General features: G+C 45.6%; 1 protein-coding gene across 1 annotated transcript; it reads right to left on the reverse strand.

Moving 5' to 3' along the window:
• Positions 1 to 20,815: 20,815 nt before the first annotated feature.
• LOC145411137 (LYR motif-containing protein 2) lies at positions 20,816 to 52,068 on the reverse strand. The gene is made up of 3 exons (XM_080281189.1): positions 51,982 to 52,068; positions 49,450 to 49,587; positions 20,816 to 21,115 (listed from the first exon to the last, which is right to left on the reverse strand). The coding sequence occupies exons 1-3, from the start codon at positions 52,042 to 52,044 to the stop codon at positions 21,038 to 21,040; spliced, it is 279 nt and encodes a 92-aa protein (XP_080137315.1). The 5' UTR covers positions 52,045 to 52,068; the 3' UTR covers positions 20,816 to 21,037.
• Positions 52,069 to 72,089: the final 20,021 nt, after the last annotated feature.

Here is a 72,089-nt window from a genome sequence, read left to right on the forward strand (position 1 = left end):
GTGACTTAAAACGGCGAGGAGAAAGTTATGGTAATATTGGAGGATGCTCGATATTAGAAAGGGAGTTTGGGTGTTTTCTGTTGGCGAAGATTCTTTGACAAATAACTCTGATTCTTACTTTGGCTTTAAGAGAGTGAGCGAGGAATGGAGAGAGTTTTTAAGAGTAGCGTGCGGAGGGAGGGAATATCGTTAATACTCCCCTTTCTTGATATTTAGGGTGGGAACAGGTTTCTGTAGGCACAGGCTTATTAATTGCACATCTTCTAAGTATGATATGTAGACTCTCGCTTCACAACGCGTAACAAAGTCGGAATACTCGTAAATACTATTTCACAATATTACTTAGAGACTAGCCAATAGAACTCCAATAATATTTTAGTCTTTCTTATGGTTCTGGAGATATGTCTTTAGAAAGATTCGGGGTGACACTCGCACGTATTTTCACTTTAGATCTTAATCCACATTCTCGTCCTTCAACTGGATATTGTGTTCTGATTTACCCCAATAGAGATTACATAAATTCACTGCACAATACTTATTCTAAGAGAGAGGGAGTCACACTTAACCTACTTCACGATTGTTACAGGGTCACCCGTATTTCCTCATGGAGAGAAACAAGGACACGTCATCGGTGATCCGGTCGGACTGAGGGCGACGTCAGGGCGGGGCGAGCCGAGAGGGCACGGGGCGGCTCGCGAGGGCGTCCTCTCGCGTCCGGGGGCTTCCGGGCCGGGCTCCGGCGTAAGGCCCGTAGGACTGGGGCCGAAGAGGTCTAGGAACCTCTGGGTCAGGTCCCGGCGTCGCGGGGGCGTGGTGAGGTCTCGCCCGGGTGTCCTAGGGAGGGCCGGAAGAGGCGACAGACTGCGGTCTCCCGCGACCAGAGGCGCCGTCAGGGGAGGGCTGCGGCAGCGGTTGTCACGGGGGCCCGACAGGTGTGTCTGCTCGAAGGCCAAACGTAGGGAACAGAGACCGGGGGAATCAGGGAGGTCTTTCCGGGATATTCTGGAACAAGACCCCTGAGGTTCAGTCTCCAGCTGGGGAGACGTCCCTTTCCCAACTACGCCCTGGGAGCGACCATCGATCGTCTCCACCTGGACACTGGGGGAGCGACCATTGATCGTCTCTACCCGAATATTGTGGGAGCGACCATTGATCGTCTCGACCGGAGTACTAAGGGAGCGACCGTTGATCGTCTCTACCTGGACACTGTGGGAGCGACCATAGATCGTCTCTACCAGAGGAGCGCTGCCTGGAGTGCTATTTCTGACTCCACCCCTAGCTAACTCAGTGATTCTGCCACGCGAAGGTAGTGTCTTTCGCCTATGGTGGCGGCGGCGTGGTGGTTGAATGTCACAGGGGCGCACGGCCTGGGCTGACAAGCGTCGTTGTTGCCCGGAGTGGTGGTGGCTAGTGGCGGCTACCCCGTGGGGTCCGAGTGGGGGTGTCGGCATTCTCGTGGATGAACTCCGTTGTTTCTGGTTCGCCCCGTTGTCGGGGATACTATGGTATTCTCCGGAATATTCTGGAGTACCGTATGTGTGTCTGTTAAAGCCACGCATTTCACCACCGTGTTCTTGAAAAAAGTCACGTCCTGTGGCTGGAGGTGGAACGCTAGAGTGTTGGAGGTGGTGTAAACGGGCTGGAGGTGTCGGAGTGTGTTCTGCCAGGCGACAGTGTAGGAATTTTCCTCCTGTGCTTGGTCATAGGTGAGGAAGAGGGCGGAGGGGGCGGTGGTGGACTGGAGGATATTTAACAGGTGGTGTGGCCCGCGGAGTCGGTGGTTCTTGGTAAAGGTAGGGGCCCGTACGGCCCACTTAATCCTCATGTTGCTTGGTGTGGCTGTCGGTGTGGTTGGAGGTTGAATGCTGGATAAAGTGGGCGAAGGCCGGGTTTTGTGCGGCAGTAATGCGGCGTTGAGTCTCTGGGGAGTACAGGTAGGAGGGATTTGGGCCCAACGTAGCTGGACGGTGTGAAGTCGCGGGGAGGTGGGTGGTGTAGGGGTGTGGAAATATCGGGCAGGTGGGCGTGAGAGGCGGCCGGAGCGGGTGGTGGTGGTGGTGGTGAGGGTAGGGGTGGGGGGAGAAGGGGGCGTTGGGGGTGGGCGTGTTGTCTTGCGTGCTGCGGGTATGGTAGAATGTGGTATTGGTGGAGTGGGCGTACGGGTGGTGGGTAGGGGAAGGGGGGTGGAAGGGGGGTGTGGCGAAGGGGTGGTGGTGCGGGCGGAAGAGGTGGTAGTGGGCTGGGGGGAGGGGGTGGTGGCAGGGGCTGGAGATGAGGGAGTGAGGATTGAGGGGGAAACCGTGGATGGGTGGGGCGAGGGTGAGGGGGAGTGCCGGGGGAGGCGTCAGGTGAGGTGCCTGGGGCAGGTGAGGTGGAGGTGGTAGGGGGGGCAGAGGGGGAAGGTGAGGAGGAGATGTAGCACTCATATGTGGTTGTAGATGGTGGGGCAGGAGCCGTGGGGGGTTGGGGGTGTGGGGTCGGGGTGTGGGGTCGGGGCGGGGGGAATGGGCGTGCGGAAGGGGCGCACGTGCCAGTTTCGGAGGGTACGGGGAGTGCCGTGGTAGTCCACGACCACCTGGTAAGGGTTGGGGATTTTGGTGATGGTGTGGGGGCCCGTGAAACGGGGGGCAAGTTTGTGGGGAGTGGGGAGTGGGGAGTTGGGCGACGACTACGGTGTCACCCGGCTTGAAGGGGTTGGTGGCTGTGTTGGATTCAAGATCTAAATTCCTCTGTAGGTGGTATATCCACCTTTTTAGCAAGTGTAGCGGGTCCGTGGCGAGGGCGGAGGTGGGCGGCTGCAAGTGATGGCGTAAAGGTAGTAGGAGGGGGGTTTCGCCAAAGATCCTTTCGTGGGGGGAAACCCCGTCCTCTCGGGGGCACGAATTCATGCCCCACTGGACGATTTTGACGTGTGCTGGCCAATCGTTGTCTTTTGTAGCCTCGATTCTGGTACGTAGCTGATTGACCAGGGTACGATGGCTGTGTTCACACACCGCGTTCCCTTGGGGCCAATATGGTGAGGAGTGGGAGATTTCGTATCCAAAAATCCTGGCCAGTTCTTCCCAGACTTTTCCGGAGAATTCGGGGGCATTATCGGAATGGATGGCTTGGGGAATGCCAAAGTAGGGGAAGACGTGTCGGAGTAAGACATCGGCGACAGCGACGGCGTGATGTTCTTTAGCGGGGCAGGCTACTACGAACTTGGAATACGTGTCGACAAAAGTGATCACGTACTTATATCCCGATTTAGGAGGGAAAGGTCCTACTACGTCGACTGCTAGGAGCTACCAGGGTTTGTGGGCGGTGATATGGCCAGATGGCCCGGCGGTCCGGGTAATGTCTTTCCCGAGCGCACAGGCGCAGCAAGTTTGAATAATTTCCTTGGCGAGGGTGGAGGGGTTTGGGGCCCAGTAGACGTCATTAAACACCTGTAGCAATTTTTTTGTGCCCAAATGGATGCCGTTGTGGGCATGTAACTGGCGCAGGGTGTCACGTGCCGCATCAGGGGCCAAGAGGATGTGCCCAGACGGGGTTAAAAGGTGGTCGCCCTGTCGGCACAATTTGGGAAACAGGTGGGCTGGAATCCAGGGGGGGCGTTCCTTGTGGTGCCAGAGTTCCAGCAGGTCCGGGTTTGGTTGGACCACGTGGATGGGAAGGCGGGAGAGGGCATCTGCGTTGGTGTGGAGCTTCCCGGGTCTGTACGAAATCTCATATTGAAATTCCTCTAGGGTGTCACGCCATCGGACGATTTGAGTGTTCTGGGAGTCCGATTGTCGCAGCCACTGGAGTGATTGGTGGTCGGTTATTATAGTGACTTGAGTCCCGGAAAGATAAGCCCTAAAATACTGGAGGGACCAGATTATGCCGAGGCATTCTCGCTTGGTGGCGGCATAATTTTTCTCAGCCGGGTTCAGTGTGCGGCTGGCACAAGCGATGTGTTCCCGACCGGCCTGTACCTGGGCTAGAACAGCGCCAATTGCGTCAAGGGAGATGTCCGTGTAGAGGCGAAAAGGGAGGGCATAGTCGGGGAAGGCCACGATGGGGGCAGAGATGAGCTTGTCTTTCAGCTGTTGGAAAGAGGCTTGTCGGTATTCGGTCCAGAGGAAAGGTTCCCCTTTTCGTGTCAGGTCGTGAAGCGGCTTAGCAATCTGTGCAAACCCCTTCACGAAGCGGCGATAGTAGGACGCGAGCCCCAAGAAGGCACGGACGCCGTGGACATCCTGCGGAGGCGGTATGTCCGCTATGGCACGGAGCTTGTCGGGGTCTGGGGAAATTCTCGCTTGGGAAATCGTATGGCCTAGGAACGCGACGGTTTTTGCGGCCAGGACACATTTGGATGGATGTAACTTGAGGCCTGCCTGGTGAATTCGGGTGAAAACTCGACAGAGGCGCTGCAAGTGGTCGGCCCAGGTTTGGCTAAAAACAATGACATCATCAAGATAGGCCAAACATATCTCCCAAGTGAGGCCGCTTAAGACAGATTCCATCAGCCTGGAAAACGTGGCAGGGGCATTGCAGAGGCCGAATGGCAGGACATTAAATTCGTAATGTCAGCCATTACTGGTAGAGAAGGCCGTATTGCCTCGATGATCCGGGTGGACTGGGACCTGCCAATATCCAGACTGGAGGTCAAGGGTAGAAAACCAAGATGCCCCGTATAGGGAGTCCAGGGAATCGTCGATGCGGGGGAAGGGAGTAGCATCCTTAATGGTGATGTCATTCACGCGGCGGTAATCAATGCAAAACCGCATCGTGCCGTCTTTTTTTTTTACTAGAACGACGGGGGAGGACCACGGGCTGGTGGAGGGGGAAATAACACCTGCCTCTTCCATCTCGCGCACTTGGCGGTCCTCCTCTTCTCTCTGTCGGGGGTTCTTACGTCGGGAAGGTTGTCGTATCGGAGGGCCTGTCGTATGGATCTCGTGAGACAGGTACGTAGTATGTCCTATATCTGCGGGCCCTGTCGCAAACAAATCCTGGAACTCCAGGAGGAGGCGGCGTAAGGCGTCTGACTGTTGGTCGGAGAGATGGTCAGGGATGGGGGGAAGGGGGGCGGGGTGGTGGGGGGGGACGGGGTGCAGGGCTCGGCTTCTTCCATCTCTCCGACGATAAGCCCTTTGGGGAGGGTGAGAGGGGATGAGGTGAGATTGGCGATGCGAATGGCAGTGCGGTGGGGGGGGGGAGAAAGGTAGGGGAAACGAGGCAGGCAGAAAGGGGTCCGGAGGGGAGAGAACAAAACGGATGGGCCCGAGGGCCTGTTCAGGGGCACCCATGCCTTGTGGTGTGAGGGGATGGTAACGGCGGTGGAAATGGTGGCAGGAAAGGAGGGGGCAAGAGTGGGGTGGGGCAGCGTGGGGGAAGGAGGGGGCGAAGAAGGGGGGGGAAAAAAGAGAGGGGGCACGGTGGGGGGGGGGGTTGTGTGGGTCCTCCGGCCGGGGCTGTGGCGTGCAGGTGCAAACGGCTGGAGCGGAACAGGGTGGGGGGCGGAACTGGAGTTGTCGGTTGCGACAGTCGATAGTGGCTCCAAGTTTTTGAAGTAGGTCTAGCCCTAAATATCCATCATAGCTCCGGCAGGAGGAATAAAAAATGATGAATGGGTGTTGGGCAGATACCGGCTGGTGGGTGTCGACCTGTAGGGCCCGAGTCTCCCCACGGATGGGCAGGGGGCCATCCCCCGCGTCTACAAGGTGAGTGGTAGTGGGGCGGAGTGGGCCAAACCGTGATTTGTAGCGGGAGAAATAATGGCTGTAAAGGTAGGATCTGGCTGCTCCCGTATCAACTAGTAGTTTGGCCTTCACGCCGTTGATTTTCATCTTGTGGTATACTGGGGGGCGATACTTAGGGGTGATGGCCCCCGCCACCGTGGGTTGGTGCGGGGGCGGGCCTGAAAATCCAGCTGGCTAGGGCTCTCGTGCTCCTGCTCCTGCTCTAGTTCTCCTGGGGGGGGTTCGTCCGCAGGCGCCAGCTCGTCCCCTGGGGCTTCGCCTTCTAGGGCGGAAACTTTACGCGAACCCGGGGTTGTGCTTTTGCGGCGAGCAGCTTTCAGCTGGTCCCGTATGTCATGAAGGGGGCAACGGGAGTTGCAGGCTGTGAATTCCCACGGGTTGATCAGAATTAAGTTTGGGTTTTCTCGCGGGGCGGGGCGCCGAGAGGGGTGCGCCCTGGGTGGGCTAGGCGTCGGGGTCGGGCTGGTGTGGGGCAGGGGCGGACGCGGTGTGGCTGGGGGAGCCGGGGGTTGGATGGGGAATTTCTTGACAACATTAATTTGTTGTGGAGGTGGGCAGGCGGTCAGGAGGCGCCGTATCAGCTGTATATCTCTATCCATGTCTCCTGTTGGGTCGTGGATAGTAAAGTGTTGCTTCACAACACTTGGGAGTACTCGGAGCAGAGTATTGAATGTGTGCTGATCCCGGGTTTCTTCGTCTGCTTCCGGGTAAGCAGCAGTAATCAGGCGTCTTGCCTGCAACAGGGTATTATCTAAATCCCCGTCATAAGTAAAGCTATCCAATTTGGATAGGGCCACCACTTTCCCTAGTGATGGGGTGATGGCTTGGACCGCGAACTTGGTAAAGTTCTGCCAGGTGAGTTCTGGGACAATTTTTGGCGCAATATTCGCTGCGGCTTTACCCAGTAGTGGTAGTGTGACTGCAATTTTTTGCTGGTCATTATTGAAGCCAATATCTAGTAAGGGTTTAACTATTGCAAGATATGTGTGTATGTCATACTGGACAGGGTCAAACCTGGGTAACTGAACGTGCGGTTTAGTTGCCATTTTTCCAAATATTTCCTGCTTACCTCTCTTCTACGCTCGGATCTAGAACCATTGCTGGCCACCAGTGTAATGCTGGGTAGAATTAGGCTCAACTTCTTGTACCTATTTCACCCAACGTGGAGCGGGGTCCTCTTTCGAGACCGGAGCTAGTGCAATAAAGAGAGGCAGGACATAAAAACCTTCGGCAACACCATACACGTATATTACCACAGTCAGACACAGGACACTTCAGCAGATATTACAACACAATATAGAACAATACAAAAACCTTATGTAAGATATGTGTATCTCGCAGGATACTAGCTTTCTAGATACTAATGACAATACAGCAAATCTTAGTACTAGGAGTGCAGTAAATACAGGTGCGCGCAGAGCGCGTAAGGGAGAGGGGGGGGAGGGGGTTGGTGATCCACTAGGAGGAGGTAGGGGAGACGCGGAGAGTGACTTAAAACGGCGAGGAGAAAGTTATGGTAATATTGGAGGATGCTCGATATTAGCAAGGGAGTTTAGGTGTTTTCTGTTGGCGAAGATTCTTTGACAAATAACTCTGATTCTTACTTTGGCTTTAAGAGAGTGAGCAAGGAATGGAGAGAGTTTTTAAGAGTAGCGTGCAGAGGGAGGGAATATCGTTAATACTCCCCTTTCTTGATATTTAGGGTGGGAACAGGTTTCTGTAGGCACAAGCTTATTAACTGCACATCTTCTAAGTATGATATGTAGACTCTCGCTTCACAATGCGTAACAAAGTCGGAATACTCGTAAATACTATTTCACAATATTACTTAGAGACTAGCCAATAGAACTCCAATAATATTTTAGTCTTTCTTATGGTTCTGGAGATATGTCTTTAGAAAGATTCGGGGTGACACTCGCACGTGTTTTCACTTTAGATCTTAATCCACATTCTCGTCCTTCAACTGGATATTGTGTTCTGATTTACCCCAATAGAGATTACATAAATTCACTGCACAATACTTATTCTAAGAGAGAGGGAGTCACACTTAACCTACTTCACGATTGTTACAGGGTCACCCGTATTTCCTCATGGAGAGAAACAAGGACACGTCATCGGTGATCCGGTCGGACTAAGGGCGACGTCAGGGCGGGGCGAGCCGAGAGGGCACGGGGCGGCTCGCGAGGGCGTCCTCTCGCGTCCGGGGGTTTCTGGGCCGGGCTCCGGCGTAAGGCCCGTAGGACTGGGGCCGAAGAGGTCTAGGAACCTCTGGGTCAGGTCCCGGCGTCGCGGGGGCGTGGTGAGGTCTTGCCCGGGTGTCCTAGGGAGGGCCGGAAGAGGCGACAGACTGCGGTCTCCCACGACCAGAGGCGCCGTCAGGGGAGGGCTGCGGCAGCAGTTGTCACGGGGGCCCGACAGGTGTGTCTGCTCGAAGGCCAAACGTAGGGAACAGAGACCGGGGGAATCAGGGAGGTCTTTCCGGGATATTCTGGAACAAGACCCCTGAGGTTCAGTCTCCGGCTGGGGAGACGTCCCTTTCCCAACTACGCCCTGGGAGCGACCATCGATCGTCTCCACCTGGACACTGGGGAAGCGACCATTGATCGTCTCTACCCGAATATTGTGGGAGCGACCATTGATCATCTCGACCGGAGTACTAAGGGAGCGACCGTTGATCGTCTCTACCTGGACACTGGGGGAACGACCACTGATCGTCTCTACCCGAGTACTGTGGGAGCGACCATCGATCGTCTCGACCGGAGGACCAAGGGAGCGACCATTGGTCGTCTCTACCTGGACACTGGGGGAGCAACCATCGATCATCTCTACCCGAATACTGTGGGAGCGACCACTGATCGTCTCGACCGGAGGACTAAGAGAGCGACCATTGATCGTCTCTACCTGGACCCTGGGGGAGCGACCATTGATCGTCTCTACCTGAACACTGTGGGAGCGACCATTGATCGTCTCGACCGGAGTATTAAGGGAGCGACCATTGATCGTCTCTACCTGGACATTGTGGGAGCGACCATTGATCGTCTCGACCGGAGCCTTAAGGGAGCGACCATTGATTGTCTCTACCTGGAAATTGTGGGAGCGACCATTGATCGTCTCAACCGAATCACTGTGGGGGCGACCATAGATCGTCTCTACCTAATCACTGTGGGAGCGACCATAGATCGTCTCTACCATAGGGGCGCTGCCTGAAGTGCTATTTCTGACTCCACCCCTAGCTAACTCAGTGATTCCGCCACGCAAAGGTAGTGTCTTTCGCCTACGGTGGTTGAATGTCACAGGGGCGCACGGCCCGGGCTGACATGCGTCGTTGTTGCCCGGAGTGGTGGTGGCTAGTGGCGGCTATCCCGTGGGGTCCGAGTGGGGGTGTCGGCATTCTCGTGGGCGAACTCCGTTGTTTCTGGTTCGCCCCGTTGTCGGGGATACTATGGTATTCTCCGGAATATTCTGGAGTACCGTATGTGTGTCTGTTAAAGCCACGCATTTCAGTTATATCTAGCTCTAGAGAGTATCCTTGTAGTCGACATATCAGGGAGGGCTATATCTACCTTTTCATTGTTCCAAAAGTCTCTTCTGAACTAAATAAAATCACCTGGAAATGGCAGGAAGAAATCACTGAACTGAAAGGGTTAATGAAAGTTAACAGTTAACATAAGCAAAAAGTGTTTTCTTTATTACATTCTTAACAAAATTAAGTTGAAAACAACAACAACAACACACACACACACACACCGAAATGGTTATCTCTTAACTACAATATCATCTTATACTTTTATCTTTGCTAGTACCAAACTGTTGTATACTCTTCACCCCAAACATAGATTCCATTCCTAATACTGATAACCTAATTAGCCCTGCTCAGGTAGACATGGGTCTTTGAGACCTTCCCCCCTTGTCCCATGGTCTATAGTTCACTAATTTCTAAATACCCGGGAGCCCTGTTCTTCTCAGTTGCTTCCTAACTTTGTGTCTCCATACAATGGCTGAGGGAGTTACTTCAAGCTCTCTTTCCATTTCCCCAGTATAAGGATGGTCTTATATGTTAAGGGTCTGTGAGACCCATGTCTACCTGAAGTGTGTGGGGTTTTTGTTCTCTCTGACTGCAGATAAAATTGCAGAGTCTGGCATCCCCTCTTCTCACAATGAAGCACCATCCCATACCATGCTATAGGACCACTCAAGCAATCATTCAGATTTTTTTTTTTAAATTTTCTTGTATGTCAAATTTTTTTTAGTTTTTTCTATTTTTTTTTTTTTATTTGTTAAAAATATAAAAAGACAAGAAGTGAGCATGGAAGTGAAAAAGTTACTACATGACAGTATTGTGATACCAACTCTAAGGTATGGAAGTGAAGCTTGGACGTTGTTGGAAGGACACAAGTCAAGAGTGAGAGCAGTGGAAATGAGTTATTTAAGAGGAGCCTGTGGAGTCACATGGAGAGACAGGCTGACAAATGAGGATATAAAGGAGCATTGTGGTGTGGATGTGATAGGAAGCATTATGAGGAACACACTGAAGTGGTTTGGCCATGTGGAGAGGATGGAGGGTGAAAGACTGACGAAGAGAGTGTATGTGAGTGAGGTGGAGGGGGGGAAGAGGGAGGGGGACGCCGAGGATGAGATGGAGGGATGGGGTGGAGAGGTATATGAGAGAGGGGGGTGTGAGTTGGGAGCAGGGCAGTGAAATGGCAGGGGACAAGGCAACGTGGAGGCGATTTGTTTGTGGCCACCCCAAACGGGATTGAGGCGTCTGGCAATAGATAGATAGATAGAGACAAGAAGTTCATTTTTTTTATATGTTTGTGTAGCAGAAACATTAAATATGTTACTCTGTTTTCAATATTGGAATAAACGAAACAAACATTTTTCCCAAATTTTTGTGTTTGTGGGTATGAGAGATCCACGTCTACCTTCTATGCAACATGGACCGACCTCTACCTGAGGAGGGTTATCTTCCTGTAACTGCTGTACTGAACCACTGTATTCACATCCACTTTAATAATTACTGTGCATTAGTCCACTTATATTGAATTTTCAGTTTCCCTGTCACTTAAAACTACAGTAAAAGTCCTATTATTCGGCATCTACGGGACTGGGATGATGCCGCGAAATTGGATTTGCTGAATAATAAAAAAACCTACCCACTCAGTACCTTAAATATATTGAACACTGTCATCACCACTTATGGTATTACAACTGTGTTTGGAGAGAGTACTGTATACTGTACAATATTGCAATCAATACAGTACTACACCTGAATCTGAAATATATATATATAAATTAGTGAACATATACGTGTGTAATGACACAGTAGGCCTACAAGTCAGATAACACTTCCTGGATGGCCGAAATGATCCGGAATATTACCTACCAGCTCAGTACATCACTTGTATTGGTGAACTCATCACTACTTATACAGTATCATTACAAATATGTTTGGAGTGAGTACTGTATACAGTACTTTTTCCAAACACAAAATAAAATAGTCAGAAAATTACATAAAATAAAGTGAAGGAATATGAATTGGTAAGGTCTTTCTGATGAAAGTTAAACATACATTTAGCACTCATTATTTTGTTTGCTTTTTTATTTACATGTGAAAGGGTGAGTATTGATGGAAACAGCAATGTATTCCATTATCCCCTTCATAACCTCCGGCATTGAACAACCCTTTACAGTACCGATGTCACTAATATCGAGTTAATGAGCTATGAAAAAATTGTGAACAATTATGGGAAGGGAACAAGTGTCACTGGTATGTTTATATGACTCTACGCTACGATTCCAAGCAGTCAGGGGGTCGGTTAATCTCAGATGTTTTCGCCCCTTTGGTAAATGCACCGTAACTTTGTAATTTCTCCCATGAATCATAGCGAATCATGGCATGGGTTTAGGAAGCTAAATAACACATTGCTAGGTGCGCCAGACGATTATCTTCACATCTTTAAGAAAATGGAAGAAATTTAATCCCTCTTTGAGTATGGACAGTAGAGTAAGTTTCTTCCATTCTTCTGAAATCAATTTATTTTTCTTAAAGATGTGAAGATAATTGTCTGGATCACCTAGCAATGTGTTATTTAGCTTCCTAAACCCATGCTATGATATCACTATGAGTCATGGAAAAATTGATAAAGTTACAATGTATTTACCAGATGGGCGAAAACATCTGAGATTAACCGACCGCCTGACTGCTTGGAATCGTAGCGTAGAGTCCTGTAAACATACCAGTAACATTCGTTCCCTCCCCATAATTGTTCAGTTTTCTTTATAGCTCACACTATCTTGACATCACTGACATCGGTACTGTAGAGGGTTGTTCAGTGCCGGAGGTTATTAAGGGGTTAATGGGATATATTACTGTTTGCATCAATACTCTCTCTTTCACATTAAACACAAAAACGAACAAAAGAATGAGCGCTAAATGTACGTTTAACTTTCATCAGAAAGACCTTAGCAGTTCATATTCCTCCAGTTTATTTTTAAGAATATTTCTGACTTTAGATTAGGTTAGGTGTGGTTAAATTATTAGGTACAGTTAAACTTGGTTAGATTAGGTTTAGTTAACCCGTGACGTCCCGTCGATGTATGGGTATGTTGCAACATTGTGCATTTGCCAGTCCTGTCGACGTACTGGTACGTTTTGCAACTGCAAGGTCCCTAATTTGCACAATTTTCAATTTTTGCGCATGATTTTTTGTTCATATACACGGGACACCTTCCTCTATTCCTCTACAAGATGCCAAGCAGGGACAATGCCTTAACCGCATAACCTCCCCCCCCCGCACGGCATTGTCTCGGCAATTCACCTGTTACCAGTGACCTGGCCAATAAAGACATTCAGGGTCAGAGTGATTCCCCAATCGATGACAATGTGGAGGACAAAGTTTACATAGCATTAGAGGAAGAAACAGTCAGAAATGATGATCAGGTAATGTGACAAAAGGTCATGAATGGTGATGAGTTAGTGAGTGAAACAATGCTTATAATGCCTATATTACTGTTTGAAAACCAATATACTCTCATACTACATATAAATTCATACCAAATAAATAAATAAATAAATAGCGTTTAGGAGTGGTGTGGAATAGTTATCCTCCCAGAGAACTCGTTTTCTTTGCAGCCAGCCTGATAGAAAACCCTGTAAGGTAAGGAGGTACTCCTACCTGTATCGAGTGTTTTAAACCTCAGGTGAGTGATTTCTCTATGAATTTTTGATGTTTCTCACCAAAAGCGGAGGTTTTAGCCAAAAAAAAAAAAAAAAAAAAAAAAAAAATCCAAAAATGGTCGGGATTGGGGGGTGTTGGAGGTGCGAAAGTGGTCGGGACATGACGGGTTAAACAGGACAGTCCCTTCCACCATTATGCTGAGGAATAAAAATGGTAGAACTGTCACAGCCGTACAGCTAAAAACAACGGGGAAACTGATTTAACAAGCAACATTTATTTATGGGTAATGCATTACAGTATCAGTGGTTCATGGGCTACGCAATTATTTCAAGAATTAGCGAGGGGGCTTGGAACGTAACCCTCGCTATTTTGGTGGGCATGTTTACTGTACTGCATTATACTGTGCAATATTGTAATCAATACAGTACTATACCTGAATCTGAAAAAATATAGAAATTAGTGAACATACAGAAGTGTAATGAAACATTAGGCCTACAAGTCACAGATAACACTTCCTGGACTGACGAGATGATTCCGGACATCTGCCGAACAATCAATGATTTTCGTAAATGGGACTATTTCTCAAAACTGCTGAAATGTCGGATCTACCGAATAATCAGCTGCTGAATAATAGGGCTTTACATTGATGTATCATCCTTGTTCACCTGATGGCAGCTCTTCTTGCTACATGATATCTGGTAGAATCTCGGTTCACTTCTCTAAACCTGATATCACTTTCTAGGACCTTACAACCTTGGAGGAAGTCCTACAAAATGACTACAGGCTTAACCCTTTTGCTCTGACTGATGTACTTGGTTATTTTATTCATGCTAACATCAGATGCTTTTCTTCGGCTAAGTGAAATAATAGCAGTCATGGGGATTCACTTACTATCTCAAAAACCCCTTCTCTGCTAATGATCCATCCATCCATCCATTGCCAGACGCCATGTATCCCAAATGGGGTGGTCAAAGGCTTAGAGTTAATTGTTTTACAGGGAGGTGCACTAATCCTCCACCAACCCCACTTGACACGTAGGGATGCCAACAGCATCTGGTGTTCCCAGGCGGTCACCCATCCAAGTACTAACCAGAATGATCCACCTATAAATTTTATCTGCATACACTAGATGATTTGACTTAGTACTGAGAAATTGTGGCAGTTTACTTCTTCTATCCAAGGATGCAATTTCTATTATAATTTTGTTGTTTCAATATTATTTTATTCAGCACAGGAAAAATGTTTTGAAATGGAGAATTTAGACACAATCTTCATTACCCTTTTCAGTTCTAGAAGTCCTTCCCAAGCTGAATAAAACGATCTGGTGAAAAGATGAATAAATATAATATCATTGTGTTGTATGGGTCAAAAGGTCAGTAAACTGAACAGAGATGTTTGAACTGTATGGAAAAAACAACTGGCATGAAATGAACAATACTGACACATACAAGCATGTAGAAGTGTAAACTGTATGGTCTTTCAGTGGCAAAAACTTGTCCAATTTTTCACTTATTTGGGTTCTCAAATTCTTCTGTTGACTGATGTTCCTATGCTGAGCGAGGCTTGGTAATGGAAAGTTTCTTTGCCCAAAGATTATTTTCTTTGATATGATGTTTCAAGTAGGAAAAGCAATGGATATGGTCTGAGTGTGACACAGATGGAGAGGAAGAGCAGCTGAGTTTTTGCCTCTGACTGTACAAGGGCTTTCAAAACAAATGAAGGAATGAACAATCTGACTATTCATCTCTGGTTTCATTCTTCTTCATCTTTTTTTAACAGTTCTTCTACCAAAATGCACCAAGACAATATAAGCCATAGGCCTTCCTTATAATCTTAAGAGGTTGCTTTAGTCTAACACTAGCTGCATCACGCCATGTCACTCAGTGTTTCATGTACACACGTTTGAATGAATGAAAGTGTGTTTAGTGCACCTGGTGATTTGTTGCAAGTTGAACAATGAAGGAAACTGAAAAGCAATGTGTTTCCATGAAATTCTGTTTCATTTTGGGAAAAACTTTTATGAAGGCTCCTCGGATGTTGCAATAGACTTATGGAGAGGATTATGTAAGCCATATGCAAAGCCACAAGTGGTTCCAGCAGTTCAAATCAGGAACAACATCCACCAAATATGATCCCAAATTTGGATGGCATTCCATGTCGAGACAACGATCACATTGAGAAGGTGCATGCCGTGATCAGTGAAAATCATCTCATGACAGTCTGTGAAGTTTCCAAAGAGGTAGGCATCTGTAAAAGTTTTTGCCACACAATTTTAACCAGAAAACTGAAAATGCATTGTGCTGCTGCAAAATCTGTACCACGTCTGTTGACAGACGAGCAAAATGAGAACTGTGTCAGTCAGTCGAAAGCTGTTTGATTATTCAAATGCTCATGTAAACTTTTTGAAAAATGTCTTAACAGGTGATGAAACGTGGGTGTGCAGCTAAAACAAAAAGGCTGTCATTGCAGTGGGTTGGAATATTGTCACTGTGACCAAAAAATAAATGTCAGAGTTGTCCAAATATGAAGATGATGATGATCATCTTTTCAGACTGACAGGGCGCCGTTCATCATGAAATTGTTCAACGTAGTCAAACAGTCAGTAAAGAGTTTTACTTGAAAACTCTGAAGTGTTTGAAGAAGGCAGTGCCAAGGAAAAGGCATGAGGCATGGACAAACAAAACCTAGATGGTGCACCATGACAATGCACCTGCTCACACATCACTCCTTAACCTTGACTTTTTGGTGAAGCATGAGACCATCATTCCCAGCCACCCTAGTCTTCAGATTTGGCCCCTGAGGACTTTTTCTGGTTCCCAAAATTGAAATCCACCAAGAAAGGTCACCAATTTCAGATGATTGAAGAGACAGAAGAAAATTCAGCAAAGTACACTAAACACACATTCACTCAAGTGCATGTATCTCGATGACTATGAGACATGGCATGATGCAGCTTGTGTCAGACTAAGCCTCAATGTTGCAGATACACAGCACTCCCATTGCAATCACACTACGCCGCCTAAATGGTGCGCTATTTTTAAAGGTTGGTTTCTTCTACAGTACAGCAGACCTCGTACTGACACTCTACTTCAACAAGACTATTCAGCTATACACTGTGGTAACTGAGAAGGAATATTAGAAGTCCTGCTTTCCTGAGCAAAAATTTATAGCTGCAGAACCTTCCAACACTTTCCACATATTTCTTACACTACACGTTGTACTATTGTTTAATGTAACTCACATCCATTCACCTGCAATGCCACCATTTTCATGAAAAACACCTCCCTCTCAAGTACCACACTTCTTGTCAACTTAAAAACTAGTAAAATATAAAAGTTACTTCAGTATCATATTTACAGACCTTTATTCAAATATAACCATTAACCCCTACAATTCAATGACTTATTTTATACTACAATTTTGCTACCACCAGGAGCTTCTGTTCAGCCTGAAAGACTTTTCAAACTGGAGGAGTTAGATGTAACTTTCACTCTTCTTTTCATCTTAGTGACTAATCTCACACAACAAGCACTGAAAGCAATTAACTCTATGACAACAGCTCAGCATACACTTCTCACAACAATAGATAGTGAAGTCTTCAATGCCATCCCTCAATACAAACTAATCACCAAGATATACAACACAAATATGGAGAACAACATCAAATGCTGGCTTACCAGCTATTTATCTGGTAGACAAGAACATCCTGCGTTCCAGGGCAAGTCATCGTGAACATGAAATTTCCCTCCACAGGGTTTCGTTCTCTCACCCACACTCTTCAATCTATACATGCATGATATTCCCATGACCCACTCCACTAAGATCCTCAGAGTGACATACGGCACAGGACTCACCTTCAAAGAGCATGTACAAGACGTCAAGAAGCACTGCACCCCTAGACTCACTGCACTCAGGGCAACTAAGGGGCTAGCTTTGAGCAACAAAAAAAAGACACCCTCCTTACTCTACGAACAACACATTAGGTCAGTGATGTCCTATGCCTCTCCAGCATGGGCTCTCAGCCTACCTAATACCTGCTACAGTAAAACCTCGATATAATGAACTTCAATAAACTGGAATTCACTTCTGTCGGAATCGAGGAGCTGCCGGACTAAATTCTTATGTACAGTAATCCCTCCATGATCCGACGTTTTAGAGCCAAGGGTATGTCCGGGACTTGGTTTTGTCCAAGACTTGGGAAAAATGCCCGCGGACAGGAACTTATAGACCCCAACCCAACCAAACTTTGAAAGCCATCTAAATAACTCCCTACTGGACATGCACAGCACCTATTTAAGAACCTACTCACACAAATAAGGGACAGAAACCATAAAATAAATGAACAGGAATCAATGAATGAGAAATCAGAAGTGAGTATGGAAAATATTTAGCAGTGTACAGGGTACTTACAACATGTCCGTGACCGTCGCAAAGATTAACCCGCCTCCTCTATGGCTCTGACAGTGGTGAAGGTGCACTTGAAGCACATACAGTAATCCAGAGTTGCACTGCACTTAATCCTTTGCACTGTGAATTATAATTGTTTAACACCACACATCCTGTTCTTACTTGTGCCACACCAGTTGCAACATGCCAGTGTTGCACTCTGCACATAATCCTTTGCACTCTGAATTCTAATTTCTTAACACTGCACAACACTATATTCCCATGTGGTCTAGTGGCGAGGTATTACTGTTTATTCGCTGTCCACCACAAAAGCAAGCATGTGGGCAGCCATGGAAATGAGAGTGCAGTCATGACGGTAGGCAGGCGGGAAGTGGGGAGGATGCCGGGGCGCTCTAACAGATGTCACCGGAACTACATGCCAAAACACAGCTGTTCGTCACTGTGCGGCAAATTTAGAGTAGAGATGAACATATATTGTTCTTTTTTTTTATTTGCAGCAGGGAAGAAAGGTTGCTGGTTCTTTGAAAGCAGTGATAAGAAACAGGGAAGTGAGCATGGAAGTGAAAAAGTTACTACATGACAGTATTGTGATACCAACTCTAACGTATGGAAGTGAAGCTTGGACGTTGTTGGAAGAACACAAGTCAAGAGTGAGAGCAGTGGAAATGAGTTATTTAAGAGGAGCCTGTGGAGTCACATGGAGAGACAGCCTGACGAATGCGGATATAAAGGAGCGTTGTGGTGCTGATGTGGATGTGATAGGAAGCGTTATGAGGAACACACTGAGGTGGTTTGGCCATGTGGAGAGGATGGAGGGTGAAAGACTGACGAAGAGAGTGTAGGTGAGTGAGGTGGAGGGGGGAAGAGGGAGGGGGAGGCCGAGGATGAGATGGAGGGATGGGGTGGAGAGGTATATGAGAGAGGGGGGTGTGAGTTGGGAGCAGGGCAGTGAAATGGCGGGGGACAGGGCGACTTGGAGGCGATTTGTTTGTGGCCACCCCAAACGGGATTGAGGCGTCTGGCAATAGATAGATAGATAGATAGATGTTTTTTGGCCATTTTTGGATCCAAGCCTTTAATGTCCAGGACTTGGGGTGTCCAGGTCTTAAATGGATTACTGTTGGAAAAAGTCCGATAAAGCCAGAGGCAGTCCGGATTGCCTGACCATTCCAGTTGTGTTCACCACACTAAGGTAAATAAAAGACATGTTTGTCAGTGTACAGTACAGTATTATTACTGTACAGTACCCTCGCGTCCAACACACGTTAGTCCAGCACGATTCAGGTCCAGCACGGAGAGCAAATAATTAGTACTATTTAATACGATTTAATTACTGCAACACGAGTGTGTTAGCATAACACGCACAGAGCTCCAAGAAGTGGGCGAAATCCGTAGAGTTCAACTCTAGCATGATCACCCCCGGTCCAACACGATCATACTGGACATTCCCATGATGATGATAGCCAATGAAAACTTCTGATCAAGTAGACTTCCCCGCCCGCTATCGTGACGTGATCGTGATGACGCCCAATTAAAAAAGCTTCTGGTGTCACGTGATGTTTTGTTTAAATTTCTCCCGCCACAGCGCCACTCAGTCGCATAATTGCATTGGAAGGTGCTTTTTTCTTGCTGCATTTTCTGCCCTTGCTACTGCATTTTACCCTGCTCACGATGCCTAGGAAGCCTTCTGAGAATCCCAAGAAGCGTCGGCACCTCCCTCAGGCCACCAAGCTAGAAAGCATCGAGAGGAAGAAGAAAGGGGAGAGGAAAGTTGACATTGCCAAGGCCTATGACATGAATGAAGCCAACATGAGGATCATAATAAAAAACCAAGACAAGATCCTGGCAGCCGAAGGCTATCACACGGCACTTCATACCAGGTTTGCCGAGGATACGATGGTAAATCGAAACGGTAATGTGGTAAAATTGCCGACGATACCACGGGCATTTGGAATTCATCTGGATGGATTCCTGCCGAGGATACGACGGGCAAAACAGTATGACCAAAACCCAGGCGACTCGACAGAGAATGTATCGTACTACAGCATTGAACATTTAGCCTGACACTGAATACATATTAATATTTTAGAATAAATATCAATCGTTTTGAAACCCTTCTCATCAGCGTGTGTACCAGTTTATAAACAAAGTTGCTTCTCCTTATTCTCTACAGAGTCAGCGACAGCGATCACTTTCCACAGTCACAAGACGGGGCTCTGGCAACAGTGTGAGAAGCATGCCGTTTGCCGAGGATTACAGAGTGCTAGGACAGGCAGAAGCAGGACCTTCCATGGCTGTGGACGAAGATAGTGATTCTGAGTGTGATTTCGAAGGATTTATGAGGGAGGTTGAGGAGGAGCAACAGCCATTACCCGCTAGTGACGCCAGCAGCCATCCTCCGGGGACCCAGTAGGACTACCTACAGCCTTGGATACCACCTTCCATTCCCAGCAAGCCCACCAACACTATCCTAAAAGGTTAGTTATCATTCACAGTACAGTACCATTTATTATAATTACAGTAGTACTGATATATGTATAGGTATATGGTAGGTATTTAGGGTGACTTTTCCTAGGGTTGCTGACATAATTCATTTTTCCCCATAAGCTCTGTTGTTAGTCCAACACGTTTTTGGTCCAACACGTGACCCATGCATGACAATATTACCATGTTGGACGCGAGGGTACTATATATATATTATACCATTTGATTATTGTAGTGGATGTATAATACAGTACAGAACTGAAAAGGTAGTGAAAACAGTTAGAAACCGTTAGTGCAATCTATCGGAAAAAGTCCGGGTTAGCAGGGGGAAATCTAGAAGTTGTTTTTATCAGAATTTCGCCTTTTTTGGAATGGCTTGAGCTCCAATTACTCCATTATAGTGAGGTTTCACTGTACAACACCTTGCAAATCATACAGAACAATGCCCTATGCACAACTGACTGCACCAAAACCACTTCCACAGCTCATTTATACTCTGAAACTAAAGTTCTCCCTGTCAGAGACCACACTGATATAAGGGGAACACGGTTCTATGCAGAAGTCTGTTACAATACATAACACCCCTGTCATTATATATGAGAGACACAACATACCTAGGCACATAAAACAATTACCACACAAACAGTATCAAGCCCTCTACAACAATATCCCATATCCTGATATTCCAACACTGGCAATGAGAATACACCTACATACTCATTCATGCAAAAGGCAATAAAAAAACCTTGACTGCATATCATACAACAAGCTCTCCTTCCTGACATCCACCCACTGGAGGTTTCCTTAAACAGAGATGACTGAGTTCACCTTGTTAGGTTTAGAGCAGGACATCACCCAGGCCTCCTCAGTTACCAGCGTTGATTTGGGTTGGATAGAATCACAGATGACACATACTCTGCTTGCAGATTAGGCCTACACAATATAACACTCATAATGGAACACTGCACAGTACATGCCACACTAAGATGAATACACAACATCAACAGTGTAGGGAATCTATGGGACAACTCTACAGGGGCAGCTGCTTACCTGAGGTTGACAGGTCCGCTTGATTTGACAGACCAGGGTTGAGCAACAACTACTACTACTAAAGAGCCTTCCAAGGCTAAACAGAATAATCTGGTGGTAGTCTGATTACAATGAACAGTACATTACCATAGGGGAGGGTCAATACTGTACATCATATGTGCAATAATTTAAAAGCTACCTACAGTACTGTTATTTAGTTCTCTTGATTGTCCTCTCCAGTTCCTCCAGCTGCTGCTTCCCCTGCATTATCAGCCTCTTGATTATGTCCTGAAACAAGAGGTAAATATCACACTCATGAATAAAGTCATCATCATCATCATCATCTTCCTAACTTTTTCCTCCCACCTAAGGATGGAGAGAGGTAGGTCCCAGAATACTTGGGAAGTATAAGTGCTAAATTGGAAGAACTGTACAGTGCACAACCTGCCAAGTTGGTCACCCATTCACACATAATTAAATCTCTCAGAATCCTGGCTTCATTTCAAAAGCCTAATCATTCGTTGTCGTATTCTTCTTTATTGATAAAACTCCAACCAAATGCAGTCAATGCCAAGAGACTTCCTGCCCCCTAAAAATTAATATATATATATATATATATATAGTACCCTCGCGTCCAACACGCATTTGTCCAGCACGATTCGCGTCCAGCACGGAGAGCAAAAAATTAGTACGATTTAAGTACTGTAAAATGGGTGCATAAGCATAACACTGACGGAACTCCAAGAAGAGGGCGAAATCCGCAGAGTTTGCCTCTAGCATGATCACCCCTGGTCCAACACGGTCATACTGGACATTCCCATGACGCTGACAGCCAATCAAAACTTCCGATCAAGTAGAATCCCCCACCCGCTATCATGACGTGATCGTGATGTTGCCCAATGAAAAACACTTCTGCTCTCACGTGATGTTTTGTTTAAATTTCTCCCACCACAGTGCCATTCAGTCGCATAATTCACATTGGACGGTGCTTTTTTCTCACTGCATTATCTGCCCTTGCTACTGCATTTTACCCTGCTCACGATGCCTAGGAAGCCTTCTGAGAACCCCAAGAAGCAGTGGCACCTCCCTCAGGCCACCAAGCTAGAATTCATCGAGAGGGAGAAGAAAGGGGAGAGGAATTTCAAAGGATTTATGAGGGAGGTTGAGAAGAAGCAGCAGCCATTATCCGCTAGTGACGCCAGCAGCCATCCTCCAGGGACCCAGTAGGACTACCTACAGCCTCGGATATCACCTTCCATTCCCAGCATGCCCACCAACATTATCCTAAAAGGTTAGTTATCATTCATAGTACAGTACCATTTATTTTAATTACAGTCCTCGGGAGCAGGGGGGTGGTTGCTTTCTCAGGCAGAGGAACTCCTTGAGAGTGAAATGGCTGGGAAGCATGCCGGCACGTGACTGGCTACAGCATAGCTGGGTCTTTCGGGTGTGGGCAATCAGGCAAGTTAGCTGCCTACTGCGACTGCAACACAATGGCGAGGTGTTCAGGAAGTTAGCCAAAGAAACCTTGATGGACTCTGAAAGAACAATAATGGCCCCCAGTCCCATGCAGCCCTTAAATGGGCAAGGGGTGCTAAGAATCTCACGGTTGCCTCAGTTACAATCTAATTCCTTTGTCAATGCAAAAAATACAATTAAAATTGGTAACTGGAATGTGAGAACGCTAAATCATGACGGTAAAATCGATGAGTTAGTGAAGGTTTTTCAAAATTACGGACTTGATATTTGTGCTCTGACAGAAACTAGATTAACTGGAGTCGATAAGTTGGATTTGGAGGATGGTATACGTTTATTGATATCTGGCCGACAGGACGGAATGCATTATCAGGGAGTAGGATTGTTGCTGGGTTGTAAAGCAAATAAGGCTTTATGTGAGTGGGATCCTATAGATGAGCGATTGCTATACGCACGGTTTAAATCAAATCATGGCAACATCAGTCTGTTTGTGTGTTATGCACCTACTAATGATGCACTCGATGAAAGGAAAGACACATTTTATGAAAAGTTGCAAGAAGGAGTAGGAAGGGTACCTAGACATGATGTTTTGATCTGCGTTGGAGACTTTAATGCAGTAATGGGCTGTTCAAATGAGGGATTTGAGGCATGTATGGGTAAGATGGGAGTTGGTAGTAGGATGAGTGAAAACGGAGTGAGGTTTGGAAGCTTCTGTCTAGCAAATGACTTAGTCATCGGGGGCACACTCTTTCAGCATTGCAATATACACAAGACAACTTGGGTGTCGCCGTGTGGAAAATATAAAAATCAGATTGATCACATCGCTATCAGTAGGAGGCATAGAAGTTCTCTGCTAGATGTTCATGTTAAACGGGGAGCGGATATTGGTAGTGACCATCAACTCAGCATTGCGAAAATAAGGTTTAAACTTAAAAATCAGAAGAAGGAAAAATCTGGTGTTGGTAGATACGATATTGTTAAGCTTAGAAGAGAAGGAGAAGAAAAGGAGGAATTCAGATTAGAATGCAGAAATAGGTTTTTGGTGTTGGAAACGTTGGAAGAGGGGGAGAGAAGTGTAGATGAGATGTGAGAGGATGTGAACAAAGTTTTGCATGAGACTGCTGAATGTACGATTGGAAGGAGACATAGATTCAGGAGAAAGAAATGGATATCAGAGGAAATGTGGGATATGATAAAAAAGAGAGGTGAGGCTAAATTGAGGAGTGAGATGCAATGCGTTGATGAACGAGAGATTGAATTAGCAAGAGCTGCGTACTGGAGTTTGAATTCAGAAGTAAGAAGGTTAGCTAGGAGAGATAAAAGAAGATGTGTGGATGAAAAGGTTGCAGAGACTGAAATCCTAGTAAACAAAAATGATGGACAGAGTCAAAGAATAGCATATGAATCAATTAGAGAACTGAGTGGTAATGCAGGTAAACGCAAGGAAATACCAATTAGAGACAGGGAAGGAAATTTATTGACCAAAGATGGAGATATTAAAAATAGATGGAAAGAGCATTTTGAGACAGTTCTTAATAGACCAATACCACCAGAAGAGGGTATACCGTCTGCTCAGGAAGATTTAAATATAGAAACAGGAGAGTTGAGGCTTGCAGAAGTGGAGAAAGCAGTAAAACAGTTAAAGAATAATAAGGCACCAGGGGAGGATGGTTTATTTCCGGAAATGTTTAAAGTGGAGGGGGATAGATTAATAATGATCTTGACCAAGCTATTCAATAAGATATGGGTGACGGGGTTACTACCATCAGTTTGGAAGAATGGTGTAATTGTTAAAGTTCCGAAGAAAGGAGACCTGAGTGAATGTGGTAATTGGAGGGGAATCTCTTTGTCACCGATAGCTTTGAAAGTTTTCAGTAGAGTGTTGTTAAATAGGTTGGAGCCGGTGGTTGAGGGTATTCTGAGGGATGAACAGGCTGGTTTTAGAAAGGGACGTGGTTGCAATGATCAGATCTTTATAGTTAGGCATTTGATGCAGCAAGTTAATGAAATGAGAGTACCATTAAGTCTTTGTTTTGTTGATTTTGAAAAGGCTTTTGATAGTGTTTCGAGAAAGTCTATGGGGAAGATCATGAGACATTATGGAATACCAGAGGAGTTTGTGAGGGTCATTATGAACATGCATGAGGACACATTTTGTAAAGTGATGGTTGATGGTTGTCTGAGTGATTCGTTTGAAGTCAAGTCCGGAGTAATTCAAGGTGGTGTTCTATCGCCTTTACTATTTATATTGGTCACTGATTACATTATGAAACGTGTTGGAACAGAAACCGGTGCAGGTATACTTTGGGGAGAGAACAGGAAACTTTTGGATTTAGATTATGCAGATGATATAGTTTTGATTTGTGATGGGCCAGAAGAGAAGCAGAGAGTGTTGGACTGTTTGGTGAGTGAAGGTCGCAAGGTGGGTTTGGTTATTAATTGTGGAAAAACTGAAATAATCAATATGAATATGGAAAATGCGCAGGAATGTGTAATTGGAGGTATGGTTGTAAAGCAAGTTGATAGGTTTAAATATTTAGGTACTTATTTAGCCAAGGATGGTTCTTTGAACTTTGAATTCGAGGAAAGGTTAAAGAAGGCTAATCAGGCAATGGGAATGCTTAAAAATATTTGGAATAATAACAATTTCTCTGTGCATACAAAAATCAAACTTTATAAGGTAATGGTTAGGAGTATCTTAATTTATGGACACGAGTCTTGGTACAGCACAGTGACTATGGAAAATAAATTCTTGGTGTTTGAAAATAAAGCACTTAGAAGAATATTAGGAGTTAAGTGGTGGGAAAGGATACCAAATAGTAGAATTAGAGAAATAACGGGAGTGCAGCCAATCGATGAATATGTTAGATTCTCACGATGGAAGTGGCTAGGACATGTGTATAGGAGACAGGGAATAGTACGAGGTACACCAGGGTGGGTGGCACCTGGTAGGAGAGGTAGAGGAAGGCCAAAAGAGACGTGGGTGAGGACAATGAGACGGGAAGCTGGAGATGAATGTTGGGGAGATCTTGAGGAATTAGCACAAGATAGGATGTGGTGGTGTGAGTTCATCGAGGCCCTATGCATCCCCGAGGGTGCCAGAGGAAATGATTGATTGATTGATTGACAGTAGTACCAATATATGTATAAGAATATGGTAGGTATTTAGGGTGACTTTTCCTAGGGTTGCTGACATAATTCATTTTTCCCCATAAGCTCTGTTGTTTGCCCAACACGTTTTTGGTCCAACACAGGACCCATGCATGACAATATTACCGTGTTGGACGCGAGGGTACTATATATATATATATATATATATATATATATATATACTGTATATATATTGTTACATAGCCTATGATTTCATCATCCTTTGTGTAATTTTAACGCACAGTTGCTGCATGTTTGATCACGAGCGTGTTCTGCCTCAGTCCCCCCCTTCTACCGTTATAGTAGAGTAAGTCGTTCTCTCTGTTGTCCAGAGCGGGATTGTCAACTCTATGTCCCCATGGCTTCATTTGCGCGTCCTTATTACAAGTTGTATCAAGCTCTCCTGGCTCCTATATAATGAGCTCAGTCTCTGCATCATTGCCACTTAGATCTGCTCCTCATTTTGTTCACATCTCTGTCCTCCCCTGTACAGATATTATTATTGTGAGTGCTCAAGAAATCTCCAACCATCTAGCAGCTGTGTGTAATTTGAGTATAACTGTTGTTGCATTTTTTCTTGTACTGTATAGCATAAGTTTAATTTGTAGGCTTAGTGAAGTTTTTGTAATTCATGTATGGATCTTTATGTCAGTCATTTTTTATAACAGTTTGTATCTGTAATTATTTATCTGGCATTCACTGAGTATTATCTGGTATCTCATTTTATCAGGGCTGACTTAGATAAATTTACTCTTGCTAATTTCGTGTTAATAGAGGCTATTGCAGTTAACCATATATATTACCTGTTTGTGCCATTACATTATCCTTATGAGTCCTGAATGTTTTGTTGTTAGTTTGTGCATTAAACTTTTAACTTGTAATTTTACCTAACTCTTTTGTTTTGAACCTGGAACTTTACGGGACAGTAGTGACTCTTCGTATTCTCACTTAAAGTGTACATTATCTTTCTCTGTTCCGTAACATAAATTTGGCGACCTCATATCAAGATATTCAGGATATTATCATAAGGATATTGCTTGATATTTTGTGACTGTTACTTATTCATTATGTCTACTATTACTACACTTGATGAAGCCAAAGATTTTTTGTCAAATGTGCAAACAGTGTGAGATATAGAAAACAGAACAAAGAATGAACTTAAGCTTGTTGCTCAACAATTGGGAATTGCTGTTCGCTTTCATCATTCTAAAGATCAGATTGTTGACATGATTAATAAAAGCTTGTTTAATGTAACTCCTCCAAATGAGCAAACGCAGATTGAATTAGCTAAGTTACAGCTAGCTCTGCAGGAGGCTCGTGCTAAAGAAGCTGAATTTCAGGCAAATGCTAAGCAGGCGGAGTCTCAGGCTCGTATTCAGGAGGCTGAATTTCAAGCACGTGCTAAGGAGGCTGAGTCTCAGACTAAGGAGGCGGAATCTCAGGTTCGGATTCAGGAGGCACAGATACAGGCTCAGGCACAAATTGAACTTGCCAGGATTCAGGCAGACCATGAGTATCGCATGAAACAAGGTGGAACTGGATCATCTAGCTCTGATGATTTTGATGTGGCTAAAAATGTTAAACTTGTCCCTCCTTTTAATGAATCTGATTTAACAAAGTATTTTCAGTTGTTTGAGAGGGTAGCTACAGGTTTTAATTGGCCCAAAAGGTATTGGCCAGTACTCCTTCAAACTGTTCTCACCGGTAAAGCTCAAGTAACTTATGCATCTTTGCCTCAGGATCAATCTGATAATTATGATGTAGTTAAGAGCTTGATTCTTAAGGCCTATGAGCTTGTTCCTGAAGCCTGTAGAGTAAAATTTAGGACAACTTACAAGCAAGATAAGCAATCCCATGTTGAGTATGCAAAAATCAAAGAAGATCTGTTAGAGCAGTGGTTAAATTCTAAGAATGTGGATTCTGATTTTGGTAAATTTAAGCAGATGATTTTGCTGGAGGATTTCAAAAGGTGTATTTATAAAGATGTAAGCCTATATCTTGATGAGAAAAGAATAGATAATTTGTCTGATGCTGCAGTTTTAGCTGATGAGTATGTTCTCACTCACAAGAGATATTCTAGAGAAAAAGGGAAAGCTGAGAGTAAGTACGTTGCCTCTACTCAGAGTACAGGTAACAGGAAAGAGAATAAGGATGATGTTTCTCAGGAAGTAAATACCAGCTTCACCTCTAGATTTCAGAAAAATAAATGTACTTATTGTAGTAAGCTTGGTCATACTACGGAGAGATGTTTCAGGAGACAGCGTGATGTGAACAAAAAGGAGTCTTTAAATATTCAGTCAATTGGTCTAGTGTCCACTCTTGAGAGTTCCCAGAATTCTTTAACTGAATTAACTGAACCTGCTTTGAGGGGTAACTTAAATTCTCATGATGGAGCTCCTCTTTTGAGCAGTAACGTGGGTGACACTCTCAAGAGTTCATGTGCTAATTTCCTGTCTGATGGTTTTGTCAGTCCTCTGGACAGTAATGAGAGGAAATCAGTTAAAATATATCGTGATACAGGTGCTTGCCAATCCCTTATGTTGACCAGTGTTCTAGGCTCTAATTTTAATTCCTCTGATGAAACTGTAATCTTACAAGGTGTAGGGAATAATTACTTCTCTGTTCCTCTGTGCAGAGTGAATTTAGAGTCTGGTTTTGTTAATGGTTCTGTTATGGTTGGGTTGGTTGAGACACTCCCAATGTCAGGTGTAACTTTCTTACTTGGAAATGATATTGGTGGAAGTCAAGTGTGTCCAGCTCCTCAGTTGTCTAGTGAGCCAGTGGCTGCGTCCCAGGATTGTGATGTCTCTGATGTGTTCCCTGCATGTGCTGTCACTAGGGCTAAGTCTAAAGTTACTGGTGATTTAGAGGATAATGATGATGATGATGTTATCCTAGCTGACACTTTTCTTGCTAATTTGGACCACTCACCAGATGAGGCAGTACCCCGTAGTGTTGATAATTTGTCTCGTCAAGAGTTGGTTGAGTTGCAGGTTGCTGACCCTGAGTTGAAAGGTCTAGCTAACTCTGCTTACAGTGAAGAAGAGTCAGCCGGTGCTTCTACTTGTTATTATGTAAAGTCAGGAGTACTTATGAGGAAGTGGAGACCCCCAACAGCATCAGCCGACTGTGAATGGGAGGTTGTACATCAAGTTGTCATCCCTCTTGTTTGTAGGCAGGATATCATTCGAGTGGCTCATGATTCCAGTTTGGCAGGACACCTTGGAGTGAGGAAGACTGTGGCACGCATTTTGAAACACTTCTACTGGCCAGGTATCTTCAGGGATGTTTCCTGGTATTGTAAGTCTTGTCACACCTGTCAAGTTGTGGGGAAGTGTAATCAGACCGAAAAGGTTGCACCTCTAGTTCCCATTCCTCCTTTTGAGGCGCCTTTCACCCGTGTGTTGGTGGATATTGTGGGCCCTCTTCCTAAGACTTCTTCAGGATTTTCTTATGTGTTGACCATGATTGATATGGCTACTCGTTATCCTGAAGCCATTCCACTTAGAAATATCTCAGCAAAGAACGTGGTTAAGGAAATGCTAGGGTTCTTCACAAAGTTTGGTCTGCCTAAGGAGGTACAGTCAGACCGGAAGTAATTTCATGTCAAACGTTTTCAAGCAGTCTCTGAAAGAGTTGGGCATCACCCAGATCACGTCTTCAGCTTACCATCCCCAGACCCAAGGAGCGTTGGAGAGATATCATCAAACACTCAAATCGATGCTCAAGAAATACTGTTTGGAACATCAGAAAGACTGGGACAAAGGTCTTCCATTCGTTGTGTTTGCTGCAAGAGAATCTCCAAATGAATCACTGGGCTTCTCACCTTTTGAACTACTGTTTGGCCATGAAGTAAGAGGACCCCTTAAGCTACTCAAGGAATGCTGGCTGTCGGAGGAAGATGACGTCAACCTGCTGGAGTATGTGATGAAGTTCAAAGAACGGCTGTCCACTGCTTTACAGCTGGCGAGAGAGAATTTAGGAGCTGCTCAGGAGAAGATGATGACTTGGTATGATAAGAAGTCCAGGTTACGCCACTTTCAGCCAGGAGATCAGGTTTTGATTCTGCTACCAGTCCATGGGCAACCTCTTCAAGCCAAGTTTAGTGGCCCTTATTTCGTGGAGAAGAAACTCAGTGATGTCAACTATGTCATCGCCACACCAGATCGTAGAAAGAGCAAGCAACTATGTCACATCAACATGCTAAAGTTATATCACAGGCGGGACGAAAATAATCCAGTCTGCACTGTAGCTGTTCCACCCGAGTCTGCAAGTGAAGCTCTCCCATGCAGTATGAGCCTGAGTGATAGTTTGGGGAAGAATCCTGATATCATGAATGATCTCCAGACTAAGCTTTCTCATCTACCTCCCAAGGAAAGGCAGGAGTTTTCGGCATTACTGCAGGAGTACCCGCAAGTGTTCCGTGCCACTCCAGGAAGAACCACTGTGTTGATGCGTGATGTCGATGTTGGAGACGCAAAGCCAATTAAATTGCCTCCTTACCGTGTGAACCCAGTGAAAGTTCCTCTCATCCAGAAGGAGCTTGGCTACCTGTTGGACCACAAGATGATTGAGCCCTGTCAGAGCGAGTGGAGTTCTCCTGTCACTCTGGTCCCTAAGCCAGGTGGGTCACAGCGGCTTTGCATCGACTACAGACGTGTTAATCAGATAACTAAAACAGACACTTACCCTCTCCCTCGCGTGGAAGATTGCATAGACAAGATCGGAAAGGTTAGGTACATAAGTAAGTTTGATTTGTTAAAGGGATACTGGCAAGTACCTATGACTGAACGTGCTAGGGAGATCTCATGTATTGTAACATTAGGAAAGACCTTTGCATGTTCTGTAATGCCATGTACAGATTGTTTTAGAGTAATAAGAAATTTCCTTTGTAAATTTCTTTTTTCTTTGTGGGGAGGTGTTACATAGCCTATGATTTCATCATCCTTTGTGTAATTTTAACGCACAGTTGCTGCATGTTTGATCACGAGCGTGTTCTGCCTCAGTCCCCCCCTTCTACCGTTATAGTAGAGTAAGTCGTTCTCTCTGTTGTCCAGAGCGGGATTGTCAACTCTATGTCCCCATGGCTTCATTTGCGCGTCCTTATTACAAGTTGTATCAAGCTCTCCTGGCTCCTATATAATGAGCTCAGTCTCTGCATCATTGCCACTTAGATCTGCTCCTCATTTTGTTCACATCTCTGTCCTCCCCTGTACAGATATTATTATTGTGAGTGCTCAAGAAATCTCCAACCATCTAGCAGCTGTGTGTAATTTGAGTATAACTGTTGTTGCATTTTTTCTTGTACTGTATAGCATAAGTTTAATTTGTAGGCTTAGTGAAGTTTTTGTAATTCATGTATGGATCTTTATGTCAGTCATTTTTTATAATAGTTTGTATCTGTAATTATTTATCTGGCATTCACTGAGTATTATCTGGTATCTCATTTTATCAGGGCTGACTTAGATAAATTTACTCTTGCTAATTTTGTGTTAATAGAGGTTATTGCAGTTAACCATATATATTACCTGTTTGTGCCATTACATTATCCTTATGAGTCCTGAATGTTTTGTTGTTAGTTTGTGCATTAAACTTTAACTTGTAATTTTACCTAACTCTTTTGTTTTGAACCTGGAACTTTACGGGACAGTAGTGACTCTTCGTATTCTCACTTAAAGTGTACATTATCTTTCTCTGTTCCGTAACAATATATATATACATATATATATATATATATATATATATATATATATATATATATATATATATATATATATATATATATATATATATATCATATATATATATATATATATATATATATATATCATCATCATCATCCATCCTATGGTGCCCCATGAGGAGCGTAGGAGCCCGGGGCTAGGCAGTTGGTCTCGACATTTTAGATGAGAGTGACCGGCCTCACTCATCCCTGAGTGGCATTACATGAGCAATAAACCCCAAGCATCCCTTGGATATAAACCTTCACCGGCTCAATCCAACTGGAGCACAATAATTACCCACTAAACCACCAGGTGCCAAAATTTGGCTATATGGTTACCACCCAGCATAGTAAATGGTTTCCTGGTGTACAGAAAATCATTTGGCTTGTCATTCAGTGTAGAGTCACCCACAAGCAGGAGGAGGAGGAGGAAAGAATGAAGAAAAGACAGAAGAGGGAGTGTAATGTCACCTGTAGGCAGAAGGATGAGGAAAGAATGAAGGAAAGACAGAAGAGGATGGAAGGAAAGAAAGATGGAGGAGAGGAAAGAGCAGACACCCGAGAGCAGCACTACATCGGGTGAGTGGATGGTGAGTGTTCCCACCTACCACAAATATATATATATATACATGTATATATACCGGGTATATATATATATATATATATATATATATATATATACATATATATATATATATATATATATATATATATATATATATATATATATATATATATATATACTGTATATATATATATATATATATATATATATATATATATATATATTTTATGTAAGGAAGAAGGAACCAAAGGCCATGAGCCCACAATACCTGTTCCCTCCAAGAGAAAAACAAAATACAAAGGACAGCCAAATTCAAAATCCGATTATTTCGAGATGCCTGGACACACTGCGTTTGAATGACTGGAGATCATAGGAAGCAGGATATACAGAGAGAGAGAGAGACAATTCCAGAGGTGACCTGTTGCATAAATGAAGGACTGGGAGTAACGGTTAACTCTTGCATTAGAGAGTTGGACAGAAATGGGATCAGAGTTTGCTGCTAGACGTGTGCTAGCGCCCGTCGTACAGGTGGAGGGATGCAAGCAGACAGCTCAAAGAAGCAATGACTATTGAAGTAGTGATAGAAAAGAGATAAAGATGCAACAGTGCGGTAAGAAGACAGACGTTGAAGGGAGCCAGTAAGAGGAGGAGAGTTAATGAGACGAAAAGCCTTTGACTCCACCCTATTGAGAAGAGCTGTATGTGGGGAACCTCCCCAAACATGAGAGTTGTACTCCACACAGGGGTGGATAAAACCCATGTATAGAGTCAACAATTGTGCAGGGGTAAAGAAGGAATGGAGTCCGCTTAGCACACCTAATCTCTTGGAAGCAAATTTTACAAGAGATGTAATATGATCTTTCCAGGATAAGTCCCAAGTGAATGAAATCCCAAGCATATTCAAGGATGATGCAGGATTAGGCTGAATATTATTGAACATTAGTGGGTAAACCTGTGGAAGATTTTGATGGGTTGATAGGTGTAAGAACCGAGTTTATGACGCATTACAAACAACAAGATTATTTTTACCCCAGTTGGAGATACGAGTCAAGTCAGACATTAGGTGTGCCATAGCCTCATCCCTCGTTTGCTGAAGTAACCACTGAGATGGGCGTTGCGGGAACTGAATGGAAAGGTGAAGGGTGGAGTCATCAGCGTATTAGTGGATAGGGTTAGATGTACAGCTTAGAAGGTCATTGATGAATAAAAGGAAGAGAGTTGGTGATAGGACAGAGCCCTGAGGAACACCACTGTTGATAGATCTAGGAGAAGAACGATGGCCGTCTACAACAGCAGCTATAGAACGACCAGAAAGGAAGCTAGAGATGAAGGCACTGATAGAAGGATACAAACCGTGAGGGCAGTTTGGAAATTAAAGATTTATGCCAGACTCGATCGAAAGCCTTTGAGATGTGCAATAGCAAAGCTTTTGCCAAAGTCCTGGAAGGAGGATGACGAGGATTCTGAGAGGTAGGTGAGATCACCAGTGGAATGTCCCTGACAGAAACCATACTGACAATCAGAAAGAAGGTTGTGATAGGAAAGATGCTTTAAAATTTTTTATTAAGAACTGACTCAAAAACTTTTGAGATACAGGACGTTAAAGCAAATGGACAACAGTTAGAGGGTTGGGAATGGTCACCCTTCTTTGGGAATGGCTGAATGAGGGCAAACTTCCAGCAAGAAGGAATGGTACAAAAGAGTTTGCCTAGGCAGGGTGTATGCACAGAAGCACAGTTCTTGAGAAAAATAGGAGGGACTCCATCAGGCCCATATGCCTTGTTAGTGCAGTAATCCCTCCACTTTCCGATGTAATAGAGCCAAAAGCATGTCCGGAAAGTGGTCCCGTCCAGAAAGTGGGCCCCAGCCTCCTGGACTTGTACTTATGGACCCTAACCTACCCTGACTCAGAAAAACACCTATACAACTCCCTACTGGACATGCATAGCACCTATTTAAGACACAAATCACACCAATAAGGGACATACAAGACTGAAATACATGCAAAAGAACCAGAGAATGAGGTTTTAGAGGTGAGTTTATACAATATTAAACACTCTGGGTACTTACAAGTCCCTGGCTCCTGGACTGGTACTTAAGGACCCTAACCCAGCCTAACTTTGAAAGCCACCTAAATAACTCCCTACTGGACATGCATAGCACATATTTAAATCTATTTAAGACCCTATTCACACCAATAATGGACATAAAGCATGAAATAAATGAAAAGGAACCAAAGAATGAGGAATCGGAAGTGGCTGTACCTCAGCCAGGGTACTTACAGCACGTCTGTGGCTGCCTTCTCTGGCATTGGCAGTGGTGAAAATGCTCTTTAAGCACATACAGTAATCCAGGGTTGTGCTGCACTTACGGCAATTCTTTGCACTGTGAGTTGTAATTGTTTAACACTGCATATTGTTAATTGCACCACACCAGTTTCAAACGCCAGTGTGCACTCCACAGTTAATCCTTTGCACTCTAAATTCTAATTTCTTAACACTGCACAACACTGTAAATTCCCATGTGGTCTGGTGGCGGAGTATTGCAGTTTATTCACTGTTTACTCACAAAAAAAAGAGCACATGTGGCATCCATTATGATAAGCATCTGCTCTCAATCGGAGTTAGGCTGTGACTGTTGATGATGGGGTAACAGAGTTGCCAGATCGCAACGGCCACATTACCAAACTCCTCAATTTTCATTACCGAATTTAACTTTTCGTTACCAAATTTGTAAAGCTAGCATTTATGCTTCACTAATTATATATACAAGTGGAAATTCAAGTAATCACTCTTCTTATAATTAACAGCATGTTGATTATTTTCACGCTATATAGGCTAGCAGATTAATCAAAGAGAGCAAACAATGCACCATCTCCATCCTGTGTATCCTCACACATGTGAAAAATCCGTTTGGTATTGCATTATTCTGATTCATTACCAAACGAATTTTTCATTACCAAATGGGGCCACATTTGGTAATGAAAAATACCAAATGGCAACCCTGACAGGGGAGGGGGAAGGAGGGAGGAAGGAAGCGGTGAAAGGTCCATGGTGTAACAGCTGTTCAGCGCCGCGTGGCAATTTCAAATTACGGGTGGGAAAAAATTCGGATTTTGGGTGGATTTTTTTTTTTTTTTGGCCATTTTTCGGTTCCAAAGGTGCAGGCCCACAATGCCCAGTAAGTGGGGTGTCCGGAAAGTGGGCATCCGGAAAGTACAGGGAATACTGTATTGAGGCTTGTGATGGCAGAAAATACATCAGCTGAAGAAATCTTAATGTCAGCCATGAGGAAGTCAGAGGGGGGAATTGAAAGAGGAACATCACCAGCATCGTATAAGGTGGAATTGGAGGAGAAAGTCTGAGCGAAGAGATCTGCCTCTTCAGTAGAAGAAATAGCTACAGAGCCATCAGAGTAGAAAAGAGGAGGGAAGGATGATGAGGTAAAGTTGTTAGAAAGGTTTTTGGCAAGGTGCCAGAAGGAGCGAGAAGAATTCGAGTTGGAAAGCTGAGAGCATTTAGTATGGATGAAATTATTTTGAGCAATGCAAAGAACAGACTTAGCACAATTCTGGGCAGAAACGTATAAAAGATGTGATTCAAGGGTGGGGTGGCTCCGGTACCTTTTACAGGCCCTCTCCTTGCTGCGGATGGCATTAGAACAAGCGTGTTTAAACCAAGGCTTTCTTGCGTTAGTCAAAGAATATGAGAAAGGAATGTATGCTTCCATGCCCAAGAGAATAACCTCCATAATGCACAAAGCACACTCAGATGGCTCCCGGCCATGGAAGCACATAATTATTCCAGAGAAAATCGAAGAGGTACTGCCTGAGGGACCCCCAATCTGCAGCTCCAAAGTGCCACTGACGACGTTTCTTTGGAGTGTCCACAGGCCATATTGGAGCGATAGGTCAGGTTAAGGTGATAAGGTTGTGATCGGAGGAGCCCAATGGAGAGAAAAGATTAACAGTGTAAGCAGAAGGATTAGTTGTAAGGAAGAGGTCAAGTATGTTGGAGCTCTCTCCAAGGTGGTCAGGGATAAGGGTAGGGTGCTATACAAGCTGCTCTAGGTCATTAAGGATAGAAAAGGTGTAGGCTTGTTCACCAGGTGGATCAGTGAAAGGAAAGGATAGCCAAAGGTGGTGGTGAACACTGAAATCTCCTAAAATGGAGATTTCAGGGAAAGGAGAAATGGACAGAATGTGTTCCATCGTATATATACATACAGTAATTCCTACACTATCCGGTGTAACAGAGCCAAAGGCATGTCCGGAAAGTGGTCCCGTCCAGATAATGGGCCCCAGCCTCCTGGACTTGTACTTATGGACCCTAACTCAGAAAAACATCTATACAACTCCCTACTGGACATGCATAGCACCTATTTAAGACCCAACTCACACCAATAAGGGACATAAAAGACTGAAATAAATGCAAAGGAATCATAAAATCAGGTTTTAGAGGCGAGTTTATACAATATTAAACATTCTGGCTACTTACAACAAGTCCCTGGCTCCTGGACTGGTAGTTATGGACCCTAACCTAGCCTAACTCAGAAAAACACCTCCCTACCCTCACATGCATAGCACCTAAGACCCTATTCACACCAATAAGGGACATAAAAGAGTGAAATGAGGTGTTACAGGTAAGTACAGTATGGAAAATACAGTACAATATGAAACATTCTTGGTACTTACAGCAAGTCCCTGGCCAACTCGATGAATAACCCGCCTCCTCTCAGACTCTGACAGTAAGAAGGAGTTCCTGCAGCACTTGCAGTACACTGTACATGAAGTCTAGCACTGAACTTAGTAATTTGCACTCAGAATTCCATTCTCTTAACACTGTGCACTCTTGTCTTACTTGCGCTCCATTGTCTATCTATCTATCTATTGCCAGACGCCTCAATCCCGTTTGGGGTGGCCACAAACAAATCACCTCCAAGTCGCCCTGTCCCCCGCCATTTCACTGCCATGCTCCCAACTCACACCCCCCTCTCTCATATACCTCTCCACCCCATCCCTCCATCTCATCCTCGGCCTCCCCCTCCCTCTTCCCCCCTCCACCTCACTCACATACACTCTCTTCGTCAGTCTTTCACCCTCCATTCTCTTCACATGGCCAAACCACCTCAGTGTGCTCCCCTTCCTCGTACCTTAATGAAATAAGTGTTGCACTCTGCACTTAAAGTCTTTCCACTCATAAATCCATTTTCTAAACATAACACACTAGTTAATTTACGTTACATTGAAAGTCTATTAAATCTTTGTCTTTTCACTCAGAATTCTAATTTCTTAACACTATGCACTGTTTTTTTCACTGCAAAACACTATAAATTCCCGTGTGGTCTAGTGGAGAAGTTCTAGGCGTTTAATCATTGTCAAGAGTCTGAGAGTAGCTGTTGCAGGCGACCTTGGGGTGCGTTCGCTGGGTTGTGGTGATGGAGTACCCACTGCAGACGACTCTGAAGAGAGGCGCAAACTCACGTCGAGTGGTGACTCCGCCGTGCCTGATGTGCTGGGCTGTGGCTCGGAGGATGAGGGCCTGTCTTGGGGAGGAAATGGAGTGGAGCCAGGGCTGGGCACAGCGGGGGTCATAGGCCTGAAAAAGCTGTCAATGGTTGATTGACGCAAGGAACAACGATTCTCACGAATAATGATGCGCTGCCTGAAAGCGAGCACTTCCTCCACAAGTTCCAAGAGCCCCATCTCCCTGTCGCAGTCTGGGTGCTCCAGGTAGTCCAGAATGAACTCTACATGTTCCCGGAGTGCGCTCAGCTTGGGGATGGCTGGAGTAGGGTCACGCTGAGAGGAGTCCGCATTATCATCGCCGTCCTCGTCGGAATCTTCAAGCTGGGTACTTGCTTCCACCATCCCTCCCCAGTTACCACCTAACTACCATCCTGACTAGACGCTCATTCAATGGCTGCCGCACATGCTCATTTTTATGAATAAACAGTGAATAAACTGCAGTACCTTGCCAATAGACCACATGGGAATTTACAGTGTTGTGCAGTGTTATGAAAGTAAAATTCAGAGTGCAAAGATTAAGTACAGAGTGTAAACTGGCATGGTGCAATCAAGAACAGAATGTGCAGTGTTAAACAATTATAACTCGGTGCAAAGGATTAAGTGCAGCATAACACTGGATTACTGAACGTGCTTCAAGAGCATTTTCACCACTGCCAGAGCTTTAGAGGAGGCGGGTTAACCTTCGTAACGAATGGCCACCGATGTGTTGTAAGTACCCTGTACAGAGCTAAATATTTCCATACTCATTTCTAATTCCTCATTCTCTGGTTCCTTTTCATTTATTTCATACTTTCTGTCCCTTATTTGTGTGAATAGGGTCTGAAATAGGTGCTATGCATGTCCGGTAGAGAGTTATGGATGTGGTTTTATGCGTTAGGCTGGGTTAGGGTCCATAAATACCAGTCCATGAGGCAGAGGCCCACTATCTGGACAGACCCACTTTCCGGACATGCCTTTGGCTCTATTATATCGGATAGTGGAGAGATTACTGTATGTGTATATATATATATATATATATATATATATATATATATATATATATATATATATATATATATATGTTTACAGTATGTATATACATATATACAGTAATCCCTTTATTATCAGACATAATAGAGCCAAAGGCATGTCCGGAAAGTGGTCCCGTCCGGATAGTAGGCCCCAGCCTCCTGGACTTGTACTTAAGAACCTTAACCCAGCCTAACTTTGAAAGCCACCTAAATAACTCCCCACTGGACATGCATAGAACCTATTTAAGTCCTTATTCACATCAATAATGGACATAAAGCATGATATAAATGAAAAGGAACCAAAGAATGATGAATCAGACGTGACTGTACCTCAGCCAGGGTACTTACAGCATATCTGTGGCCGCCTTCACTAAGGCTTTGGCAGTGGTGAAAATGCTCTTGAAGCACGTACAGTAATCCAGCGTTGTGTTGCACTTACAGTAATTCTTTGCACTGTGAGTTATAATTGTTTAACACTGCACATTTTGTTAATTGCACCACACCAGTTTCAACCGCCAGTTTGCACTCCACAGTTAATCCTTTGCACTCTAAATTCTAATTTTTTTAACACTGCACAACACTGTAAATTCTTACAGTAATTCTTTGCACTGTGAGTTATAATTAACACTGCACACTCTGTTAATTGCACCATGCCAGTTTCAACTGCCAGTTTGCACTCCACAGTTAATTCTTAGCACTCTAAATTCTAATTTCTTAACACTGTACAACACTGTAAATTCCTGTGTGGTCTAGTGGCGAGGTATTGCAGTTTATTCACAAAAAACGAGCACATGTGGCATCCAATGTGATAAGCATCTACTCGAGATCGAAGTTAGGCAGTAAATGTTGATGAGGGGGAAACAGAGTTGCCAGATCGCAACGGCCACCTTATCAAACTCCTCAGTTTTCATTACCAAATTTAACTTTTCATTACCAAATTTGTAAAGCTAGCATGTATTCTTCACTAATTATATATACAAGTGGAAATACATGTAATCACTCTCCTTATAATTAACGGCATGTTGATTATTTTCACGCTATGTGAGCTAGCAGATTAATCAGAGAAAGCATATAATCCACCATCTACATCTGGTGTATCCTCATACATGCGAAAAATCCATTTGGTAATGCATTATTCTGATTCATTACCAAATGAATTTTTCATTACCAAACTGGCCCACATTTGGTAATGAAAAATACCAATGGCAACCCTGACAGGAGAGGGAGGAGAGGGGAGGAAGGAAAGGGTAAAGGGGCCAAGGTGTAAACAGCTGTTTGGTGCCACGCGGCAATTTCAAAATACAGATGGGAAAAAAATCGGATTTGGGGGGGATTTTTTTCTTTTTTTTGGCCCTTTTTGGGTTCCGAAGGTCCAGGCCCACAATGTCCGGTAAGTGGGGTGTCCGGAAAGTGGGCGTCCAGATAGTACGGGGATTACTGTATATATATATATATATATATATATATATATATATAAGCCTCTGTGGTACAGTGGTAGAGTGTGTGTTTCGTACACGGGTGAACCAGGGTTCACACCCCGCCAGGGTAATAAACTTTGGGAGTGTTCACCCAGCCATGTACTGCATTGGTGGACACAAGGGGTGCTGTGGTTGAACCACTGTTGCTTACTATAAAGCATGATTGCACCCAGTCAGCTTGCACGGGCCGATTACACTTGGTTCACAGACTACACACACATCCAAAGCCACTCCAACACTACAATTACACTTACAAGCACTTCTCGTCCTACATACAATCTCTACCAGCAGCCTAAGCCACTTGGTAGAGATACATTGGCTGTATCATCCCGACTTCGGTCGGGATAGGCCGGTCCTGCAGTGGCTACTCAAATGGCTGCTGCTGCTGATGATGATGATGAGGATATTAAAGATGCATGGAGGGAGCATTATAACCGGTTGTTGAATGAGGAGTTTGACTGGGACAGGGAAGGTTTGGAGCCAGCAGATCCAGTGTCTGGCCCTTGCCCTTTGATTGATACAGCTACTGTGAGTGAGGCAATAGGCAGGATGAGGGTGGGGAAGGCAGCAGGTGTGTCTGGGTTGACTGCTGAAATGTTGAAGGCCTCAGGCGATACAGGGGTGAGTTTAGTCACTGACCTGATAAAAAGGATTATTTATGAGTGTGTTGTCCCAGATGATTGGCTGATAGTGTCACTGTAAATGTGTATAAAGGGAAGGGTGATGCCCTGGAACGAGGAAATTATAGAGGTATAAAGCTTTTAGATCAGATAATGAAGGTACTGGAGAAAGTTTTAGAAGGTATGATTTGAGAAAGAGTGAATATTGATGAGATGCAGTTTGGGTTTATGCCAGGTAGGGGGACCACTGATGCCATATTCATTGTTCGACAGCTTCAGGAAAAATATATTGGTAGGAGAAGGGATCTTTATTTTGTTTTTGTTGATTTGGAAAAGGCCTTTGACAGTCCCTAGAGAGGTGGTGAAGTGGGCAATGAGAAAGCTTGGCTTGGAGGAGTGGCTGGTTAGGGTGGTTATGGCCATGTATGTGGGTGCTCACACCCAGGTGAGAGTGAATGGAGATTCGAGTGATGAGTTTTCCATGAATGTTAATGTGCATCAGAGGTCAGTCTTGAGTCCCATGTTGTTTATCATGGTACTTGAAGCCCTTTCACGTGACTTTAGAAACGGACTCCCGTGGGAGTTGTTGTATGTTGATGATTTGGTGTTGATTGCAGAGAATGAAAGGGAGGCGGAGGAAAGGGTTAGGAAGTTGAGAGATGGTATGGGGCAAAAGGGTTTAAGGGTAAATGCAGATAAAACAAGTGATGATATCTAGGGTTGGTGGCGGTACTGTCAAAGACGAGGGAGAGTGGCCATGTGCAGTTTGCCACAAGGGCGTGGGAAGTAATTCCATCTTGTGCGGTGTGTGTGATAAATGGGTGCATAAGAGATGTAGTGGTATCAGAGGTAGACTGCGAGATAATGCTGATTTTATGTGTACGGCGTGCCGGGGTGATCAGGTGGAGATTGTCAGACGTGAAAGGATTGAACTTGCTGGTGAATCTCTTGAGTGTGTGGAAGAGTTTTGTTATTTGGGAGACATGTTGTGTGCTGGAGGTGGGGCTGGAGCTAGCTCTGTGGCTAGGGTGAGAAGTGGTTGGAAGAAGTTCAGGGAGCCCTTGCCTCTCCTGACATTGAGAGGGCTCTCCCTACGTGCTAAGGGGTCTTTGTATGCAGCATGTGTTAGGAGTGTAATGCTGTATGGCAGTGAGACCTGGGCAGTGAAGGAGGAAGATATTCGCCGGCTCAGACGTACAGAAATGACAATGATTAGGTGGATGTGCAGTGCGTCCCTGCGTCCAAGGCCTGGAGGGGCTGGGTTTACAATGGAAGAGTTGAGAGGTAGGATGGGACTAGAGTGTATTGGTGTTGTGATGAGGAGAGGTAGATTGAGGTGGTTTCGACATGTGGAGAGGATGGGGGATGATAATTAGGTGAGGAAGGTGAGAAGTGTTAATACTGGGGGTGGGGTTATGAGGGGTAGACCGAGAAAGACATGGGACGAGGTCATTAAGTGTGACCTTATGGTTAAGGGACTGAACAGGGAGGCAGCAATGGATCATGCAGCGTGGAGAGCTGCCGTTAGGTGACCAAGGCCGACACATGCAAGCATGTTGGAGCCTTTAAAAACGAAACGATATATATATATATATATATATATATATATATATATATATACCGGTATATATATATATATATATATATATACCGGTATATATATATATATATATATATATAAATATATATATATATATACTGGTATATCTATCTATCTATTGCCAGATGCCTCAATCCCATTCGGGGTGGCCACAAACAAATCGCCTCCACGTCGACCTGTCCCCCGCCATTTCACTGCCCCGCTCCCAACACACACCCCTCTCTCATATACCTCTCCACCCCATCCCTCCATCTCATCCTCAGCCTCCCCCTCCCTCTTCCCCCCTCCACCTCACTCACATACACTCTCTTCATCAGTCTTTCACCCTCCATCCTCTCCACATGGCCAAACCACCTCAGTGTATTCCTCCTAATGCTTCCTATCACATCCACATCCACTCCACAACGCTCCTTTATATCCTCATTTGTCAGCCTGTCTCTCCATGTGACTCAACAGGCTCCTCTTAAATAACTCATTTCCACTGCTCTCACTCTTGACTTGTGTCCTTCCAGCAACGTCCAAGCTTCACTTCCATATGTTAGAGTTGGTATCACAATACTGTCATGTAGTAACTTTTCCACTTCCATGCTCACTTCCCTGTTTCTTATCACTGCTTTCAAGGAACCAGCAACCTATCTTCCCTGCTGTATCCTTTCAAGCACTTCACCCTCCAAACCTCCATCCTTACTCATCACACTACCCAAGTACTTCAACGTATTCACATTTTCCAATTCCTCACCATCCAACCTCGCTGTACATTCACTGACTTCACCTCTCTCAAAGACCATCACTTTACTCTTCCCTACATTCACCTTTAGATTCCGTTTCTTACACACTCTTCCAAACTCATCCACCAAGCCTTGCAGCTCCCCTTCGTCTTCACTCAACAACACAGCATCATCTGCAAACAACAGTACAGGGAGTTTCCAAACACTACCCTCTCTCACTAGGGCCACTCCAACATCCACTACCCTACCTTGTACCTCTTTTATTACCCCATCCATGTACAGATTGAACAACCATGGAGACATGACACATCCCTGTTTCAACCCAACTTTCAAAGAGAAAAATTCACTCAATTCACCATCCACACGCACTGCAACCTTCGCACCATCGTACATACTCTTCACAGCATTCAACAACTTCCCATCTACTCCATATATTCTTAATAATTTCCACAATACTTGTCTATCCACCCTGTCATATGCTTTCTCTAAATCCATGAAAGCTGCATACAACTTCTTTCCCTTCTCTAGAAACTTTGCCACTAAAGATCTAAGAATGAATATCTGATCTACACACTTCCCTTCCTAAAGCCTCCCTGCTCTTCTCCAACTAATTCCTCTGTTCTTTCTCTAACTCTGTCAATAAGTATCCTACCATACACTTTTCCTATTATACTAAGAAGACAAATGCCCCTATGATTACCACACACTTCTTTATCCCCTTTTCCTTTGTACAAGGAAATAATTATACCTGACTTCAAATCCTCCGGGACTCTATCTTACTGCCAGGCCAATCTGCACATTTTCCACATCCATTCCATTACTATCTCTCCCGCATACTTTAGCATTTCACCACACACTCCATCAATTCCTGGGGCTTTCCCCAATTTAACTTTCTTCATTGCTTCCACAACTTCTATCCTACTGATTTCTTCCTGTCTTCTCACCTCGCTCCTTCTCCCAGCCATTCCCCAGCCACTTATACTCGCATTACTTCCATCCCCTATGTTCAACAATTCCTTAAAGTGTTCTCTCCATCTGCTCACTTTTTCTCCCTTCTCCACTAGTAATCTACCATTTTTATCTTTCACTCCCCTGCTAACTTCACTTCCACCCTGTCTTACTCTTTTCACCTCTTTCCAGAACATTTTCTTACAGTCCCTCCACTTTACACTCAAGTTCCTTCCAAATTCCTCATTCACTTTCATCTTACGCTCTCTTACTAATCTTTTCACCTCTCTCTTTCTTTCAACGTGTAACTCTCTCTTGTGCCTCTCAACTTCTTCCACGCCCCTATTTCTCATCCATTCATTGTATGCTTTCTTCTTTTGTGCCACAGCCTGTCCCACCTCTTCATTCCACAACGCTGTTCCTTGCACACCACTCCGTCTTCTCTTCATCCGACAAACCACATCACATGCTGCACATATTTCTTCTGTAAATATCCTGCACACACCTTCCGCTTCCCCCATCTGCTCCAATTCATATTTGCCCAATCGTTCCTCCACTTCTCTCTTATACTCTGCCTTTTTCTCATCCTCTTGTAACCTTTCCACTCTCCTTAGAAATATATATAATATATATATATATATATATATATATATATATATATATATATATATATATATATATATATATATATATATATATATACATATATATATATATATATATATATATATATATATATATATATATATATATATATATATATATATATATATATATATATATATATATATATATATATATATGAATATAGAGGATGGAAGTAATGCTAGTATAAGTGGCTGGGGAATGGCTAGGAGAAGGAGGGAGGTGAGAAGACAGGAAGAAATCAGTAGGATAGAAGTTGTGGAAGCAATGAAGAAAGTTAAATTGGGGAAAGCCCCAGGAATTGATGGAGTGTGTGGTGAAATGCTGAAGCATGGGGGAGAGATAGTAGTAGAATGGATGTGGAAGATGTGCAGATTGGCCTGGGAGGAAGGTAGAGTTCCGGAGGATTGGAAGTCAGGTATAATTATTCCCTTGTACAAAGGAAAAGGGGAAAAAGAAGTGTGTGGTAATCATAGGGGCATTTGTCTTCTTAGTATAATAGGAAAAGTGTATGGTAGGATACTTACTGACAGAGTTAGAGAAAGAACAGAGAAATTAGTTGGAGAAGAAAAGAGAGGCTTTAGGAAGGGAAGAGGTTGTGTAGATCAGATATTCATTCTTAGATCTTTAGTGGAAAAGTTTCTAGAGAAGGGAAAAAAGTTGTATGCGGCTTTCATGGATTTGGAGAAAACATATGACAGGGTGGATAGACAAGGATTGTGGAAAGTGTTAAGAATATATGGAGTAGATGGGAAGTTGTTGAATGCTGTGAAGAGTATGTACGATGGTGCGAAGGCTGCAGTGGGTGTGGATGGTGAACTAAGTGAATTTTTCTCTTTGAAAGTTGGGTTGAAACAGGGATGTGTCATGTCTCCATGGTTGTTCAATCTGTACATGGATGGGGTAATAAAAGAGGTACAAGGTAGGGTAGTGGATGTTGGAGTGGCCCTGGTGAGAGAGGATAGAGTTTGGAAACTCCCTGTACTGTTGTTTGCAGATGATACTGTGTTGTTGAGTGAAGACGAAGGAGAGTGCAAGGCTTGGTGGATGAGTTTCGGAGAGTGTGTAAGAAACGGAATCTAAAGGTGAATGTAGGGAAGAGTAAAGTGATGGTCTTTGAGAGAGGTGAAGTCAGTGAATGTACAGCGAGGTTGGATGGTGAGGAATTGGAAAATGTGAGTACGTTTAAGTACTTGGGTAGTGTGATGAGTAAGGATGGAGGTTTGGAGGGTGAAGTGCTTGAAAGGGTATAGCAGGGAAGAAAGGTTGCTGGTTCTTTGAAAGCAGTGATAAGAAACAGGGAAGTGAGTATGGAAGTGAAAAAGTTACTACATGACAGTATTGTGATACCAACTCTAACATATGGAAGTGAAGCTTGGACGTTGCTGGAAGGACACAAGTCAAGAGTGAGGGCACTGGAAATGAGTTATTTAAGAGGAGCCTGTGGAGTCACATGGAGAGACAGGCTGACGAATGAGGATATAAAGGAGCGTTGTGGTGTGGATGTGGATGTGATAGGAAGCGTTATGAGGAACACACACTGAGGTGGTTTGGCCATGTGGAGAGGATGGAGGGTGAAAAACTGATGAAGAGAGTGTATGTGAGTGAGGTGGAGGGGAGAAGAGGGAGGGGGAGGCTGAGGATGAGATGGAGGGATGAGGTGGAGAGGTATATGAGAGAGGGGTGTGTAAGTTGGGAGCGGGGCAGTGAAATGGCGGGGGACAGGGCGACTTGGAGGCGATTTGTTTGTGGCCACCCCAAACGGGATTGAGGCGTCAGGCAAAAGATATATATATATATATATATATATATATATCTATATAAATCTATATAAATATATAAATCTATCTATCTATCTATTGCCAGACGCCTTAATCCCGTATGGGGTGGCCACAAATAAATCGCCTCCACGTCACCCTGTCCCCCGCCATTTCACTGCCCTGCTCCCAGCTCACCCCCTCCTCTCTCATGTACCTCTCCACCCCACCCCTCCATCTCATCCTCGGCTTCCCCCTCCCTCTTCCCCCCTCCAACTTACTAACATACACTCTCTTCGTCAGTCTTTCACCTTCCATCCTCTTCACATGGCCAAACCACCTCAGTGTGTTCCTCATAACGCTTCCTATCACATCCACATCCACACCACAACACTCCTTTATATCCTCATTCATCAGCCTGTCTCTCCATGAGACTCCACAGGCTCCTCTTAAATAACTCATTTCCACTGCTCTCCCTCTTGACTTGTGTCCTTCCAGCAACGTCCAAGCTTCACTTCCATACATTAGAGATGGTATCACAATACTGTCATGTTGTAAGTTTTTCACTTCCATGCTCACTTCCCTGCTTCTTATCACTGCTTTCAAGGAACCAGCAACTTTTCTTCCCTGCTGTACCTTTTCAAGCACTTCACTCTCCAAACCTCTGTTATAAGTCCATATTATAATTACAAATCATAATAGATAAATAGATTAATAGATAGATAGAGAGACAGATAGAAGCAGGAAGTCAGATGATGAGAAGGTACTGTGTCTGCAAGAATCAAGCAATGCTAAACATGCTTACACACTCTTAACTCAAGGAATGCTTTATAGGCACATGACAGCGCCTAGTGACCATACACACACATACACACATACTCACACACAGGCTTCTAGAACTTTCCAACCACAGTGAACACACGTGACACGACTCCTGTTACACCAGAATTTAGGAAAGAGAGCTCAGAAGGAGAGAGGCCATAGAACAGGCAGGTAGTAGGGAGAAGGGCTTAGCAACTTGGAAGAGAGAGAGAGAGAGAGAGAGAGAGAGAGAGAGATAGCGGGACTCTACTTTATACTTCGCTCTGTGTGAGAGACTTGTTAATATTTCCAAGACAAATAAAAATAGTCCCATACTATTCTTTACCTCTCCTTGTCATTGAATGACAAATTGGAAAGAAGATTATCTACTTACAAAGCTACTCAAGTATAACAACCGCTCGTCCACAAGTCTAATATATATAACTTCTCGACAAGTAACTACAAAGTCTTTTTATGACACCTCCATCCTTACTCATCACACTACCCAAGTACTTAAACGTACTCACATTTTCCAATTCCTCACCATCCAACCTCGCTGTACATTCACTGACTTCACCTCAATCAAAGACCATCACTTTACTCTTCCTTACATTCACCTTTAGATTCCGTTTCTTACACACTCCCCCAAACTCATCCACCAAGCCTTGCAGCTCTCCTTCGTCTTCACTCTACAACACAGTATCATCTGCAAACAACAGTACAGGGAGTTTCCAAACACTACCCTCCCTCACCAGGGCCACTCCAACATCCACTACCCTACCTTGTACCTCTTTTATACCCCATCCATGTACAGATTGAACAACCATGAAGACATGACACATCCCTGTTTCAACCCAACTTTCAAAGAGAAAAATTCACTCAATTCACCATCCACATGCACTGCAGCCTTTGTCCATCATACATACTCTTCACAGCATTCAACAACTTCTCATCTACTCCATATATTCTTAATACTTTCCACAATCCTTGTCTATCCACCCTGTCATATGCTTTCTCCAAATCCATGAAAGCCGCATACAACTTCTTTCCCTTCTCTAGAAACTTTTTCACTAAGGATCTAAGAATGAATATCTGATCTACACAACCTCTTCCCTTCCTAAAGCCTCCCTGTTCTTCTCCAACTAATTCCTCTGTTCTTTCTCTAACTCTGTCAATAAGTATCCTACCATACACTTTTCCTATTATACTAAGAAGACAGATGCCCCTATGATTACGACACACTTCTTTTTCCCCTTTTCCTTTGTACAAGGGAATAATTATACCTGACTTCCAATCCTTCGGAACTCTACCTTCCTCCCAGGCCAATCTGCACATTTTCCACATCCATTCTACTACTATCTCTTTCTCATACTTAAGCATTTCACCACACACTCCATCAATTCCTGGGGCTTTCCCCAATTTAACTTTCTTCATTGCTGCCACAACTTCTATCCTACTGATTTCTTCCTGTCTTCTCACCTCCCTCCTCCTCCCAGCCATTCCCCCAGCCACTTATACTCGCATTACTTCCATCCTCTATGTTCAACAATTCCTTAAAGTGTTCTCTCCATCTGCTCACTTTTTCTCCCTTCTCCACTAGTAATCTTCCATTTTTATCTTTCACTCCTCTGTTGACTTCACTTCCACCCTGTCTTACTGTTTTCACCACTTTCCAGAACATTTTTTTACAGTCCCTCCACTTTACACTCAAGTTCCTTCCAAATTCCTCATCCGCTCTCTTCTTACTCTCTCTTACTAATCTTTTCACCTCTCTCTTTCTTTCTACATATAACTCTCTCTTCCGCCTCTCAACTTCTTCCACGCCCCTATTTCTCATCCATTCATTGTATATATATATATATATATATATACACTGTACCGGTATATATATTAATTGGATTGGGCAAATTTGGGATGTCTGGACATTGCTACTCCTCACCTTGCCCTTGGGCGGGAAAGGAGGTCCGGATGATGATGATGATACTTCAAGGTAAGTTTTTTCAGCTTACGAATGATCCATTACAATAAAGGTGTTAATTGAGATAGTTTCTAATCTCTTTACTATGTCCAGTACTCCCACAGATGAATATACCATACATTACTTGATGGCAGTAGGAATCAAATATAAAAAGGTCATCATACTGAAAGAGTTTGCATCCTTATGGTATACCTTTAATGTTAAGATATGATTCAGTTACATATATCAATAAATCTGATTTTTTAAAATGAATTATAGGTATGACGAGGGTAATGAAATTTATAACTAAATATCCTCAAAGTATACAGTATCAGGTTCTGTGTTATCAGGAGAAAATTTGACATGCAGGAAAATACAGATTAAACTTTTGCTACCATTATTTGAGTTCAGTTACAGTACATTTATTAACATATATTGTTACCGGTACTTAAATCCAGGTACTGGTGATCTTAGATTCATCCTGAAATGCCACTGTAACATTTATAAATACAAAGTACCGGTACTGTATATATTATACTGTAAATCTGTGTAGTTGTAGTTGTTGCTGTCATCCCAAACTTAAATGGATGTAAGTAAAAATCTATCATTTCCTTTTCATCCCAAAATAATGTGGGTACCTCATCCTGGTGGTGCCTGTGAGCCTCAAAGTCTGCCCGTGCCCAGTCTCGCACCTCTCGCCGATGTGTATCTGGTAGCTGCTGGGCCTGACGCAGCACTTGACGATAGAGCTTCAGTGCCTCCGCTCTCAACATAAACTGCCAATGTGAGAACTTTTATGGGTAAATCTACATTGGGCTGAGTTTGTTACAATCACTGTATGTAAATCTAAATTAATGTGTGAGTAAAATTATTGTAGGCATTTCTAAAATAAAGTGAGAATGTTAAACTCCTGTAGATAAACCTGAGTTAAAGTAATGGTAAATGTTTCAAATGAATCAAAGTTTGTCTTAAAATTATTGAAGGTACCGGTAGATCAAAAAAATAAACCATAATATTGTAAGACTCAATACTTTTTGTGGGTATATATGAATTACAATGAGAATGTTAATCTAAACCATGATACCCAATACTGTCCAACAATTAAACAAAAAACTGCCAATTCTGCACTACCTCTTGTACGGTGCAGGAGCCCAAGGCGAGGCTATAATAAAGTTAATACCGGTATATACTGTTAATCGGTATAACTTTAGAAGTAACCAACGTTACCGATTTTCATTATATTATGTCCCTGAACTATTCTAACCAAGACTTACCTTTTAAGCCTAGTTTGAGTTGGGGGGGCTAATTTTATAGGGGTCATCATGTAGTGGCTTAGGTTAGGCTATCTCTCAGTAGCAGATGAATGTCGCGCCATATTGGCTGGTGCAGGCGTTTGCACTCGGTCTATGTCAGGCCCTAGGTTAGGTCAGGTTAGGTTAGGTTGGGTTAGTTTAATGCAGATTAGTATGTTGTCAATTAATTTTGATCTTGATTTGGGGGGATAAACCCACTTTTGGGAATCTTACTCAAAATTACAAAAGGGGGATTTTCCCCCCAAAATGAAGGTCAAAACTAATTAAAACATGGTACTATTTTGCAGGTCAATTTTTACACGTTACCCTCATCTGATTTTCGACTTTTCGTTAACATTTTCTAGTAGAACTGGTCATTCTAAGAATCTTTTCTTCTATGACATTTCCCTCGCAAATTGATAATAAACGAGTTACACACGATTTACTTCCACCAATCACAATCACAGACGAGCGCGCACTCTGTCCGCTCACCCGCTCACATTTGAAAGTTTGTCCCGGAAGACCAAACTTTACACGTACTCCTCATTTTTACACGTTGCCCTCATCCGATTTTCTCATCCAACCTCAGTGTTTCCTGTTGTTTTTGGTGTGATTCCATCGATTTGACCTTTGTTTCTATCGCAAGTCGCTAGTTTTTGTTGAACGCCACTAGCGACTTCCAGTGGAAAGGACCGGTCCAAATCAACAAAAATCACACCAAAAACAACCGAAAACATTCAGGTTGGATGTTTGTTATCACTTGAAATGTAATTTTTTGCGGTTCTTCCCCCTCCCCCAATAATACTGGGGACCTGTGGGAAACCGGGGTGTTGGGTGGGGGGAAAAACGCAAAAGCGAGTGATTTCCTACTGGAACTGTTATCAAAATCAAATGAAAAACACTAAAATCCTTCGGAAGAAAATAATTTTAAGCTTCTTAGGGAATTCGTGTTTCCTAACTGGGGGGCTTTGCCCCCCAGACCCCCTAACCCTGGCCGTGCTTCCTAACTGGGGGGCTTCGCCCCCCAGACCCCCCATGACATTAACCAAACCTCATCTAACCTAACCTAACCGAGTGTAAATAAAAAATAATGCATTTACCTAGCAGTTTACAGTTCCTCATCTGCATCTGAAGAGCCGTCTGTAGCTGTAAACGGCAACAACAATTCAAGAAACGATTCAAGAAAAGATTGTAACACTAACCAAAAATTACTGAAAATGTTAAAGAAAAATCGAAAATCACTAACAAAAACAACTGAAAATGTTAAAGAAAAGCCGAAAATCGCATGAGGAGTACGTGTAAAGTTTGGTCTTCCGGGACAAACTTTCAAATGTGAGCGGGTGAGCGGACAGAGCGCGCGCTCGTCTGTGATTGTGATTGGTGGAAGTAACTCGTTTATTATCAATTTGCGAGAGAACTGTCATAGAAGAAAAGATTCTTAGAATGACCAGTTCTACTAGAAAATGTTAACGAAAAGTCGAAAATCGGATGAGGGTAACGTGTAAAGTTTGACCATTTTGCATTGGAAACCATAAAAATAATAATAAAAGAAAACGTTGGTTACTTCCAAAAATTTACCTGTTAATCTGTCTACAGTACCCTGCACCATCCGACCAAGTAAAACTACCATACTGCTAGTAATGTCAGCTTTACACAATATTTGATAAAATATATAACTGTAGCTGAGTCTTCCATAAATAAGGAAACACAGCTAAATCTTTAAATAACTGTATCAGTCATTCAATGATGGTAACCAGAATAAACTATTTGGAAAATAATCATCCGGACTGACTGCGTCAAGTTCGCTAGGGACCCTTCATCATGCATAAGCACTACCAACTGCAGACTGGAACGTCCCATTGACTGATCTGAACTTACCCTCTTTAAGCTTAAAGTCTGTTGAGGTAACTTCTTGCAAAGACAAGCACTTATCAACGTCATGCTGCGGTGCTCTGACAACCTAGGAGATGAAACTAATGCTTTGTTTATAGTACGACTCACCAGCTCACAACGTCCCACAGCTACCCAAACATACTCGTAGATGCTCAAACTTACTTGCTAAAGTACTGGATAAGAAATCTTTGAACTCTAAAATGCAGCGTAGTGCCCCCTGGAACACCCAGCCACCCCCACAAGGAATACAGCGTAGTGCCCCCATGAATTCCCGGACACCCCCACAAGGAGCCCACGGAGGAGCAGCAGCAGCGCGCCGGGACTCGGTGCGACAACGGCCTAAGTCAGCCCGGGCCGCGCGCCCCTATGACCCGGAGCCCGCCCGCCGTCGCCATAGCAGGAATACTGCACTACCTTCCAGGCGAGCCTTCACCAACCAGCTAAGGGGTGGAGCTGCCTATCCAGCTCCTGCCAGCACCCCAAAGGAGACAGCCAGTAGCCGCTCACGCCTTTGTCAGGAGACGACCAGTAGCCTCTCTGAAGGTGTCTTCCTCTTTGAGATGGACAGTAGCCGCTCGCCCCTCGCTAAGGTAACGGCCTGTAGCCTTCCTGAGGGTAATCAGGAGATGGCTGGTAGCTGCTCCCGCCTTCGCCAAGAGACTACCTGTGGTCGCTCTGAAGGTGTCCTTCCGGAGATGGCCGGTAGCTGCTCCAAACCCCCCCTGAAGGAGATGGCCTGTAGCCGCTCCCACCTTCGTCAGACGGCCTGTAGCCGCTCCAAAGGCTTTCCCCCTGAGACGGCCAGTAGCTGTTCGCCCCTTGCTAAGGAGACGGCTGGTAGCCACTCTGAGGGTAATGAGGAGATGGCCGGTAGCCGCTCCCGCCTTCGTCAGACGGCCTGTAGTCACTCCGAAGGTGTTCCCCCTGAGGTGGCCGGTAGCTGCTCCAAACCCCTCCTGAAGGAGTCGGCCTGTAGCCACTCCTGCCTTTGTCAGACGGCCTGTAGCCGCTCCAAAGGTGTTCCCCCTGAGTCAGTAGCTGCTCACCCCTCCTGAAGGAGACGGCCTGTAGCCACTCTGAGGGTAACAAGGAGACGGCTGGTAGCCGCTCCCACCTTCATCGGACGGCCAGTAGCCGCTCCGAAGGTGTTCACCCTGAGTCGGCCTGTAGCCGCTCTACACCCCTTCTACAGGAGTCGGCCTGTAGCTGCTCTGAAGGTGTCCCTGGGTTTGCTGGCAGTCACTCATCTTCTCAGGCCACAGCCAATAGCCGGGCCTTGGCGGCTTGTAGCTGCGCCCCTAGGAAGCCACAGCCAGTAGCCGGACCCTATGGCAGGAAGTGGCCGAGAGCCGCCCCGCTGCCTAAGCTTGACACCTGTTCCCCGACCCCTAACGCAGAGGGCGTAGAGGAGTATTGGAGAGGCCCCGTAGTCTCTCCCGACCTCTGCTCCCTATGACCGGCTCTGGAGGAGACCTACCTAATGGACCGTGACACAGACTGGAGCTGCAGCCCCTTCCTGTCGGCGCCGCCCAGCCCTGGGGACTGCAGTCCTCAGGAACCCCAGACCATCCCTAGAACACCTGGGCGAGAACTCCCTACACCTCGACGGCGGAGGACCTCCCCCTCCTTCAGGAGCCTGAACGACCAGTTCAGGCAATTGTTCGGCCCCAGCCCTGAGGGCCCGCACTCCTGTCCCCAGCCCTGAGAGTACAGGACCATTTGCCACCCACAGCCCCGGATGAGAGCAGACGCCCCTGCGCGTGATCTCGTGCCCCCTGAACACGGAGTCTCCTGGTGGTGCCCAGCCCCATCAGTAGCGGAGCTGTGTTGCTCCTCAGCCACACCCTTGGCGCCAGATTAACCATAGTGACTGTAATTGTGCAATGATAGTGGTTGAGCAGTGACGAGGCGGAATAGTGTGTTGACAGTGATAGACCAAAGTGTTGGAAAGAAGTATAGACACAGTGAACTACCATACAGTAATAAGGTAAACACCAAAGCAATGGAGTGTGACGGTAATTGATCAAAAGCAACGTATCCATCCATCTATTGCCAGACGCCTCAATCCCGTTTGGGGTGGCCACAAACAAATTACTCCACATCGCCCTGTCCCTCGCCATTTCACTGCCCTGCTCCCAACTCACACCCCCCTCTCTCATATACCTCTCCACCCTATCCCTCCATCTCATCCTCGGTCTCCCCCTCCCCCCCCTCCACCTCACTCACATACACTCTCTTCGTCAGTCTTTCACCCTCCATCCTCTCCACATGGCCAAATCACCTCAGTGTATTCCTCCTAATGCTTCCTATCACAACCTACGAGTAGAAAATAACAAAGTGAACACGCTACCACTAGACTCTACCTCATACTACCATAATCATAATTAGACCCCAGTGTCTTTAATCTCCCCCCTAGTGAGAAATAGCTCTAGCATCTCCACTCACTTAGAGACCCTGGACTATACCAATTTAGAATATTCCCAAACAGTATCCTGTGAGATACTATTAACCCTATCTACTTATAAGAGTTTATAATCGCCCAGTATATCGTGTCTGTAACATCTGTTGATTCCCCTGTCTGACTAAGTAATACACGTGTAAGGTTATTGCCTGGAGTATTTTTGTCCTGCCTCTCTCTTATTTGTCTAAGATCATCTCGAAAGAGAGCCCCGCTATACGTTAGGCATTTAAGGAACGGAAAGCCGAACCTAAAACACCTAGCATTACAAATACATTTAGCAGATACTATCCAATGCAACAGTTAACCACTTGACTGTGGTAATGTCTTTTCTATTTTATTCTTGTTGTCTCCACACAAATTTATTCAGCATAAGAGGATGACTTTAAACTGGAAAGGATAGATGTGCTGTAGCCTTCTTAAACTCCTTCATCATGAGAGGCCTTTCATAACTTGAATGAAATCATGTGTTAGTAAAAAAAAAAAAAAAAAAAAAAAAACTAGAAGGGTTGATTGCTTGAGTCAACACTAATGTTTTAGTTCTTTTACCTTAACTTGGTCCAGATTATTCTTTTTGCAGCTTTTTTCACATAGTTCGGAGAGACTAAAATGGTACTGCAACACTACATCCCTTTCATGGCATTTCTTTGTGATTAGCATCATATTCTAGTGTTTATGTATTGTTACAACAAATCAGTGGAGATAGAGATGGCAGTTTTGGCCAAGTTAGAACAAAAAGGGTATAGGTTATTCATGCTGCCTCCAGACATATTGGGTGTGGCCTTTTTTAATGAGGGGGTCAGTAATAATTTTATATAGCACCCTTGTTCAAAATATCTCCACAAAACTAAGTAAAATACTATGGAAATAGCAAGAACAATATTAAAAATACTTTATCATATCGAAGAGAGTATACTCTTATACAGTGTCACTGATGTGGATTACAGTAATCCCTGCACGATCCGGATGCCCACTATCCGGACACCCCAGTTACCGGACATTTTGGTCCCAGGACTTAATAATCCCAAAATTGCCCCCAAATTGCAAAAAATTATTTAAAAATCCGACTTTCCCCCCCCCCCGTAATTTGAAATCGGCGCATGGCGCAGACCAGCTGTTTTCGTATGTAGTTCCACCGCCGTCAGCTAGAGCACCCCTGCATCCTCCCCATTTACTGCCCGTCTCTTGCTGGGAGTGCATGCTCGTCATCATGGCTGCCCACGTGCTTGCTTTTGTGGTGGTGCCCTACTTGCTGCAGGCTCTCCTGCCTCTTCTTCATGTGTGTGATGATGGCCCCACCGCCCGAGAAGAGGAAGAGAGTGGTTTTGACTCTGGAGAAGAAGAGGGAGATATTGGGCAAGATGGACGCAGGATGGTCGACCTCACGCATCCTTTGTGAATTCAACCTGGCCTGATCTACATTGTTTGATATCAAAAGATCCCGTGACAAACTTATGCAGTACACGGCTGACTTCTTGTTGAAGAGCAAATGCAACGTGGAGAAGAAGATGTTTACTCCCCGGTATGCAGAAGCTGACCGCTCCACTTTGATTTGGTATCGACAACAATGTGCTGCTGGTGTGCTGGTGCGTGCACGCAGCTGAAGGCTGCTGCTGAGAAGTTCACAAGGCTTCACGACGCCCCAGACTTCAAGGCATCTGAAGGTTGGCTTTTCACGTTCAAGTTACGGCATGGCCTTACCAACCGTAAGGCCCATGGCAAAGCTTTGGCCGCCAATGAGGATGGAGTAGAGGAGTTTCGGTACAAGGTGAAGGGCTTTGACAGGGAGGGCCTCACTCTCGGTCAAGTCTACAACGCTGACAAAGCTGGTTTATTCTATCGCTATTTGCCAACGAACACTCTAGCTGAGGAGACGGAGAAGCATGTACCTGGCTGCAAGCTCTACAAGCAACGGATATCTGCTTTGTGTTGTGCCAGTGCTAACGGCATGCACCGGCCCAAGCCCGTTATTGTTGGCCGTGCAAAGCAGCCTCAGTGTCTTCGTGGGGTGATGGATGTCCTTCCTGTCGTTTGGTACCATTCTTTGAAGGCTTAGTTCACAGCCAAGATCTTCAAAGACTGGTTCCACCGCCATTTCATCAAGAAGGTCATCCATTGCCAGACGGAGAAGCTGGGAATCCCGCGCGACCAGCTAAAGGCCCTCCTTCTCTTGGACAATGCACCTGCCCACCTGTGTGACAAGGAGTTGGTGGCTGAGAATGGCCGCATTAGATGCATGTTCATGCCACCTGTTACGACTGCTCTCATCCAACCAATGGACCCAGGAGTGATCGTGGCAATGAAGAGGTTGTACCGAAGGAAGTTCCTGAACGAGGTGATGGTTGTTCTCGAGGACGAGGACGAGCGCAGGGAGGGACGGGACACACGAGGCCGGCAGACTTTGGAAAACCTTCACTGCAACAACATCAAGTCTGTTATCTACAACTGGGCCAGTTCATGGAAGGAAGTCCCTGTCAAGACTCTAGAAAATGGTTGGTCTCGTCTGCTTCTCAGGACGGATGTGGAGTACGATTTTCTAGGTTTCGACGTGGATGACTTCCATGCACGTCTACCTGCGCATGGCGACGATGTTGATGTGGATGAAGTGGTGAGTGCTTGGATGACGACGAGGGCAATCCTGGGTATCAGACCATGTTTGATATCGAGATCGCATCTTCAGTTGCAGGTGTCGGTACCCAGCTTGAAGATTCCGACGAGGAAAGAGACGATAATGTGGACTCCTCTCTGCGTGACACTACTCCAGCCATCCCCAAGCTGAACGCACTCCGGGAACACGTAGAGTTCGTTCTCGACTACCTGAAACACCCAGACTGCGACAGGGAGATGGGGCCCTTGGGACTTGAAGAGAAAGTGCGTGCATTCAGGCAGCGCATCATTAATCGCCAAAATCATCGTTCCTTGTGTCAATCAACCATTGACAGCTTTTTTAGACCAGTGACCCCCGCTGTGCCCAGCCCTGGCTCTACACCACTGCCTCCCCAAGACAGGCCCTCATCCTCCGAGCCACAGCCCAGCACATCAGGCACGGTGGAGTCGCCACTGGACGTGAGTTTGCGCCTCTTCAGAGTCGTCTGCAGTGGGTAGTCCATCACCACATCCCAGCGACGCGCCCCTAGGCCACCTGCATCAGTTACTTTCAGACTCTGACAATGAATAAACAGCAAGAACTCGCCACTAGACCACACGGGAATTTACAGTGTTGTGCAGTGAAAAAAACAGTGTGCAGTGTCAGGACATTCTTATTAACGTACAATGGAGCGCAAATTAGACTAGAGTGTGCAGTGCTAAGAAAATGGATTTCTGAGTGCAAAGATTTAAGTGCAGAGTGCAACACTGGTTTCATTAAGGTACAAAGGAGGCAAGTAAGACTAGAGTGTGCAGTGTTAAGAAAGTGGAATTATGAGTGCAAATGACTAAGTTCAATGCAAGACTTCATGTACACTGTACTGCAGGTGTTGTTGTTGTTGTTGAAAGATTTCCTGCACATATAGTGCAGGCCGGGCCATACATTAGCCCGGTCAGTGGTGTATGGGCTGATTAAAAACAGTAAGTGAGGAGGACAGGACCTGGGGATTGCCCAGCACACACGTCCTGTCTCCTGACTGGCTTTGTGGTGTGTGTGTGTGTACTGCAGGTGCTTCAGGTACTCCTTTTTACTGCCACAGTCTGAGAAGAGGTGGGTTATTCATCGAGATGGCCAGGAACTTGTTATAAGTGCCAGTGGTGGGCAGCGCAAACGAAGAAGGACCTTGCGCAAGCGCAATGCGCAATCCACAGTTCACTACCTTGCGCAAGCGCAAGTGCGCAATCTGGCAAAATATTTAGCTTGTGCAATGTCGCAAAGTATGCAAGCGCAAACCAGTTGCATATATTTGTGGGAGTTATTGTAAAATATTGAGATATTTAAATAAAATAGCATACTTTTATTTATTATAGCGTGGGCGATTGTATGTGTGTATGCTCCGACAGAGGACCGAGTGGCAAGAGTGAAAGATGAGTTTTGGGCGAGAGTAGAAGCATGTATGGACAAATCTGAGAGGAGCGAGAGAGTGCTTTTGATTGGAGACATGAATGGCAAAGTTGGGAACATACGAGTGGATGGAGTGGTTGGTCAGTGGGGTGTGCCAGTTGAAGTAGATGGGAATGGTAGTGCTTTGGTGGACATCTGTGCCGGTAAGGGGTTGACAATAGCCAACACCTACTTTCGACATAAGATGATCCACCGGTATACATGGAGAGTAATGAGGAGGATGGATGGTGAACTTGTTGCACGAAAGGCAATGATAGACTACGTGTGTGTGGATGAGCGAATGAGAAGACAAGTGTTGGATGCAAGAGTGTGGAGAGGGTGGGGGAATGGAGTCTCGGACCATTACTTAGTGATGGCCAAGGTAAAGCTGCAAAGAAAATGGTTGAGGGGACGAAGGGGAAGACAGGAGGAAACAGCTCCTGTGAGAAGAATGGAGAATTTGCAAGATAGTGAGAAAATGGCAGAGTATAAGAGCATAGTGGAAGAAAGGTTGTGAGGGTATGAGCTAGAGCAGATGGAAGGGGTGGAAGACGTATCCTATGTAAGATATTTACGGAAGAGATAGGCGCAGCGTGTGAGGTGGTTTGTGGAGTGAGGAGGAGATGCAAAGGTGTGCAAGGGACAGCATGGTGGAATGATGAGGTGAAACGAGCTGTGGAACAAAAGAAGAAGGCATATAGTGAATGGTTAGCAAGTAGAGGTAGAGAAGAAGATGAGAGAGAGAAGAGAGAGGTATATGTGAGCAGGAGAAGGGAATGAAGGATGAGACTGGTGAGAGTAAGAAGAAAGTGGATGAAGAGTTTGGGAGGAATCTGAGTGCGAAATGGAGGAAGAGTAAGAAATTGTTTTGGAAGAAGGTAAAGAAAGTTAGACAGTGTGAAAGGGGAAATAGTAGGGGAGTGAAAGATAGGAATAATAGGTTGCTGGTGGAGAAGAGACAGAAATTGAGGAGATGGAAGGAGCACTTTGAGGATTTGTTGAATGTAGAGAGTGAGAGCAGTGCAAGTACAAGTAGTTGGGGAATGGCTGGGAGAAGAAGAGATGAGAGGAGGGAGGAAGAGATCAGTAGGGCGGAAGCAGTGGAAGCAATGAAGAAGATCAAGTTGGGAAAGGCCCCAGGAATTGATGGAGTGTGTGGTGAAATGCTTAGGTATGGGGGTGAGATTGTTGTGGAGTGGATTTGGAAGTTGTGTAGATTGGCTTGGGAAGAGGGAAGGGTTCCAGAGGACTGGAAATCAGGTATAATTGTTCCTTTATACAAAGGAAAAGGGGAGAGAGAAGTATGTGGTAACATAGGGGTATTTGCCTTCTTAGTGTGACTGGTAAAATATATGGTAGAACACTCATTGATAGGGTTAGGTATATGACAGAGGAGCTAGTTGGAGAAGAACAAGGTGGATTTAGGAAGGGAAAAGGGTGTGTAGATCAGATATATGTTCTAAGGTGTTTAGTGGAGAAGTATCTAAAGACGGGAAAGAAAGTGTATGCTGCCTTCATGGACTTGGAGAAAGCTTATGACAGAATAGATAGGCAGGGTACGTGGAAGGTATTAAGAATATATGGAGTGGAGGGGGAAATGTTGAATGCTGTGAAGAGCATGTACGAAGGAGCTAGGGCTACGGTGCAAGTGGATGGTGAGCTGAGTGAATTCTTTGATCTCAATGTGGGACTGAAACAGGGTTGTGTGATGTCTCCATGGCTGTTTAATATATACATGGATGGGGTTGTAAAGGAGGTGCAAGGTAGGGCAGTGGATGTGGGGGTGGCTCTAATGAATGAGGGTGAGATTTGGAAGATTCCGGTGTTGCTGTTTGCTGATGATACAGTATTGTTGAGTGAAGATGAATGGGAGTTGCAAGGTTCGGTGAATGAATTTGGGACAGTGTGTAGGAGGAGGAAGCTGAAAGTTAATGTAAACAAAAGTAAAGTCATTGTGTTTGAGAGGAATGAAGTCACAGAATGTACAGTGAGGTTGGATGGTAAGGATATGGAGAATGAGAGTGCATTCAAGTACTGTACTTCATGGGTAGTGTGATGAGTAAGGATGGAACTTTGGGGGATGAAGTGCGTGAAAGGGTACAGCAGGGAAGGAAGGTTGTTGGTTCACTAAAAGCAATGATGAGAAATAGGGAGGTGAGTATGGAAGTTAAGAAGTCACTGCATAATAGTATTGTGATCCCTACCCTGACGTATGGAAGCGAGGCATGGACCTTGCAAGAGGGGAACAAGCCAAGAGTGAGAGCAGTGGAAATGAGTTACTTGAGAGGAGCATGTGGAGTGACATGGAGGGACAGGTTGACGAATGAAGAAGTGAAGGAACGTTGTGGGGTGGATGTGGATGTGGTTGAGAAGATTAGGAGAAATACACTGAGGTGGTTTGGACATGTGGAGAGAATGGAGAATGAAAGACTAAGAGGGTGTATGTAGTTGAGGTGGAGGGAGGGAGAGGGAGGGGTAGACCGAGAATGAGGTGGATGGATGGAGTTGAGAGGTATTTGAGGGAGGGGGGGTGAGTTGAGGGGAAGGTAGTCAAATGGTGGGTGACAGAGCGACTTGGAGGCGTTTTGTCTGCGGCCACCCTTTGCGGGATTAGGGCGTCGGGCTATAGATAGATAGATAGATTTTCTATTATATGTAATTTACGCAAGTGCGCAATCTAATAATGAGCTTGCACAATGTCGCAAAGCGCTAGCGTAAATCATTTGCATATATTTGTGGGAATTACTGTAAAATATATATTGGGATATTTAAATAAATTAGCATACTTTTATTAATTATTATTCTATCTATTGCCAGTGCCAGACGCCTTAATCCCGTAAGGGGTGGCCACTGGCCACAAACAAGCAACAAATCGTCTCCATGTCACCCTGTTCCCCACCATTTCACTGCCCTGCTCCCAGCTCACACCCCCCTCTCTCATATACTTCTCCACTCCATCCTTCCATCTCATCCTTGGCCTCTCCCTCCCTCTCCCCCCTCCACTTCACTCACATACACTCTCCTCGTCAGTCTCACCCTCCATCCTCTCCACATGGCCAAACCACCTCAATGTGTTTCTCCTAACGCTTCCTCACATCCATATCCACACTACAACGATCCTTCACTTCCTTACTTCATTTGTCTGTCTCTCCATATGCTTCTCTCAAATAACTCATTTGTTTCCACAGCTCTCACTCTTGAATTCTGTCCCTCCAACAAGCTTCACTTCCATGCATTAGAGTTGGTATCTCACATTACTGTCATGAAGTAACTTTTTCACTTCCATGCTCACTTCCCTATTTCTTATCACTGCTTTCAGAGAACCAGCAACCCTTCTTCCTTGTTGTAACCTTTCAATCACTTTACCCTCTATAAACTTCCATTCTTTCTCATCAGTCATCAACTCACCACACTATCCAAGCACTTAAACACACATTTTCCATTCCCTCCTCATCCAACCTCACTGTACAATCACTGGCTTCACTTCTCTCCAAGAGCATATCTTTACTCTTCCCTACATTCACCTTTAGATTTATTATTATTATATTCCATTATTTTTAATTTTTATTATTATTTTCATTTTCCTGTAACTCAGACAAGATGATTCACTCTGCACACTTAAGTGACTAAGGTGATAGGACTGGAGCAAGTCGTCATTACTTGTTAATTCGTGGAAATTCAGAGTGAATGGAGGTGCGGAGCGGGACAGGAAAATAAAGGCTGTGATATTGCCAGTTTTACATTTATCTGCATTTTCGCAAGGCAATTTATTTAATAATTCAATATAGATATACAATAACATATGTAATTCCTTACAAAAAATAAAAAATCATGAAAACATATTATTTAAATCAAATATCCACAGCCTAATAAATTATTAGGCTGTGGATGTTTTCATGATTTTTGTAAAGGATTGCATATGCTTGGGTGTCGCCGTGTGGAAAATATAAAAATCAGATTGATCACATCGCTATCAGTAGGAGGCATAGAAGTTCTCTGCTAGATGTTCATGTTAAACGGGGAGCGGATATTGGTAGTGACCATCAACTCAGCTTCGCAAAAATAAGGTTTAAACTTAAAAATCAGAAGAAGGAAAAATCTGGTGTTGGTAGATACGATATTGTTAAGCTTAGAAGGGAAGGAGAAAAAAAGGAGGAATTCAGATTAGAATGCAGAAATAGGTTTTTGGTGTTGGAAACGTTGGAAGAGGGGGAGAGAAGTGTGGATGAGATGTGGGAGGATGTGAACAAAGTTTTGCATGAGACTGCTGAATGTACGATTGGAAGGAGAGATAGATTCAGGAGAAAGAAATGGATATCAGAGGAAACGTGGGATATGATAAAAAAGAGAGATGAGGCTAAATTGAGGAGTGAGATGCAATGCGTTCGTTCGTTGAAAGATTCCCTGCACATACTCGTATAGTGCAGGCCGGGCCATACATTAGCCCGGTCAGTGGTGTATGGGCCGATTAAAAAACAGTAAGTGGGGAGGACAGGACCTGGGGAATGCCCAGCACACACGTCCTGTCTCCTGACTGGCTTTGTGGTGTGTGTGATGCAATGGGTTGATGAACGCGAGTTTGAATTCAGAAGTAAGAAGGTTAGCTAGGAGAGATAAAAGAAGATGTGTGGATGAAAAGGTTGCAGAGACTGAAATCTTTATAAACAAAAATGATGGACAGAGTCAAAGAATAGCATATGAATCGATTAGAGAACTGAGTGGTAATGCAGGTAAACGCAAGGAAATACCAGTTAGAGACAGGGAAGGAAATTTATTGACCAAAGATGGAGATATTAAAAATAGATGGAAAGAGCATTTTGAGACAGTTCTTAATAGACCAATACCACCAGAAGAGGATATACCGTCTGCTCAGGAAGATTTAAATATAGAAACAGGAGAGTTGAGGCTTGCAGAAGTGGAGAAAGCAGTAAAACAGTTAAAGAATAATAAGGCACCAGGGGAGGATGGTTTATTTCCGGAAATGTTTGAAGTGGAGGGGGATAGATTAATAATGATCTTGACCAAGCTACTCAATAAGACATGGGTGACGGGGTTACTACCATCAGTTTGGAAGAATGGTGTAATTGTTAAAGTTCCGAAGAAGGGAGACCTGAGTGAATGTGGTAATTGGAGGGGAATCTCTTTGTCACCGATAGCTTTGAAAGTTTTCAGTAGAGTGTTGTTAAATAGGTTGGAGCCGGTGGTTGAGGGTATTCTGAGGGATGAACAGGCTGGTTTTAGAAAGGGACGTGGTTGCAATGATCAGATCTTTATAGTTAGGCATTTGATGCAGCAAGGTAATGAAATGAGAGTACCGTTAAGTCTTTGTTTTGTTGGTTTTGAAAAGGTTTTTGATAGTGTTTCGAGAGAGACTATGGGGAAGATCATGAGACATTATGGAATACCAGAGGAGTTTGTGAGGGTCATTATGAACATGCATGAGGACACATTTTGTAAAGTGATGGTTGATGGTTGTCTGAGTGATTCGTTTGAAGTCAAGTCCGGAGTAATTCAAGGTGGTGTTCTATCGCCTTTACTATTTATATTGGTCACTGATTACATTATGAAACGTGTTGGAACAGAAACCGGTGCAGGTATACTTTGGGGAGAGAACAGGAAACTTTTGGATTTAGATTATGCAGATGATATAGTTTTGATTTGTGATGGGCTAAAAGAGATGCAGAGAGTGTTGGACTGTTTGGTGAGTGAAGGTCGCAAGGTGGGTTTGGTTATTAATTGTGGAAAAACTGAAATAATCAAAATGAATATGGAATGTAATGCTGTGTTTCTAAGGCGACTTCTCGTCGTAAAAACACTAGCTACTGAAGCGGGGTCCTCTTTCTAGACCGGATGTAAAGCACTAACAAAGGAACAGGATAAAAACCAGGCAGTATACCGTATCACATCTATTACCTAGGTCCTACTCATAACAGTACACATAGAATGATATTTAGGATACAGAGACACAGAGATACAGAATTAACACTTGGCTTCACAGAATGATCATATCCATTATCACTATTACATAGGGAGATCGCGTGTATTCTTTAATAGAGTTCTCATGTCACTTGGAGGTAATATATAAATGGGGTTGTTCACTTTATGTTCTTGAATGGGATTCTCATGTCACTGGGGGGTAATATATAAATGGGGTTGTTCACTGCAAGAATACCGAGATTGAGAGTCTGGTTCAAGGATATTACTATAATAGAGGCAGGGTGCGGATAGCGACACTCGACACTGTCACCTGGTCACGGAGACACGTACACTTATCTTTCAACTCGCCCGCGCTACTACCTCTAGACTCACAGAAAACTCCCTGGTTCCTTGATGTGGGGAGGGACTAAACCAATTTACAAAAATACACTTTCTGCCCTGATAGCACTAGATTCTAGTGGGCCACTGTTTAATATATTCTACTGTGTAGGCACTGTCACTGTACTCCTGGTCACTGTCACTGTCACTGTTTCCCCTTGTTTCCTGGGTTTAGTAATATCACTGTTGCACTTAGGATACAGGGAGGCTCCCCCGTCTGGGGGCCTCGACCTGAGAGGCGGCCCTCGTATTAGGGCCGCGCCGGTGGGGTGCAGGGAGGCCCTGTGGTCTGGGGGCCTCGACCTGATAGGTGGCCCTCAGGACTGGGGCCGAACAACCGGAGCAGTCGGGCCTGTTTCCTCCGACTCCGGGGAGTGAGGGAGCCTGGATCGCCTTCGTCGTGGGTTGTGGAATCGGGCCTGGGCGTCCTGGGACTGCGGGTACCAAGAGGGAGAGGCGCCTTCAGGACTGGACTGCGGCAGCGTCTCCTACGGGGCTCCGGCAGGAACAAGGAACTCCCGGGTGTGGGCGGTAGGTCCGATATTGGGCCTTGCCACCACTCTACTGTAATGTCTCATCCGGGACTATATTCCCGGATGGCGAAGAAGGGCTCCCCGAAGGGAAAGAGGCTAGAGGAGGACTCACGCTGCCCGTGGTCTCTCGAGTGTGTCTGGAGGCCTGAGCCGGGGATCTCCTTCCCCTATTGCACACCTTGGCTGTGGCCGTGAACTTGCCCGGCGTACGGGGTACACCTATAGGGTGATCGGTGTCGCCCTTTCGCCGTGGCAAGGTACCGACGGCGTGGTGTTCCTCTCATTGTAGGAGACAAGCCGGAGGGAGGGGCACAGAGGCCGCACTCTCTCCAATACGGACTGATCCTACCTGCAGGGAATTCTCTATCCTGGTACGTGCCCCGGCCGGAGCCGAGTGTCTGCCCGTACGGAAGACGACTAACGGGCGAACTGGTTCGCCCGTCCGTTGCGGCTGGGTACCGACCCCGGGACGCCGCTTCCGTTATAGGGTAGTGCTACACGTACGGTAGCAGGGGCTCTTTACCTTGGACCGTATTCTGGCCGTAGCCGAAGAACAGCAGGAGGGATGCACGAGGGCAACTCTCTCTCCCTGGTGTGTTAAGGCCGGAGCCTGGGGTCGCCTTCCCCTTTGCACACTCTGTTAGGCCGTAGCCTAGGTCTGTCAATCTCTTCTTACTTTTATTTAGGCCGTAGCCTTGGGCCTCCTGCCCTAGAGGGTGTAACAAGACCGTCAATACGGTGTTACCTGGGACTGATCCAGCTTCAGTCCCACCCCTATTCTGACGATCACTGCTCCGCCCGCACAGTAGTTCAGTTCCCCTAATCACCTGGGGTTGGGGCACTTGCGGGGAATAGGGGCTCAGGGCCGTGATGCCCTGATGACCCTCTTGCCCGGGGTCACTAACCTCACCAGTGTGTCCTCCTGGGGTGGTGGTGGGGTGGCGGCTCGGTGGTGGTGTGGGGGGTGGTGAGGTGGGAGGTCCTGCGGCGGGCACGGCGGGCATTTTATGGAAAATGCGCAGGAATATGTAATTGGAGGTATGGTTGTAAAGCAAGTTGATAGGTTTAAATATTTAGGTACTTATTTAGCCAAGGATGGTTCTTTGAACTTTGAATTCGAGGAAAGGTTAAAGAAGGCTAATCAGGCAATGGGAATGCTTAAAAATATTTGGAATAATAACAATTTTTCTGTGCATACAAAAATCAAACTTTATAAGGTAATGGTTAGGAGTATCTTAATTTATGGACACGAGTCTTGGTACAGCACAGTGACTATGGAAAATAAATTCTTGGTGTTTGAAAACAAAGCACTTAGAAGAATATTAGGAGTTAAGTGGTGGGAATGGATACCAAATAGTAGAATTAGAGAAATAACGGGAGTGCAGCCGGTCGATGAATATGTTAGGTTCTCACGATGGAAGTGGCTAGGACATGTGTATAGGAGACAGGGAATAGTACGAGGTACACCAGGGTGGGTGGCACTTGGTAGGAGAGGTAGAGGAAGGCCAAAAGAGACGTGGGTGAGGACAATGAGACGGGAAGCTGGAGATGAGAGTTGGGGAGATCTTGAGGGGTTAATTAGCACAAGATAGGATGTGGTGGTGTGAGTTCATCGAGGCCCTATGCATCCCCGAGGGTGCCCCAGGAAATGATTGATTGATTGATTGATTTTATTTACTGTTATGCTGGTGTTTTTAAGGCGACTTCTCGTCCTAAAAACACCAGCGACTGAAGCAGGGTCCTCTTTCTAGACCGGAAGTAAAGCACCAACAAAGGAACAGGACATAAAAACCAGGCAGTACACCTTAACACATCTATTACCTTAATTCTAACCGTTACAATACAACACAGAGTGATATTTGAGATACAGGGGAACAGGGACACAGAGTTAACATTCAGGACAACAAAATATAGTTACACTTAGTACACACTACAATGCTCATACAGGGATATCTTGAATTATATATGTTATTGTCTAGGTGTCACTTTTAGGCAGGATATACACTGAACTGATCACAAAGGGGATAAGCAAGATTGGGAGTCTGTAGGGGAAATATTACTATAAATAAGATAGGGTGCAGATAGCGACACTTGACACAGTCACCTGGTCACGGCGACACTCACACTCAGGCTTTTGACCGGCCCGCGCACCCTAGCCTTATGCGTTCACAGAAAGTTCTTTTATTGGGGGTACTTGGATAATTACTCTAAGGTTCATTCTCTGTCCTGCCGATACTGAGTTCTTTTGGACTATTGGTAGCTGCACTGTTCTTCATTTAGTCACTGTTCACTGTTCTTTTCCCTGATTTGTTCTCGACACAAGGGGCGTCACTATTTACCTGTGTCTCCTGGGTAATGTTCACTCCGAGACAAGGGCGTGACGGTAGAGCCCTAGGGGGACCCGGCCTGCAGAGGGCAAGGGATTACCCGCAGGGGAGTCACTGCCCGGTTCACACTCGTCGGTGGGGTGCGGAGAGGCCCTCCCGTCTGGGGGCCTCGACCTGAGCGGTGGCCCTCGACTTGGGGCCTTGTCGGTGTGGTGCAGGGAGGCCCTCCTGTCTGGGGGCCTCGACCTGAGAGGTGGCCCTCGGGACTGGAGCCGAACAGCTGGAGCAGTCGGGCCTGTCGTCTCTGGCTCCGTGGAGTGAGGGAGCCGGGATCGCCTTCGTCGGGAGCCGGGGGGTCTGGCCTGGGTGTCCTGGGACTGCGGGCGCCTAGGGGGAGAGGCGCCGACAGGGCTGGGCTGCGGCAGCTTCTCCTTTGGGACTCGGGCAGGAACAAGGATCTCCCAGGCGTGGGAGGTAGGTCCGATATCAGGCCTTGCCACCACTTTAGTGTCACCTCCGGGGCTATATTCCCGGGTGGTGACAAAGGGCTCCCACAGGGGGAAGAGGCTGGAGAAGGACTCGCATCACTCGTGTCCTCTATGGTACGTCCTGAGGCCGGATCCTTGGGTCGCCTTACCCTGGTACGTATGTTGGCTGTGGCCGTGAGCTTACCCGGCGTACAAGGAGCAACTGAAGGGCGTACAGGGCCGCTCCTTCCCCGCCACGTATAGAGACCGTCGGCGCGGTGTTGCTCCTGTAGGGGAGAACAGCAGGAGAGGGATGCACTGGGGCAACTCTCTCTCCGGGGTGTACTAAGGCTGGAGCCTTGGGTCGCCTTACCCTCATACACTTTATTAGGCCGTAGCCTTGGGCCTCCTGCCCTTGGGCCTCCTGCCCTAGAGGGTGTAACAATTCCCGTCAATACGGTGTTACTTGGGACTGAAGCTAGTTCAGTCCCACCCCTTTTCTGACGACGGTTGTTCCGCCCGCAAGGTAGTTGCCTTTCCCCGGTCACCTGGTGTTGGGGCAGTTGCGGGGAACAAGGGCCCAGGACCGTAGTGTCCTGGTGACCCTCTTGATTGGGGTCACTAACCCCACTGTTGTGTCCTCCTGGGGTGGTGGTGCGGTGGCGGCCTGGTGGTGGGGTGAGGGGGGGTGAGGTGGGAGGTCCAGTGGCGGGCACGGCGGGCATTTTACCACCCTCCGCATTGTAAAAGTCACGACCCCGTGACTGGAGGTGGTAGGTGGTGGAGGTGGATGTCTGTTGGGCCGGGGTGAGGTGTTGGAGGAGGCTGACCCAGTGGGTGGTGAAGGTGTTAGGCTCCTGATGGGGGTTGAGAGTGAGCCGGAGGGAGGATGGATGGTCAGTCCGACGTAGGAGTTGGAGAAGGTGGTGGGTCTCTCGGATTCTGGCATGTGGGCAGTCGTGGGGTAGCCAGTGTACTCTCGTCACTTTCATCTCAGGGAATGGTGCCTGGTGTGGAGATGAAAGCTGAATGCTGGAGAGTGACGGGAGATTGGTGGTTTTATGGGGGATGGTTCGGTGGGAGGAGCGTTGTACCTTGGGGAATTGGGACCTGGGAAGATTCCATCGTGCTTGGTGGAGGGGGAAGGTTATGGGGGAGGTGTTTGGGGTGGGTGGGGTACGTGGTGGTGGTGGGTGGTGGGATGGGCGTGTGATGGGCGGTGGTGTTGGGGTGTATCTCGAGGGTGGGCGTGAGAGGCGTCCTGATCTGGTGGTGGTGGTAGTGAGGGTTGGTGTGGGTGGTGAGGGTGGTTGTGCACGTGGTGGTGGTGAGGGTGTGAGGCTGTTAGGGGGGAAGGCGAGTTGGGATGCTGTGTGGCGCGTATAATGAGAATGGTCAAGGGGGAAGGGGGTGGTGGGTGTGCAGGTGGTAGGGTGGTGAGTGGTGAGGTCTGCGGAGGTGGTGGCTTTGGGCGGTGGTGGTGATGTGGGCGGTGGGGGAGGTGTGGGTCGGGAGGTGGTGGGTGGACAGGTGGTAGGGAGGTGAGTTGTGAGTTGTGGAGGGGTGGCGGTCTCGGGCAGTGGTGGTGGTGTAGGCGGTGGTGGTGGTGTGTCGGGGGGTGGGCTGGTTGTCGGTGAGGTGGAGGGTGGGGGTGAGAAGGAGTAGGAGTAGGAGTCTGGGGGGTAATTCTTAGAAAGGTTGGTATGGACAGGTGTGCGGGAAGAGGTGCAGGTCGGGCGGGCGCGGGGGTGGTCAGTGTTGGGTGGGTGGAAGGGTCGCATGTGGTGATTTCGGTATGTGTGGTGTTGTCCCTGTTGATCAATGATGACTTGGTATGGGTTGGGTACTCAAATAATTTTGAAGGGGCCATTAAATCGGGGGGAGGTTTTGGAGGGGGCGGGCAGGTGTGCAAAGACTATGGACTGACCGTGTTTGTATGGGTTGGAGTGATTCGTGTCGGGCGCCAGGTCTTGTTGAGTGTGTAGGTGGTGGAGGCAGAGTTTGAGGTGGTGGAGAGGGTCGGTGGTGGAGGGTGGGGTGGGTGGCTGTAGGTGGTGGCGGAGTGGTAGGAGTAGTGGAGATTCCCCAAAAACTCTTTCATGTGGAGTTATCCCGTCTTCTCGTGGGCATGTGTTTAAACCCCATTGGATAATCTTGACGTGGGCAGGCCAGTCCTCGTTCCCTGTTTTCATAATGCGTGTGCGGACCTGGTTCATGAGGAGGTGATGGCTCCTCTCGCAGATGCTGTTACCTTGGGGCCAGTAGGGGGATGAGTGGGAGATGTGGTATCCAAATATGTTTGCCAGTTCTTCCCAGACCTTGCCAGGAAATTCTGGGGGATTATCTGAGTGCAGTGCTTGGGGAATACCAAAATACGGGAAGACATGGCGGGTGAGGGTGTCGGCAACTGATACTGCACTGTGATCTTTGGCGGGGCATGCGATGATAAACTTTGAATACACATCCACGAATGTGATTATGTATTTGTACCCTGCTTTGGGTGTGAGGGGGCCGACGACGTCTAAGGAAAGTAGTTGCCAGGGTTTCTGCGCTGTTAATTTTCCTGAAGGGCTGGGTGTACGGATGATGTCCTTTCCTAAAGCACAGGCTCGGCAGGATTATATGATGTTCTTGGCAATGGTGGATGGGTTAGGTGTCCAGTACATGTCGGTAAAGACTTGTAGGAGTTTTTTAGTTCCCAGGTGGATGCCGTTATGGGCGTGGAGGTGTAGCATAGTGTCGTGGGCGGTGGTGGGGCTTAGGACGATGTGTCTGTTGGGATCGAACAGGTGCTCGCCGTGTGGGTGGAGTTTAGCGAATGTGTTCAGTGGGATCCAGGTAGGGCGTTGTTTGTTGTGCCACATTTGGATTAGGTCTGGCTCTGTTGAGATTGCATTGACTGGTAGACGGGACAGGGCGTCGGCGTTTGTGTGGAGTTTGCCTGGTTGGTATGAAATCTCGAAATCATACTCCTCAAGTGTTTCTCGCCATTGTATGAGTTGTGCGTTGGTGGTGTTTGACTGACGTAACCATTGTAGGGATTGGTGGTCCGTAATGACCATCACATGGGTGCCTGAGATGTAGGAGCGGAAGTAATCGAGGGACCAGGTGATTCCCAGGCACTCTCGTTTGGTGGCCGCGTAGTTTCTTTCTGCAGGATTTAGGGTGCGGCTGGCACAGGCGATGATATGTTCGCGGCCATTTTGCACTTGTGCAAGGACAGCCCTTATGGCGATGAGTGATAAGTCGGTATACTGGCGGAATGGGAGGTTGTAATCTGGGAAAGTGACAACGGGGGCAGAGGTTAGCTTGGACTTGAGGGTGGTGAATGCAGTTTTTCTTGGTTCAGTCCATACAAACGGCTCGCCTTTTTTTGTTAGGTCGTCTAGGGGTTTGGCGATATCTGCAAATCCTTTGACGAACCGCCTGTAGTATGACGTTAGGCCTAGGAAGGCTCTAGTTTCGTGTACGTCACGAGGTAGGGGAATGTCGGCGATCGCACGTAGTTTTTCTGGGTCAGGGGAGATGCCTTCAGCGTTAATCAGATGTCCAAGGAAAGAGACTGATCTCTCGGCCAAGACGCACTTTGTCGGTTTCAGTTTGAGCCCTGCCTGGCGGATACAGTGGAAAACTTGTTTGAGGCGGTGGAGGTGGTCGGCCCAGGTATGACTGAAAACGATGACGTCGTCTAGGTACGCCAAACAAGTCTCCCAGGTTAGCCCGCTGAGAACTGACTCCATCAGGCGGGAGAATGTGGCAGGGGCGTTGCAGAGTCCGAAGGGAAGAACGTTGAACTCATAATGCTTCCCATTCGATGTTGAGAAGGCGGTTTTGTGCTTGTCATCAGGGTGTACAGGGACTTGCCAATAGCCTGATTGCAGGTCTAGGGTAGAGAACCAGGTCGACGCATGTAGGGAGTCAAGCGAGTCGTTGATCCTGGGTAGGGGTGTAGCGTCTTTGATA

The sequence above is a fragment of the Coenobita brevimanus genome, chromosome 88, assembly GCF_032717465.1.
Source record: "Coenobita brevimanus isolate Jiangsu-jjx chromosome 88, ASM3271746v2, whole genome shotgun sequence".
NCBI lineage: Eukaryota > Metazoa > Arthropoda > Malacostraca > Decapoda > Coenobitidae > Coenobita > Coenobita brevimanus.

Bases quoted from the DNA above. Each gene is read 5' to 3' on its own strand.
- LOC145411137 (XM_080281189.1), bottom strand. From the start codon at position 52,044: ATGACGTTGATAAGTGCTTGTCTTTGCAAGAAGTTACCTCAACAGACT. The intron at 49,588-51,981 runs GTAAGTTCAGAT...TCACATTGGCAG, and splicing joins AGACTTTAAGCTTAAAGAGG to TTTATGTTGAGAGCGGAGGC. The intron at 21,116-49,449 runs GTACCCACATTA...CTCTTGTTTCAG, and splicing joins ACAGGCACCACCAGGATGAG to GACATAATCAAGAGGCTGAT.